Below are 71,603 nucleotides of genomic sequence, written 5' to 3'. Positions count from 1 at the left end.
TTACAAGAACTACCACCCTGGTTGGGCTTTTTGGATTCTCTCAACAACAGAAAAGCCAGGAATTAAAAGAACAAGAAATATGCCTGTACCATTTTTGTGAGCTGGCCCACAGCCACACTTAACCAAGAGCCAAAGTCCTTGTAGGCAGAAGCTGAAGGACACCCCGGTGAGGAGGGCAGACCCACCTGGGGATAGCTCAGCACCACATCTCTGCCACGCAGAGGAGCTGCGTGCCACCTGTGGGCCAGAAAGCCAAGTGGACCAAGATTTTGGGCATGCCAAGGAGTACCTCATGCTAGCAAATGCTCTCACAGCCACTCATCAGAGATTGTGTGGACCTAACTGGAGAAATTATCTCAGCATCACAGGATGGCTGAGGCTGGAAGGCATCTCCAGAGGCCATCTGGTCAAACCCCTGCTCAAGCAGAGCCACCCAGAGCAGGCTGCCCAGGGCCATCTCCAGGTGGCTTTTGAAGATCTCCAAGACCCCACAGCCTCTCTGGGAAACCTGTGCCAGTGCTCCAACACCCACACAGCACAGAAGTGCTGCCTGAAAAATTAAATTGCCCCTTCTTCCCTTCTACATAGCTTTTAAAATCCAAAGGCAAGAGAAAGTGGTAGGGTACTGGGAGAAATGTTGCACTGTCCATTCCAACTGTGCCCGCTGTGTGGGGACTCAGAAACCCGAAAGAGTGGGTTCACTTGAGCTTGCTGCATCAGTTCCTTTTGCAGTCAAGCAAAAGAAACAGACACCTCTAGAACATGGTTCCCCTTGTCAATAGGAGGACATTTATCACAGGACGGGTAAAACACATTTCCAAGCACCTATTTTAAGGAGCTCAGGAAGTCTGCTAGATAGCAGACAATGTAGAAAATGATAAGATAAGTTTTAAACCTAGCAAGATAAATCCCAGTCCAGGTTCCACAGATAGTGACCTAACCCTTTCCTGCACACACCATGCAAGTGTTTTGGGAAAAATACGTTCATCAGAGCACTCCATAGTGGCAGACATAAAATGTAAGGGAAAGATAATCTACCCTTGCTCTTGTTTTAAAATTTTAATGGTTTTAAACCCCTTTCTTGTGAGGTTTAAAGCTTTGTTTTTTTCATGAAGAAGATGAATTCCTCAATCATAAAACCAGTGTTATTCTTTAACTGTAATTAACATGGGAATTTTGTATGTCTTTTAATACCTAAACCTGAGCATCTAAATGCTTCTTAATATCTAAATGATATTGCATACTATAAAAAATATATGTTGCTATATTAAGATAATTAAGGTAAAGTTTAATTAAGATAATGTCAAATAATAACAATTCACTTAGTAATACGTACATTTATGATTCCATGGTCAGAGAACAAATCCTTAAACTTAAATTTAAAAGTTGCACCTCAGTTGCTTGAACAGTTCCAGCATGCATAATTTGAAGATTTCAGCAGGGCTAAATCAAGCCCTCAGAACCTTGAGACTTGTCTAAAAAGTAAAAGAGTGGCTCTTCTCGTTTCCTGCATTTGAGCATATTGACTTGAACTTGTGCTGTTTCAAGATGCACTGCACAAGACTAATCCTAATGTCCTTGCAGTAACCTATCTCCTGGTGTAACAACATCATCCAAATGTTATGCCCATTTCTGCAAGGTGAAGAGCAGTGCTGAATAAATCCTACAGGAAAATCTAATCACTAACTTGTGTGATGTTTAAGCAGTTGCAGTGTGACAACAATACCTCCCCAAGCCACAGCTATTATTCCCTGCTCTGAACATGAACCGGGTAATGATTTTTCTCTTTACCTATTTCTTCATACATCTGCGGCTTGCCAGTGAATGCCATAACGTTTCTAATATTACAACCTTCTTGCTCTCAGTCTCCTGCCGAACAACATGTCAGTAGGTGGCAGGCCATGGCTCATTAAGGCACTTCTGTGGTGCTAAATTCATAGCAGAGTCTGGATTTACAGCTTTTTCTGTGGACAATTCATTATTTTAATGCCTTTTTCCTCTGTCTGTTATACTGGGAATGATGGAGACTAGCAGCAATGTGTCTAAATCCAAATTTTACTGCAAATTGCCCAACTTTGTTCTCTAAACTGTGGCCCACAGTCAGACAGTGTTATTTACTGTGTACAATGTGCAGTAAAAGATAGGCTGTAGCATCTGCCATGGAGAGGTGAGAGCAGCAGTCCAGAATATAGCCCTCAGCAATTTTTTAACAAAACAAGCTGGAATATTTCTTCCGTTTGTGTGTTTCTGAGAAAATAAAGCAAAAGATGAAATTCCCTTGTGACCTTTTAATTCCACAAGAGGAGCTTTTGGAAGCACGTCCAAAATTGTGTGTATTGCAACCAAATTTCCAACAGCTAGAAGCAAGCCCTGATAATTGCCCACCCCCTGTGACTTAAACAGACACAACACCATAAGCAACCAGAGAAAATGTCTCCATTGCCCACACAAGATGTGTAAACCCAGGAAGAGAGCTTATACCAGAGCAATGAGCTAAACACAACATAAGGGCATGAATGATTGCAAGTTATGTGTCTGTCTGCACCCTCTTTCTGGGTCTTTGTACACTCACTGCCACATGGCTGAACCTTGTCAAGCTGACGGGGTGGGAATGAAGTGTCCTAAGTGGTGGTTAGCTCAGGTGTAACAGCTGTTCATTTGGGGGGTGGTTTTGTTTTGATTTAAAAGCAAATAAAAATGGTACTGTTAAAGGTAAGAATGGGCAAATTGCAGCAGAGTATTGCCACATTTCTGACCTCATGGCAGAAGCAAGTTCCAGCAGAGCAAGATCCAAATGCAAAAGAACATTTGGCAGCTGAGAAAAGACCCAGAGCCTCAGACAGTCCCAGAAGGAAGGGGAAAAGGGGAGAAAATGGAGTCTGCCCATGTGTCCTGGCATGTCTGTCCTGCAGAAAGGGAGCCAGCCTTGGAGGGCAGAAGCACTTTTCCTTCTCTGGGCTTGTACAGAGCTGCTCTGACAGAAAGTTAGACAGTCTTTCCACCTCTGCACAAAGCACAGGAACAAGGCCACTGTTACCACAGAAGCACCCTGGCAAAGACCATTGCACTGCTCCTGCATTTTCTGGCAGTCTGGCTTCAAGCATCTGCAGCAGCCATTGGATCAGGATCAGCTGTTCTGATAAGAAGAGGACTTCACACAGCCTTGTATCACTGACATGCCTGTCACCTGGAGCTGAGCTGAGCTCTGACCACAACCTCTTCTAGAGAACAGTGAGACTCCCCACAACCTGCCTGTGTTTCAAGGTCATGCTGGTGGAAACAATGTACTCCCAGAAAGTTAGAAAGGAATAAAAAGATACAACGAATCTAGTTCCACAGGACTGATCCTACTAAAGGGGAAGAGAAAGCCAGAGACTGAATTGTTCCTTTGGAAGGAATCTGACGTGAAGGAGCTAAGAAAGGACTTAGTGACACTGTAGGCATGGATTGAAACATCCAGTTTGCACTCTTTTATGTCTTATGACCCATAATAGCTCAAGCTTTTTGCTGAACTGGACTCATGGGAGTGTGCAAAGATGACTTACTCTAATCTACTTGTCCTTATCAGCTAAAGATTGGGTAGAAGTTGCAGCTACCATGTCATTAAGAGCTGTACTGACAGAAAATGCAGGGAGAACATGAGCAGATTGAAGCTACATATGAACAGGTCTTGGTTATTGCTTTCAGATGTGTTACCATGGTGTACATGGGTCCATGTGAAACCGTGTGAAACTCACGGTTGCAGAGAGTGAGACATATTATAGACTCCTCAGGACAATCTATGAGGGAAGGAAGTTTATGCCACAGCTGTGTCAGATAACCCACTCAAACATATGGCAACAGGTAAAGACGTGGTTCTGCAAAAACAGAGGGAGGGTGTACATCATAGAGCTCAACAGGAAAACAACATTTGACTTATTGGAAAACAGAGACAGGAGTGCAGATGCTTGTTCAAAATCACTGTCAGTTACAAATAATTAGCAAAGCTGAGCTCCAGGTATGTTGGTCTGCATTCAGTCCTGCTTCTCTTAGAGAAGATGATGTAGTGTTAAATGCAGACTGATCGATAATGTCTTTAAGGTGCCAGGTGTCCTGTCTGAAGCATGGCTGCTTTTTATAAAGGTGTCAGCCACATTTTATAATCAGCAGCTAGAGAGGTGATTTTCCAAATTATGCTGGAGGTCAGAATGAAATGCTAACTGTTCTAAAAAATTTCCCTTTAAGAAGTTTTTCTACAGTGATTTCCTTGCAGTTAATCCCCTGGAAACTACATTCTCTTCCTCCAAAATCCTGTTCTTTTTCTGATATTCAAATTGATTGGTAGAAAAAGGATGCAAAACACTCTGAAAAAAAAACAAGTTGCCTGATGAGTTATTAAGTGCATTACATTTGTGTTCTCTCTGGAGAGGAGCAAAGGAGGCTCCTAAATACTGAGCAGGGGCACCAGCACCCACCTCTTCTCAGGACTCTCTCAAGTGCATGGTTCTGCCTTTCTTCTGGACTGGGTGGCTTTTTTGTCCCTTTTTCTCCAGGTCTGTCCTGGAAACCCAAGTACAGCATGCAGGCTTAGCCCTCCAACCTCATCCAGCCCAGCCTCTTTTTCCTGATAGCTCTCCAAGCAAACCTGATGTCACTGCCCTCTGCTTGTCTCCAATGGGCCTCAAACATAGGTTTGCACAGTGGAAGGAAAATTGCAACCACCAAATAGGTTCTCACACTTGACTTTCAAAGGAACAAACTCAGAAGACTAGTAAATCAGATCAAACTTCAAAGTCAGCATTTAAACCTCTCCAGTTCCTGCCAGCTGGAAGCAGCAGAGCACATACCTTGACCCTCACGTAGTGTCCTTTGTACCGGCCTCTCCCTTCTGTCTATAATCCTGTCGGGACAAGCATTGTGGAAGGCAGGAATTTAGTAACTCCTTTGTGCCAAAGGATCTCTATGGGTTATGTTGCCATTGCCCAGCAATGACACCAACCAGGAGCTCATTCTCCTATTTTCCCATTTTGCCCTGATGCCCCTAAAATGTGCCCTCCTAAGGCATTTTTATCTTTTGTATGTGATGGAACACATGCAATGAACTGTCCTGGAATAAGATATCTCTATCCTCCTTCAAACTCTAGCTCAGTATTCAATTCTAAAGATGTATTGATCTCATTTACATGCATAGGAAAATGAAATGTGTCAATATACATGTACTAACAGCTCCTTAGTTGAGGAAGGCATATTGTGGGAGTCCATGAAGACACCAAACAACCCTAGCAGATAACTTCAGCCTTAAAAATATGTGGCCTACATGGCATTACTCCTAAGGGAGTGGTCAACAGGACACTCATGAAACCTCCATTCACAATCAATCTGAGCATATCTAACTGGAAACAAAAAGGCTTAGCCACCTTTTGGACATTCTCTCAACAGGCAATGCACCACCTGAAATGGAAATATTGAAATCATAAACTCTTTCCAAATTCATGGCTTCTTTATGGAGATATGCTCTGATGCAGACATAAAACCAGCAGCTGCAGAACAGTCACAGGCAGATCAGCTGCCTACCCCAGATACCTCATAGGGCTGTTCACTGCGTGATTCACACTGGCTGTATGCAAGCTAAGTATCTGTGCAGGCAGATGAGTCAACAGGTTTCCACTGTAGGATTTAGTTGTCTTCTACCTTAACCCACAATATGCTCATCTTCCAAGCATATTTGCCACACTTGTATTATTGTTATTTCTCTTTATTAAGCTGGATTGCTATGATCTCCCTCAGGAAAAGATGAGGGACTGTGGCTTCTCTCTGAAATGCACCATTTTATGACCTTTCCTTCCATTGGTTTGCCCACACACCTAATTTACAAGCCAGTTCCCAGTGGATGAGGCAGATTGCTGCAAGCCACCTCCCTCATACTGCTGATTGCACAGCTCATGGTGCTCATCACTGGGGACAACTGTCTCCTAAAGGTGAGTACTTCTGTACCAGCAAGGTGTCAGCCATCACTCACTCCTGCCTTCTTATGCACAGTTCAAAGGAGACAGAAGAAGAGAATCCCCTTGGAGCTAAACTACAAAAGGATGCTGAGGCGACCAGGCTTGTAGCTTAGGTAGGCAGATGTTTTAGCAAATGTAGATCAGTAGATGTACATGTAGGCAGGTCCCTCTACATTTTCCTCACTTGTACTCTTCATATGCTATATGTCTTTAGTTGAAGGCTTTTTTTGAGGCAAATCTGTGCCTTCCTGTGAAAGAGCTCCAAGGAACATCTATTAGAGTACAAGAAACAGGATGTTTCATAAGCACTCTGGTACAAGAACTTAACAGATTCTGCGTCTTATAAAAAGTTTTTACATTCTCCACTTCTTATGCACCATTTGAAGTCAGGGACACAGCTATGCCTGAGCACGAGCATATGCTAAAGTGCTTTGCTGCAGGAAAGCGCTTTGTGTATCACCGCCAAAATTTCAGCATTCCTGAGCTGGCTCTAAGCTGGCTGGCTCAACTGCTGATGGCAGGACTGCTGCTGCAGCAGGGTGCTCAGGGCAGGATGAAGGCCAGAAAGTCTAACCACCTTTTCAGATAGGTTTTGCAGCCTTCCCAGGTGCCCCTGTTATACTTGCAGCAGGTAATAAGGTTAAGTTAAGGCAGCTCAGTGACAGCATAGCTATAGCCAGTTACTGTGTTCCTTATGCATCGGTGATCAAGAGTAACAAAAGCTGCTATTGTGTCTTGCCCCAGGAGCCTGGGTGCAGCAGGGCTTGTTGTGAGCTGAGCATGTCAGATGCCTGCTGAAGGGTACATACTGCACTTTACTGTCTGCAGAGGACAGAGAAGGACAAATGTGAAATTTCAGGGAATTCCCTCCAAAAAACTGTAATCTACATTTCCTACATCTTAAAACATAGGTCTTCCAAAGAGAAAGGTGGCCAGCTAATAGAAGTAGAGGCTTCAGACAGCAGTTGCAATGAGGTGGAAATATTTATTAATATGAAATTTCCTTCTCTATGCAAAGGAGCGGGAATAGACACTAGCACAGACCCTCCTCTTGCACACTGAGCACTTGAAATCGCTACAGCACAAAGGGAAGTGGACTCCTACACTGTTTGCTCAAAATAAACTCTAAAATATGCACAGTATATTTTTAAGTGCCAAAATGTGTCACGTTTTGCAGTAGGATTTTATTGTTTTTATCCCACTGATTTCACACCGTAAACATACAAAATCCCAGAACACTCGATCTCCAAACCCTTTCGTTGTCGGTCGGTAATAGCTCTCTCCTTTTTGTAGAGCTACAGTGACCTCCTGTGGCCACTGTGAGCTTTTCACGTTTCTAAACTGGGAAAGGGAAAAACTGCCCCGTATTATTATCTACGTGTGACAGATGGGTCTGGAAATGAAGACAGAAATTGAATCCATCTACTCTTGGGTCAAAGCTGAAGACTGAATATGTTGTCCCGAATTAAGTAGCAAGAAATAAGTAAAAAGAAAAAATATCTAGCCATTTCTTTAGCAGGTATGCCTTTAATTAAACAAGGTATATTTATCTATCCATAAATTCTTCCAGCAGCATATCTTCCCTTAGAGTTTAGTGACAGATTTCATGTCCCTTATCAAAGACGAAAAGCATCAAAAATTGTCAAAAATCATTAAACTGTAAAATATTGAAAAGCAAAATTCAAGTTGAAGAATGTGCAGCTAATACATGGCAGAAGAATAAAGCAGAAATGTCTACACTAAGCATCTTCAGATGCTTTATGATACTACAATTTAAAAATTGTTTTGTGTTTCAGATTCTGATGAGTGCAACAGCTTTGCTCAGGTGGTGAATCTTTTCCATGATGTATTGAAGAGTTTTTTGTGGGAGAAGGAATATAACTGTGTAGTCCGTTATATAGACTGCTGTATGAAAAACCCTATTCTGTTAACAGCCCCTGCCATTTAGAGTCACATAGGTGCACACACACCACAAAGCCTGTAGGTTCAACTACGCACACACCTGAGACATGAGGGAGTTCCTGGCTGAATTAAGCACTGAAGGACAAATGTAACAGAGGCAGCATCAAACTGGGAAGTTTCAGCAATATCACAAAGTTCCAGGTAGCAGCCTGCAAATTCCCAAAAGGCGGGTACTAAAGTTGCCCAAACCCTGACAGAGCCCACTACGTGCATTGGTTCCCTGCATGGCCAGAGAAGCCTGCCTTCTGAGAGGGAAGGACTACACACACCGCGGTGTTGCTGTGGATCTCTGTTGACACAAGGTGGCCCTGAACATGCAAAAGATGGCCCGATTCCCATTTCTTACTTCCCCACGCTTCAGCACATTCACATGAGGATTGTATTTCACAGGAGAGCAGAGGCCATTAGTGGGTTGGAAGTAAATTTCTGGCTGAAGAGAGAGGCACCTGCCACTGTCAACCTGGATGGCAAGGAGCAGCAGAAGAGAGAGACATGAAGTCCAAACAGACAAGATCAAGTGAGACTTCTTGCACACCAAGGCAGGCATTGCCCTCCTGTTGTATAGAGTTCTCAGAAGAATCCCTAGGGTAAAATGAGAATGTGGAATAGAGTTTTGGATTCAGCAGAGACACAAATGGCACTGTGTAACCCTGAGATACTACACCAAGTGTAGCTTTTGTCTGTGATAATTCGTTCTTAGGCATTGCACTCTGAAAAGTGTATCACATAGGATTCTGTTGTCAGAAAGAAAAGACAGTGTTAACAGCTCTTGATATGCTAAAGTGCTTACTTGGATTGAGATTACTTGTTGCTCAGGCAACACACCAGTTTGAGTGCCTGTGGGAACTTCATCATTTCAGGAAGACAAAGATAAGGAAACCTGAAAACAATAAAAACTGGGAAAAAAAAATAATTAAAAAAAAAAAAAAGATGGTCAAAGGATCAGGACGTCTGAAGTGAAATAAGGATGTCTGGAGATATAAACAGTGAAAGTTTTCTGGGTAGTACACACCTCTGTCATGTGAAAATTAAATGCGTCACTTGAAAAAAAAGAAGTGGTTAGCTTCACACTTCCCTTTGAAGATCTGAAGTATCCAGATAACAAAATTTCTTAGGAATCACAGTAGGAGAAAATATGCAGACTGAAGTTACTGTCTGCATCTAATGGAGCTTGCAGCCCTGCATGTGATACTAAGTTAATCAGCAATTGCCATATAACCAAAGCCTATATGTTGTGCAGTGAAAGTCTCACAAACATTGCTTAGTAGTCAAAACACTTGTCTGTATGCTAGGAAAAAAAACAGAGCTGTGTTGATATCAGGAGCATCAGCTGCCAAATGTACGTCAGGTTTCAAGGATGCTTTAACAACAGAGTTGTTGGTATTTGCATCTTTCTAGAACAGCCACAGCTTCAAGGGATGATCCTCATAAGCATAAGGAATTTGCACCTCCCGTGGTGATCTGGTACTTGGCCAGCCGACCCCAGCAGACTGAACTCTCTCTGATACCAGAGGCTTGTCTGAGAAGTGCTACACTGCCTGGAGATAAATCCTCTGGAAATAAATGCTAATTATCAAAATTGACCTATGCAGTAAATTCTTCTAAGGACTAAGAGAGATCTAACAGAAACACTTAGGTATATAAGAAGTTCAGTTCTCCTATTTTAAATGCTTGACTTAAACATTACCTCCCTGAAATATTAGGTGCTTGCCTGAAGGAGCAAGCATAAATCCAGCCCCTTCAGTATTATTACTGAGACACCCCAGAAAATTAACAGAAAGGCAATGCCTCCAGCGATCTGCTGAATCTTCAGAAGCACTTAACATCTATGCCTCCATCTCTTCATTTATATTACACAAAACTTCCACACCTCAGCAATGATCTAGTCTGCTTAAATTAGGTATTTCCTTCTCCCACTGAAAGTAATGGAAAATGTCTCTTGATTCAGACTGGAAGTGGTGGTGCACAATTTTAAGTGCCTAGCAGCCGCAGCACTTATTTGAGAAGATGGAGACTCAAGTTCAAGTTCTCTTCTCAACCTGGAGCTAGGAGGGAATGATTTCCATTTTGTTTTTGAGGCTGAACTTCTCCATATCCAGAAACAAAAGAGTCATAGGGCAGACCCCAAAGACCCAGGAGTCCCCAACCACTACAGCCTGTGAGGAAAAACATGTATATATTAAAAAATAAAAAAAAATAATAAAAATTAAAAAAAAAATGAGGACCAAGTTCATTTGAGGGGAAAGGGTAGAAACAGAATTTCTGTGTTTGGTGTTGATGTGAGACCAACAATTACAGATGTACCAGATTGTTGTTCTTCCTGACAAAATTGCAGATAATTCAAAGATAACCTATACCTTTTCCGTATAGGTAGTGTTGAGATTAAAAATGGGGATCCTTAAAAGGATCATTAAAACTCATTAAAAGGCAGATTTCTCTTCACAGATTGTGTCAGACACTTTTTCTTATATGATTTTTTTCCTACTTGTATTATTCAACTGCTATGGCTACTAAAAGGACTACCTATTAAGAGTTCACTGAAAAATGGACACTAGGCTGAAAACAAGTAGTGAATACTGCTGAGCTATTTTACATCATTCGGCCATAATTTCTATATAATTACTTATTTCTGCATCCTTTTGAACAGCTTGTCCAACACATTTCTTCACACTGCATTTTCCTAATTAGAATTAGCTGGGAATCTTCTGACAAAGCTGGCTTGCCATAAAGAACACCACTTTTGCAGAATGTCTCAGTTTCAGTGAATGCACTTTGAATTAAACTACTCATTTACCTATTGCGCTGCTAGGAGAAAAATATTTCAAAAGTTAAAGAGTACACCATGTCCAAAGTTTTTCAGCCACCTGTGCTACAGTACTGGGTACCAGCCATCATGGAAGACAGGATAGGGCTCCTCAGACATTCACTGTTGTCACACAAATCCCAAATGACTAAGTGAACCTGTGAGGCTTTTCATCTTAATTCAGACTAAAACACTTCCCAGAAGCTTACTTCCTTTGATGAAGGACCCCAGTCTGGAAGGGAGCAGGCTGTCCTTGTGGCATGTACTTTAGAATATTTTAAAGGCATCTATATCAGGCAGAAATGGACAAGAAATTGTTCCTTAAGATTACAGTCACTGTGGTCCTCTAAATCAGATTTGCCATCTACCTCCTTCTGTGTCCTCAAGTTGTAAATCAAAGCAGCACTGTCCAAGATTCAATAAACTGGCATGGAACCATGCAATTTTCTCACTTTTTACAGCAGCAGGATTTCACTCTCAGGGCATCAGGAGCATTTTCTGTGACTGCTCACTATTGTTCCCCACTTGGGGAACATTGCTAATATTTTTCTTTTGAGAGATCAGTAAAAGAAATCATGAGAAATCATGTGTTCCTAATAAAGATGGTCTAATCCAGTGTCCAGAAATCCATTCAGTAACCCAGATGTTGTCCATATACTTCTTCCAATTAATACAAGAGTGCTAACGCTACTATAAGCTGATGGGCTGCTGGCAGGAAAACAGCCAATATCTAAAGATCATTTTATTCCACTGCAAAGGCTGAACGTATCAGGAAGAAACAGTCACTGCTGCACACATGGGTGTAATAATCACAGGCATAAAGAGAGCAACAGCCTTGTATGTTTTCATGAACTGTCTTCCAAACTGAAAGAAATGTGAGCAGAGTCAGTTGCACAAAGGACAGATGACCAATAGCTGAATAATAATAATAATAATAATAATAATAATAATAATAATAATAATAATAATAATAATAATAATAATAATAATAATAATAAATTGATATATATAATTTGGGTAATCCAATAATGCAATAATCTAACACTAGAGATTAATCACCTTTAACAATCAGAGAGTAATGATCTGTAGAAGAGCCCTGTAGTTACGGACCTCTCAGACCATGAGAGCACAGAATTTCAGTGTGCTCAGACCTTATGTCTGGGTAGCTCCAAACAGTATGCAGGATCCCTTGTCTTGATTCACTTGTCTCTTAATTTCCAATTACTATTCTTCCCCAGAGACAGTCATGAGTCATGCTGGCATATTTTAGAGCCTTTTCTCCCAGATAAACAGCACAAATGTAGTGTGGTGGTCAAATGGTGAGGAAGGGCATGAAGAGAGGACAAGGGGATAGTCTCAGTGTACGCAAGGAAGAGACACAACACCCTGCTAGGCTGAGAGACCTGGGTTTGTTCAGCCTGAAGGGAAAATTAGGGGTGGGTCTAATGGCTATCCTGTACTACCTAAAAAGAATGTTATAGAGAAGAAGCCAGAGGTACACTGCAAAAATGATCGGAGACAACTACCAGCTTCAGTAGGAGTAATTCCAGTTACATATATGAAAAAAAAAAAAAAAAAAAAAAAAAAAAAAAAGAGGTAAGGAGGTAAGGAGGAAAGTATGGAAGGAAGGAAGGAAGGAAGGAAGGAAGGAAGGAAGGAAGGAAGGAAGGAAGGAAGGAAGGAAGGAAGGAAGGAAGGAAGGAAGGAAGGAAGGAAGGAAGGAAGGAAGGAAGGAAGGAAGGAAGGAAGGAATAATCCAACCCAAATAATTCTGGAATTCCACTGTAACCACTGCAGTCTGTGTTTGGTATTGTTGGGTGGCATAAGTACATGAAAGGGGAATCTGAAATTTTATATTAGCCTTTTGCTGAGTGTTTATACTCACAGGGTTTTTTATTATTTATTTACAGAGTGGCATGGATATAATTTGTTAAGAAATAATAAAATGAATTTAAATTCACTTTCATGTGAGTAAATTCTAACAAGAAAAAAAAGCAAAAGAAATATTTTCACTGTGAAAAAAAAAAAAAACTTTTGTACTCTGCTCTTCACTGTGACAGTGGTTAAATCACTTGACATTTAGCTCACTCCTCTCTTTGCTCTACACCTGTGTAGCAGTATTTCCCTTACGTCACAGAGCTATTATAAGAATGAACGTATCAGTTTCTGAAGTACATCTATGGAGCAATGACATCTTGACAGCCTCTATCTTTCTTTCTCACTGAACTTATTTCAGATCACCTAATAGTTACCAGGGTAATATCAGTGGCTATGAGTGGAAAAAAATCCCATGACTTTCAAGCCTCCAAAGTTTGAAGGGTGTCAGCTGAATCTGGGTCTTCTAAACCCATCCAGTTTTCAGGATCCTGCATTGTTTGGTTACCCAATGCAGTATTTCAGATGATTATGTCACATCTGCTGACATACCCGATTGATCTTTAATGCTGACCACCATTAAGGAGGACACCCATGGAAGCCACAGGCTTCTCTGCTCACCTAACACTGACCAGTGATTGTACAACAGTTATTGTACAACTGTACAACTGATGAACTGCAAACAGTTCATCAGTCAATTGCCAGTTAACCCATGGGTAATTGTTTGAATATTACTTGGTAGTTGTATTTCTTAGGCTGGGCCTCTCACTGCTTCAAAATGAAAAGGGTTTGCCCTGCCTATCTACACTGTCACTGGAGTGCTTTTTCTAATGTTTTTTGTTGTTGTGTTGTTGTTGTGTTTTTTTCAGTGTCTATAGCTTTTTCTTACAGCTATCATAAAAGGCGGAAGCCCAGATTAGTGGGTTTAATAATAAAAATGCAACTCAGAGTCGAAACATCACAATTCAACAAGACAGACAGAAAAACTCATGGGGAAAAAAAAAAAAAAAAAAAAAAAGTATGGAAAAAATACAATGTTGAAGATGTTTGCTACTTTAATGTTGAGAAGCAAAAGGCAGTAATCTGTAAAAGACCTTGATGGAGTTGTTATATAACAAGAGCAGAAAAATAAATCCCTTTAATGTCTGTTTGTCGGTGTGTAAATAAAAACACCGGTATGTGAAATTTGTAGAGTTAGCATATAACTTATGGAAAACTTAACAAATGCTATCAAGTGGATGAAAAGTAGTTTAAATGCATTATTGGTATTGTTGCTCCATAAGATACTGCTAGGTTGGAGTATGGAAAATCTGAGGAATTGATTGAACCCATCCAGTGAATCCCAATTTATATCTTCAATTTACATAATTAAAACAACATTCTGTAATATACTGCAAAAGTGTAAGTTTATGCAGCCTCTCTAGCATTCCTCATAGGTGGAGCTTTGACTCACAAATTTAAACAACTTGTTTTTTCATCAGTCTTTCAGAAATTACGGATGCAAATACCATGTGCATTAGCAACATAATGAACTGAATAACAACTTGATTCATTTGAAATATTAGAACAAAGAGAAAATGATTATTAAAATTGTGACTGACTTTAGGAATCTGTAATACTTGACATTCAACTGAGAGCCCTGTTCTCAAAAAGCAGAAAATATCTCCCCAGGCAAATGCCACGTATAACCTCTACCACCCATTGGTCATGGCTAATAACCTGCCCATCATAACGGAGGACAAAAGGCTTCCACACAATAGAGCAGCCAGGCTCTAAAGCTTTCCCAGGAAGCCTCATGCAGCGTTGCTAGACAGACTTGTGAGAAAGAGAAGTAGCGTTAGGTTACACTAAATATCACCACGCTGTTGGGCCTAAAGAGCCCAGTTCTGAATCTGCTTTTCAAACACAGCTCCTGTTGGCTTCAGCAGGAGCTCAGCAGGGAACAACCTGCAGACCAAAGAGAAGGGCTCATTGGCAGAACAGCTCTTTAAAAAGTGATCTCTTTACTACTTTGCTGGAATCTCTCTTTTCCTCTTGGTCTGCATTGCTTTGTAGTTCACAAGCTATTTTCACTGGTGGATTTTGGTGCATGCAGAGCCTTCTTACTCTATCCATTCAATCCTAGTGCCAAACCATTTATCTATGAAATATTTGTAAACAGAGATGCCTTTTGGGATGCAAGGATTATAGTTTCAATTGCAGTGGATTTGATGGTTGCAAATGAATTGGGAGGGAAGGGGGTGGAGAAGAAATCATGAAAAGGCAGATCCATGTTTGCTCACTATTCATGTAAACTCTGAACTATTGGTGTTAACCAAAGTATGAAAAATATTATTTATCTACTGTAATTGTGTTTTTCTACAGCTGAAATGTACTAAGGACATAAGCAGAATAACATTTGTAAGTAGAGGCAATACCTTATACCAGCATATGTCATCTAATTTTCTAGCTATACTGGTTAATCTAACAAAAATTCTGCATCTACCTACAAACCTTGTCATATGAAATTAACAGAAAGGGACTGCAAAATTTCCATTAACAATTTCCAAGCCAAATTCTCAAACATGGTCTCCAAGAAGAAGAGCCAGAAAGTCAATGTTCTCTGCTTCCTTTCTTCTCGGTCTGCTGTCCTGTGCTCAGACACACTGATTGCTCCAGCACTATCACAGAGTCATCCTCTGCTGGCTCACAGAGGATGCCCCCTTAGAGTCAGTGGGCCCAAACTTTTTGAAGTCAGTCTCACTGTTGCAACCTCTTCTCTTTCTCTTTGTGCATCTCACCTTCTTCCTACAGCTACCTTTTCTTTTCAGTCCTCCACCTCCAGATCCCTCCCACCACTTTCTCTTCACCTCCTTTCAGATATAGGATCCTCAGCTCCCACTGGACCTATCTTGGAAGCTCAGAGTCTCCTTTTTGTGCCACCTTATGTTCAACAGTGGGAACCTTTGTCCCCGAAATCCAAATATTAGGCTGGGAGTAAGAGCACATTCCAGTTGTCACTCATCTATCACAGTTCTGCTCAGTACTTTTCTCCAGGCTTCAAAGTAAATAAATGACAAGTATCAGTCATGGGAAGAGTTACAAACACTAGTATGTTCTGGAAGCCACCATTAAAAAATGCTCACATTTAATATCAAAACACCTCAGGAGGAAGTACAAGGGGAGTTAAAAAAGTAGGCTGACTGCACACAGAGCCCTCATACTGCTGAAAGAATTGCTTGTTGCAGCAGAGGTGGTAAAGCTCTGCATGGACATCACCACACAAGCTGGGCTTGCCTCTCTAGACAACAGGGGACTTGAAGTTTTTTCACAGACAATTACAAACTGAATCTGAAATTTTATGATGTCCAAAGAATCATTTTATTAATCTTCCCAAAAGAAAACTATCTGACTGCCTTCAAGTATGTTAATCTGACCTCTAAAATCAGGAACACACTGTACTGAGTGGTGAGGAGAAAATATTTTGTTTGACCTGACAGAAACCCTGAGTCTGCCTATGTCTCAGCCACACCATGTCAGGCTGGTTTGGTTTTCTACCTCTACTCACCACCAGCCGGCACTGCAAAACACTTCTCTTGATGGCCACTGTCGTTTTTCCATTGTTCCCTGAGCTCCAGATAATGGTCTATTTTCGGAGGGGCAGACCTCCAAGAATTTCAGGTGTTTGCAAAGGGGAGCTGTGGATACGACATACTATTCTTATTCGATACCTTTTTGCAAGCAACAAAACATTTAACTCTCTATTGCCTCATGTGTGCAGCTGTCTGTTGAATAATCCCTGAATCTAAATATAAAGTGGAAGGGGAGGAAAGCATAATCATTAAATCAGAGTAACCAATATATTCTCTCATTTTATTATGACAGTATTTCTCCCATTTTTCCTTTCAGTTAACTTAATCTCCTGTAAAGGCTCTTTAAAGGAAGGATTTACACACTGTAGTGGGCATGAGGAAAGATGAGATTTAACACCACAACTTTTAAATACAAAACTTGAGACTGTGGTAAATCTTCAAATGATTGGTTGATCTTGTAAGACACCGTTCAAAGCTGCAATTGAAAGACATTGGAAATATTCATTACACGTCCCACAGATATAATACTGAGACTTGTGGCAGTTATTACTGCTGACAATTTAGCACATAAAAGTCAAGAAAGCATCAGAAATACATTTCTTCTGTGTATAAAACTAACAACAAGATGAATTTAGCAATTCTTTAGGGATGAAATCTGATATTTTAACTTTCTCTAAAAATATAATTCATGCAGGTACTGGCAGCTGCTAACATGGAAATTATTGAAAAGAGAACAAGCTACAGAAGAGCTGATACTGTTGCCCCCATGCAACTCTTTTTCAGACAGACAGTTTGGAAGGTCTGACTTTCATCCTGCCTTTCCTCATTGCCTTATACAACGTGATGTTCAAACTAGGGAAATTAGAAAGCACCTCTAAGTCAAATAGTGTCTGAAATCTGCCCACAAATTGGTTCTCCTTGTCCAACCTAAATTTCATAGCCCACAGAATAACAGTGTCATTCTTGCACAAGTGATCAAAAGTTAGCAGGAGCTCATCCAGGAAGGGATGATGGTAAACTACATCAGCAGCCATAATGTAGTCAAAGTGACACGAAGCTCTGGGAAAGTTCTTTTCCAGATCAATGCCCCAAGACAACTCCTTCACACAAGGCCGGTGCTTGCTTTTCAGTTTTGTATTTTGGAGAACGTTGTGCTGAAGGTTTCCCAGCAGTTCTGGCAAATCAGTGGCAGTCACAAGTGCACCTGTGAAACGGAGAAAACAAATGTAATCTTTGAATATACTCCAATATTGAGTAAAAGCCCATTCTCAAAACACACAGCACGAGGAACTGATTTTAGTTGGTAGCTCTCACTGGGGGAAACAGAACACTGTAACAGCTCCCAGTAGCTCTTAGACATCATGCTTAAAATAAATATTTGGTTTACAGTAGTTATACTCTACAGTTTGCCATCTAAATGCAGCTGGGCATGGTTGTGGAGAAATCAAATACTATCTGTGTCTTGATATCATTTTGGTTAGAAGTACGTTGAGAGATTAGGGATTGAAGATTGCCAGTTACTAACTCCAGAATGAACATGAGATCTAGGTATTGCCTTAGGTTCTTTCCCTTCAACAAAAAAAGAAGCTTTCTCAGACTATTGAAAGCTAAAATTCAGTTAAAATGCAGGACTTGCTGATTTGGATTACTCTACACAAAGATCAGGCTGCTATGAGAGAAAATGCAACAGTGTCTGTAGCAGAAAACTCAAGGATCAGTTGCTCAAAGGCAATGCTGAACACAAATGCAAAGGAAGTGAGCTGGCATCAAAGAGATGTTCGATCAATGGAAGGTGATGCATTGGTCATGCCTGCATCTGGCTTCATCCTGTTGCTTCTGACATCTTGTCAGGTCACTAATTTCTTATTTTGGTCCCCTGCTTGACATTGCTAATGGCAACATCATCTACAGGGACCTGCCTTTACTGCACCCATGAATTTACAGTTTTACAGCTGAAAATAACAGAACAGGTTTCCAAGCAACCCTGCTGGAATTCACTTTTTCTTTCTCTTAGATTTCAAACAGTTGTGTTTTAGAGGAACTGAGCCCTCCAGTATTCATATTAGAGGTGTTTCCAAGAGCACAGGAGCAATGGTATATACTCACCCAATAAACTGGCTACTATGGAGACCAACCCAGTTCCAGCTCCAATTTCAATCACATTTTTGTCAACCAAATTGTATTGTTTAGAATTGGTTTCCAAAAAATAACACAGAACAAGAGCCTGCAGGGGAGGGAATCCATGAATATACTGAACAAATAAATGAAATAAAAACCTTCACTAAATATGCACAGTAATTTATAAGCATGCAAAAAATGTTTTGTAATTTCATGCCTTCTCAAATGAGCAATATTCATTCAAACCTTGTCCTGAAAGGATCACGACTCACTATGATCTTTGAGCTCTATAGGCTGACAAAATAAATGCTGCTACATGCTTCAATATAGGCTTGCAAAGCATTACAGCCAGAAGGAATGACTGCAATTATCTAATCTGTCACGCTGCATAACATGAGCTGTAAAATTCCAGTCAGCAATTCCTGCTTATAACTGCACTTACTTCTGGTTGAGTTAAAACGTGTCCTTCACAAAGACTTCTTGATATAAGTACTGCTTGTGAGAGAAAATCCACAAGTCTTGATAGACTTTTCCAATAGGTAATTATTACTAACAATAATTAATTACCATAATGATTCAAAAGGGGCCAATAGATTTACCCCTATGCTTTCAGTTCAGTTTTAATGTGTGCTTTGTTAAGCATAACAAATCTTTCTAGCAAACAAAACCACTTAGCACTCTACAACTGATTCCTTACATATGCATTCATAAACTGTGATTAAGAATCTTCTCCAGCTTTTCTGTCCTGTCTCACACTGACCAGTGTAGAAATACCAATCACTACTTTCATTCCTCTCACAAAGATAGTTTCCAGCTTCTCCCACTTATTGTTTCCCACACTTGGAAAATTTCATAGTCTCCATTGACAAATATGTGTTTTGGTTGCCACATCATCTGGCAGTACAGATGACCACTTGGGAAGACAACTATAAGTGGTTCAGTTTGGCACTCCAAAATTAAGCTCTTAAACAGAATATTTCTTATTCTTTAACAGAATAAGAAATAGAAGGAAAGCAGCAGAAGGAATATTGATTCAGTAAGTGTTAGAAATTCAAACTTTTTGCTTTCCACCTCAACTCAGACCAAAAATCAATGTCTTTTATATGAACTTGCAGATATCTCGTAATCAGCAAAGCTGTGAAATAGAAATAAGCTTGTGAGCACAAGGTTCCTACAAATTGTATCTGACGATTGCCTGACTTTCTAAAACACATCCTATTAAGATTTCTTGTTAGTTCCATATATTAGGAATACCATTTTTTCTCTCAGTGTCTTGCCATATTCTGCTGTTACAGAACCTATGTAACCCAACTTCCTTTCCATGAATCATGCAGAAGCTTTATTTTCTTTAAAGTTTCTGCCTTCTTGACACATCTGGTTGACATTTTTCAGATTTCAAATAGTTCAGGGTGGAAGAGGAAGGGAGAATTTGAAGAGACAGAGAGGAATTGCCTTCCTTCCACAGCAAAACTAACTAAACTTTCACAGAAAAAAAAAATAAAATAAAATAAAAATAAACATAAAACATGCTTTTCATGCTTTTCAGTACAGCCCTTGAGATGCTGTACTGAATGAGAATGTTTGACAGTCAGCCAACCTTGCCTTGAAGACATGCACTGAGGCTGCTAAGAGATACTGTGTAAATGACTTGTCCAGTTCTGCTAAGAGAAGGAAAAGTGTTTGGAATTCAAAGCAGCAGGTTATGCTAACTCTTTGGCAGAATTATGGCCATACTTCTCAAAAATAGTACAGTGTCACAGGCTGATACTGTAGGGACAACAATGAAGCCTCTTGGGTTTTAGTCCCCTCCATCTTACAGGAGCTCCCAGAGATCCTTCCCATTTCAGAGTTCTCTGACTACTACAAGTGTCAATAGTGTATCATGGCACCTCCCTGGCTGCAGCAGTTTTTTTTCACTCTTAATTCTTTTAAATTAGCTATTCAAAGACTATTAGCTGTATTGCACCTGTTCAAAACCTTAGAGAATGTTCTTTCTGTGGTAGATATGTTGATAGTTCTTATATCTTTAAGGTCCCCTCCAAACTAAATCATTCTACGATTCTATGATATCAAGAGCCATGAGTGATATTTCCTGAAGACAAGGGTTCACTCCCACACAGATGTCTTGCTGTTTATGAAAATGGAAGCTCTGAGTGAATCTCTTCCCATGGCCGCCTATTCACAGGGTAAATTTGTTTTTCATGTGAGTAGGTCGAATAGCTTGTGTGAGTGTTAATACCTTGTGAGCTCACATCACAACTGTTTCTGCAACCTAGATCTGCTTGCTATATAGCCAAATATTTAAGAAATGTTCAGAAATGTAATTATCTCAGGACCACCATATTTCCTTCAAAGTTTGCTTCTAATTGGCCAGAGGGATCAAAAGTTTTTGGCAGAAGAGGGAAGGGACATCAGAGCACACATCTAATGTGACAGGGGCACAACCAAGAAATAATCATTTAAGCTTTGAGAACCAAGAATACACAGAAAACCAAGAATACATGGGAAACAAGGCTAAATTCGGGTTTGGGGGCTGCAGAATGGAGACAGAGAAAGCCTAGAAACTTTTCCTTGGTTTCACGACATGCAACAAAACATTTATCATGAAAAATAAATAAATAAATAAATAAAAAGTACTAGAATACTCCAAAACTGAAAAATAACAATACAATGTAAATTTTGTACCGATGGCCAGACAACTGCCCCGTAACAGTCAGTGGCTTCTGTAATCCTTATCTCATGGCCAGCAAAGTGAAAGCCTTCCCAGGCCTTATGAGTTATAACAGTAGGAAAAAAACGTCTTCTCATGATTTCTGCAACTATCTGTTCATCTTCTTTTTCCCCTGAAAGCACAAATACAAAAGGTCAAATGGACTGAGAGGGCTGATAATGAAACTACCAATTTATATTTAAAAGCTGATCTGGAAGCAGGAATTTGAATTATGTTCGTGAATAAAAATGCATTGTACCATTAATGTTTAACATGATACATGGGAAGTCTCCTGAATTCCAATTGAAGTTTACAGTTTATGACTACATAAAGCAATCTTTTCCTGTTTTGCTGAAGAAGCCAAGTTCAGAAAAAGTGAAGAAAAGAAGTGGAATGTTACCATATATTGCTTTCCAATTCAGCAATCCAACAGAAATTCTTTTAACTTTTTTCCATTTTAAGAACAGCCAGCCACCTGAATATTTATTCTCATGGTCTCATGCGCCTGCACTTTATTATTATTATTATTATTATTATTATTATTATTATTATTATTATTATTATTATTATTATTATTATTATTATTATTATCCATATCCATTTATTGTTCATTTTCCCCACATTATGGTTCTTTTTAACAGTAAACAAAAGGAACCACAATATCATTTAAAAGTCTGTCACAAGATCCTAGCAACACAAATTATGACAGACAGGAGAAAAAGCACTACTGTTGTCAGGAAAGCTTATCCACCCACCCAAAACGGAGCCTTGTAAAAGGGATTCTTTCCAGTTGGCTTGATATCCTGAATGCCATCCTTGTTGCTATGTGAAGGATATTTATGATAGCTAACATAATCCAGGACAAATCTTTTACAGGAGAGGATTCATTCGTTTTTAGCTAAATACCAAGCCAGCTTCAGTTTTGCCATCATCCCACAAAGCCACACCACCACAATGTTGTAAATAACATGTAAATGAAGCTCTCCAAAGCATTTTCTTAACAAACTATAGAATCATTCCAAGTTTTCATAGTAAATTTGCTTTCACAGCCAAATACGATCTCTTGGCAAATTAGCTAAAGCAAAACATGTTTACAAGCTGCACCTCCTAGAAAGCATGCTAGAGATTTGACAACTGGGTTACCATCTTTTCCAAACCAGAGTTCCTTTATCAAGCCCCCAGTTACCATTCAAATCACAGATATCAACATCTGGATAACGTAGCACAGAAACAGCAGACCCACTGGCTATTAAAATTAAAACATTTGATTTATCATCAGCATAAAAAACCTTGGTCTACCATCCATCAGTAAATTTATAGAAACCACTCAGTATGGCATGGATGGCAGCTGTTGGCACTACAGATGATTCCACTCATTTTCTTCCCCCTCAAATCACTGTAGTCATGAGACATAATCCAGTGCTGTCATTTGCTCTGCCATATGTTTTGGTATTTTTATTGCCATAACCATTGAAGAGAGACAACTCTCTCTCTCACCCTCTTTCCTGGAAGTTTTGGGTTTTCTTGTGTGTCTTTGTTTGTTTGTTTTTGTTTTTTAATAAATAAATAAAGCAATGGTATTCCGATAAATGACTGGGAAAAAATACTAGTCATGGGATACAGCAAAATTAAAAATAAGATTATATATATACTACTAGAAAGAATGTTATACAATATAATTTTATAAAGGTAACATAAATAGCCTTAACATTGAAACTATGATATTTTAAGATGTCAGGAACTAAGTAGTATGTGGCCAGCACATTACATCTTCTGCAAGCCTTTAATGTTGAGAGAAAGTGCATATGTCATTGTGCCTGCCAGCAGGAAACTATACAAACATGAGTGAAGTGCCAGAGAAATGCTGCTCTGGGGCCAAATTCATCTTTTCTTATGAAAAAATAATATGAGGTTTTCTTATTACAAATATCATAAGTGTATTTAATTTACCATCCTGTGTCCAGGCATACTAGATCTAGACTGCTTTTAATCTTCTCTGACTGCTTAGAGCAGTCTGATCTTGTTCTGTGATCAGCACTAGCTATGAAAGTAAAAAGCTATTTCTTCTCTTACCTCTCAATTTTTTATTTATTTATTTTTTTTATTCTTCTTCCATTTACATCTGTTTTGGATTCAGTTTTATTGAGAAACCCTAACTTATTAAGCCTCAACTTACAAAGCTCCTGCCAAAAGATCTATAAAACTTTAGAATTATTACAGCTACCCCTCCAGTGTTCAATAAATATTTCCCGTTTATTTTTTTTTTATACTGTCAGTAATCTTTCTACTTAAGGTTTCCACAGCACTTACACTATTAAGAGTTTGTAAGCCACTGCTCCCTACCCAGGATAAGCTGTCCACACTCCCAAAAGAAGACTCCCAAATCCACAAATTAATAGCATCACTTAAATCTTTGGTCATCTTATTCCTTTGGTATTTCCACAGGTGAGATATCTGGAGAAGTTTATGTAACAGTTACAATTCCTCCTCCTGTATTCCCCCTCCCTTTTTTTTTTTTTCCTTCCCTTCAGGAAGATATTACAAGAAGGGCTGGAAAATGAGGACCCAGGAAACTACAGGCCTTGTTTGTCTGACCTCAGTGTCAGGGAAGCTCATGGAGCAGATGATCCTGAGTGCCATTACGCAGCACTTCCAGGGCAAGCAGGCGATCAGGCTCAGTCAGCATGGGTTTATCAAAAGCAGGTCCTGCTTGTTGAACCTAATCTCCTTCTGTGACAAGATGACATCTCAGTGGATGAGGGAAAGGCTGTGGATGTGGTCTACCTAGACTTCAATATGGCTTTTGACACCGTTTCACACAGCATTCTCCTTGAGAAACTGGCTGCTCATGGCTTGGACTGGTGTATGCTTCATTGGGTTAAAAACTGGCTGGATAGCCAGGCCCAAGGAGTCGTGGTGAATGGAGTTAAATGCAGTTGGAAGCCGGTCACCAGTGGTGTCCCCCGGGCTCATATTTGAACCAGTTCTCTGCAGTATCTTTATCAATGATCTGGACAAGGGGATTGAGTGCACCCTCAGTAAGCTTGCACACGACACCAAGTTAGGCACAAGGGTTGATATGCTTGAGGGTAAGAAGGCTCTGAAGAGGAATGTGGATGGGCTGGACTGATTGGCTGAGGTCAACTTCATGAGGTTCAACAAGGCCTAGTACAAGGTCCTGCACTTGGGGCACAACAACCCCAGGCAATGATGCAGGCTGTAAAGCTGCCCAGCAGAAAGGAACCTGGGTATATTGGTCAATAGTCAGATGAGTATGAGCCAGCAGTGTGCTCAGGTAGCCAAGAAGGCCAACAGCATCCTGGCTTGTATCAGAAATAACATGGCCAGTAGGACTATCGACCAACCGATGTCATCTACCCGGATTTCTCTAAGGCCTTTGACATGGTTTCACATGACATCCTGGTCTCCAGATTGGAGAGATATGGATTTCATGGGTGGACCATTCAGTGGGTAAGGAATTGGCTTGAAAATCACACACAGAGAGTGGTGATCAATGACTCTATGTCCAAGTGGAGGCTGGTGATGAGCGGTGTCCCTCAGGTGTCTGTCCTGGGACCAGTACTGTTTAATATTTTTATCAATGATGTAGACAGTGGCATTGAGTGCACCCTCAGCAAGTTCGCAGATGAAACCAAGCTGAGTGGTGTGGTTGATGAAGAAGGAAGGGACGCCATCCAAAGGGACCTGGGCAAGCTTGAGAATTGGGCCCACGTGAACCTAATGAGGCTCAACAAGTCTAAATGCAGGGTGCTGCACCTGGGCAAGGGCAATCCCAGACACGAGCACAGACTGGAGAAGAACTCACTGAGAGCAGCCCTGCAGAGAAGGACTTGGGGGTTCTGGTGGATGAAAAGCTCGACTTGAGTTGAAGTGCATGCTTGCAGCCTGGAAGGCCAACTGTATTCTGGGCTGCAGCAACAGAGGAGTGGTCAGCAGGGTGAGGGAAGTGATTGTTCTCCTCTACTCTGCCCTTGTGAGGCCTCATTTGGGAATAATGTGTCCAGGTCTGGAGGCCCCAGCACAAGAAGGATGTGGAGCTGTTAGAATGGGCCCAGAGGAGGGCCACAAAGATGATCAAGAGCCTGGAGCACCTCTCCTATGAAGAAAGGCTGAGAGAGCTAGTGACATGCAACCTACAGAAGAAAAGGCTCCGGGGTGACCTCTTTGCAGCTTTTCAGTACTTAAAGGGGACTTAAAATAAAAAAAATGGAGAGCAACTCTTTGCTCAATCATATAGTGACAGGAAAAAGGGGAACGTTTTTAAACTAAAAGTAGGGAGATTTAGATTAAAGGTTAGGAGGAAATTCTTCACTGTGAGAGTGGTGAGGCGCTGGAACAGGTTCCCCAGAGAAGTTGTGGATGCCACACCCCTAGAGATGTTCAAAGCCAGGTTAAAAGAGGCTCTGAGCAACCCGATCTAGTGGATGGCATCCCTGCTTATGGCAGGGGGTATGGAACTAGATGATCTTTAAGGTCCCTTCCAACCTGAGCCATTCTATGATTCGATGACAAGGGAAATGTTTGTCCCCTTGTAGTCAGCTCTGGTAGGGCCTTACCTCAAATACTGTGCTTAGTTTTGGGCCCCTCACTATGAGAAGCACATCGAGGTGCTGGAGTGTGTCTAAAGAAGGGCAATGAAGCTGGTGAAGTGCCTACAGAACAAGTCTTATGAGGAGTGGCTGGGAGCTGGGGTTGTATAGCTTGGATAAGAGAAGTCTCAGGGGAAACATTATTGTACTCTACAGCTACCTTAAATGAAGTTGTAGAGAGGTGGGAACTGGGATCTTCTCTCAAGCACCATGTGATAAAATGAGAGGCAATGTTTTCAAGTGGCACCAGGGGAGGTTAGGGTTGGATATTAGGAGAAATTTCTCCACGGAAAGGGCTGTTAGGCATTGGAATAGGCTGCCCGGGGAAGTGGTTGAGTCACCACCGCTGGAGGTTTTCAAGAAACTTAGATTTAGAAACTTAGATTTAGAACTTAGTGGCATCGTTTAATGGTAGACTTTAGTACTACGTTAAAGGTTGGACTAGATGATCTTAGAGGCCTTTTCCAACCTGAATAATTCCACAATACTATTCTGGAAAATCAAGAAGAGTATTTGTTTCATCAGAGACATACGGAAGACAGGCCCTCATGAGAAATTTAATCAGGACCAGGAGACTAATTACAAAATCTTTAGTTGGATTTGGTTACTTTCACATAAGTCTCCCTTCACACTCCAAAAAGCATTCTTCTATTTTCTGCATTTTTTGTATAACTGCTTGCAGAGCAGTCATAACAGAAAAATAACAAACTAGCAGAACATGTTTTGTGAAAGAAGAAAATTGTTATCAGTGTAGGCAGAATCCAAGTACAATGAAGTCTTTTAATACCTGTAAACATTGAGAACGTTCTGCTGGTTCTACTTTGACCAAACTTGGTACTAGATGTAAATAGCAGATAGGAAGTTACTCTCCTGGAATTGTTCATCTGTGTTAGTCCTTATTCACTTGTTCAGGAAGGTAACTGGAGTAATGACTCAATGATTTTAATGATATTTAAAGATTGCAAGAGCTGAGTCATCAGTGGAAAAGGTCAGATGAGAAAAGGAGCCTTTTCTGACCCAACTCCCAATTTCCAGCAATATTACTCGAGCACCCATAACAAAATATTGGAATATAAAAGTCAGCTAGGACTGGTTCCTTCCTTCTTCATTTACCTGGATTTGAGTGGGTTGCCCTCACTCTTCCATTGTGATTTGGAGAGGCACGGTGTTTATAGAGGCACTGTATAAACATAGAATGATTTTCTTCAGTCTATTCATCTCTTTGCTTATGAATATAAGCACAGAAACCACTGGAATTCCACCTATTTACATTTAGAAGAGACAGTTTGACCCTATTCATTTAACACAGGGAGACTCAGATAATTTTTGTTAATGAAACAAATAGCACACCTCTGGCCTTGAATTGTTCAATTGTTCTTGTTCACAAAGAAATTCCTGTCTATAGATGCCCCAAATCCTTCTTGAAACAGGATCTGAACTTCATAGTTTCATAAGACTTTCTGCCTAATAGGTTAATGACTTAGAGAGTCCTTGAAAATATTTCAGGTATGTTTATCATAGAAGTCTAATGTCTTTGGAGCATGTTCTTTGAACACCCTTGATTTTCAGTTGATATGAGGGCAGAAGGAGAATCTCACACTGTTGACATACAATCTTGCGCTACATCAAAGACACCATTAAGAAAACAGTGTAAACATCATTCTCAAAGGCAAAGCAATCATCATTATTATAACCGAAATGCGAACACAGTTTTCCAAAGAGACATAATAAATCATGTGGAAGACGGGAGTTCTGAAGTTAGTGGCAGGTTGGTTACAGAAATGCGTGACAAGCCTCAGAATCTCATGCAGGGAACCAGAGAATTTTGCTGACACATTCAAATGTCAGACAAAATGTTTCATACTTGCAGAAAAACTAAAGAAAGAAAAGGACATGATTTTTGCTGAAACTGAGATGGAGAAGCGGGGAAGGGAATGCAGAGAGAGACAACAAAAATGTAGTCTAGGTCAGAATGAAACAAGCTGCAAATTACAGTATCTTTTTCTTTATCAATGAAGGAAATTACAAGAATGGGCCTTAGGCTAACTTTATCTGAACACTGTTTACTTGGAATGAGTAGAAATAGTACTTGTTTAGAAATATGGTACGTAATCATCTATTCTGTTTACACCACTTTTACATAAAAATTGTACTTGGGTAGTACACGGCTCCATTAGGAAACAGTAATCTTAAAATTCAGTTTACAAATGGTACCCTCCATCAATTATTAGCATACGTTAAATCTCCGCATAAAGAATGATACTTAATTTAATGCATTCTGCACTGAATAAAAAGGAAGCAAAGGCAACACCATTAAATGGTACTTAAAATGCAGGAAAAGCAGCAAAGACAAAGGGGCCGAATTAGAATTAAATATATATTGATACCATTTGTCTAGATATCTGAATTACAATGTGGCTTTAAAACAAATGGAAGTAAAATGACATTTCCATATGGAAGCTGTGAAGACTATACTAGCAGTCAATATCTCAATTCTCCAACTCACTCACAAATAGCGCACAGAGCATCAAAACATCCTCTGAGTACTTTGTTAATGGATTAGGACAGCATTAATCTGTAAACGAATAGTTTCTTCCAGTGAGTTACCAAAAACAATTTACAGAGGGGAAAAATCATAGATTAGTTTATTTTAAGTGCTGGCCTGACCCTATATACTTTCTTAAGGTTAAATGGTGTCACAGCCCAAGGTGGTAAGTGTGTATGCAAAGGAAATAAGACCCAACCATCTTCTGCTTCTCTCCTGCTTTGATGGATCCTCTCCAACTGGCAAAAGGGATGAAATCCAAGCCTTCAGCATGAACTTGACCTGACAAAGTTCAGCCCTACAGCAACACATTCTCCCCCTCTTCAGAAGCAATATGCTCTCACCTGTAGAGATCAGATTTAAGATTTAGCATTTTGAACTGTATTTAACAAGTATCTTGACAACCTTGTATCAACAGCTGTGATTAACCACATACATGGTTACTCTAAGACTTCTCAGCAATTGTCTCTGAGTTTGATGAACACAGGAGGATACCTGCACTGACATACCTGGTACAAAGTACCAGGAATTCATGGTAGCCAGGCTTCCTCAGAACTCTCCAGCATGGACACACACAGCTGGAGACATCCAAAGTAAAAATTCCAGATGTATTTCATATATATAGCATATACATTACATGTGTGTGTGCACATATATGTTACATGAATATATAAAAATATAAAATAGCTATCTATATATCCCAGTGCCAAGAAGACACCCACAGAAAGATCAGTAAGAGCAGAACTGCAACTAGTTCCACAACTGTAAGAGATGACTGGAGAAGAGTAACCTCATTATAATGATGGGAAACCTCAAAATGTAGCCCTGTGAATTCATCTTGGTATTTCCAATGGCTCAGAAGAACTTTACCCCAAATGTACACTAGCTCCCACATCTAAGGGGCTCTGAAGCCTCCTATTTTTTACTGAGCTACTGATATCTCAGGATCAAAGCCCTGGTCTCATAAACATTACAGATAGCTCCATGGAAACATACACAGTCCTGAATCACAGAACAGTCCCCAAATTCCAGGTGACAGCACTTAAGTATCTTCATTTCCTTCCATCTATTTCACTCCATTCCATTTAAGCCTAAGGACCCTTAAAGGAAAGAGACAGGAGGGAAATTTAACCATGCCCTTCTTAAGTCAGATGTAACCTTGACCTTTCTAAGAACATAAAGCAAAGTACTGTTCCAGAAGATTCACTTATCTAAACTACATTATTATTTTTTTCCTGTTTTCATCCCTACTTACAAAGACAGCAATGATCGGGTAACTGAGTATAGGTATTCCAGTACGTTCATTCCATGCTCAACCTGCTGAAGTGATGGCAATGACAAGGTATATTATATCGATTAATCTGAGATATTACGTCAGTGTAATATAATGCTTGAAACTTCATACTTTGAAATGCAGAAATACAAAACTGCCACCCACGGGCAGCCTCATCTCAGCCAAGAGAGAAAATGCACTTTGTACATGGAGACAAGAACAGGAGAGGGGTATACTCTCTAGGAGCTAGTCTATGTATTTATCCAGGTTTGAGAGGTGCCTTTTCAACATGAAATTTACACCACTGATATCCCAGCCTCATGTAAGTCACAGGACATCTAAAGCCATTAGAAGGCTGCAAATAGAAGTACTGTAGGCAGACTCATGAACACATAATGAATTCAAATGTGCTAAGTACTTCCCTTATTACTTAACCGTGTTTGTCCATCATCAAAAACATCTTCAGGTCTATGGTCAGCAGCTATTTACTTGATAAAGATAAGTAAATGATTTCCCTTTGACTACAGAAGCAGGCTGTTTTCTTAAGTTGCATGGTTTAACATATATTATAAAAGGCTGACAATTTCCTAATAGGTAGGAAGGATCTGGATGAGTAATTTAGATACCATAAACTGTTGTCTAACCTAACCTTCCACATCTCTTACCTTGCCTTTTCAAAATGGCTTTGTGCAGTTGGAGTTCCTATTTTCTTCCAAAAACATGCCAGAAGACTCCATATACCATGGACAGTGGAAGAGAAAGGACTCCAGCAAAATACCTGCCAATTTTCCCCAGCAATAACTCTGGGTTTCTAAAAAATTTCTTTGAAGAAAGAGCTGAAAGTAACCTAAAAATATCAATGCATGAAAACATATGACATTTTTGTGAGGTAGTTGAGAAATATTTTATTTATTGTTGAAACACAACTACTATTAAGGGGAAAGATGTGAAAACCAAAGATGGGCATATGGCTGAGAGGGAAGAATATATTACAGATTTTTCTAAACAGTTGATTCATGCTTTGATTACTTGAGCGTTGCCACCAACTTCTGTTCTACCCACAGACATGAAAGTTTCTGTTAAAGTTTACTAATGCCTTCATTATAAGCGGGTTTACTTGCTGGGGGAAAAGAAAAGGAACAGAGAAGTTTTAAATCGAATTACTATAGCTTGTGTTTACTGTACTATGTGAATGCTGTTACTTTCAGACAAAAGAGCTTATAGACAAGTTTCTGGAAGACAGCAAAAGTGTGAATTCATTGAAAAGGTATTTTTAACATCATAGAATCATTGAATATCCCAAGTTGGAAGGGACCCACAAGAATCATTGAGTCCAACTCATGAGTCCCCAAAGGACCACCCAAAAAAATCAGACCATGTGTCTGAAAGCATTGTCCAAACTGAACTCCACCAGGCTTGGTGCTGTGACCACTGTCCTGGGAAGCCTGTTTCAGTGCCCAACCACCCTCTTGGTGAAGAACCTTTTCTGATATACATCCCAACCCTCCCCTGCCCCAGCTCCATGCCGTTCCCTCGGGTCCTGTCGCTGTCCCCAGAGAGCAGAGCTCAGCGCCTGTCCCTCTGCTCCCCTCGTGAGGGAGCTGCAGGCCGCCATGAGGCCTCCCCTCAGCCTGCTCTGCTCTGGGCTGAACAAACCAAGGGATTTCAGCTGCTCTTCATATACCTTGCCCTCTAGACCCTTCACCATCTTTGTAGACCTCCTTTGGGCACTCTCTAACAATTTTATGTCTTTCTTATACTGGAGCACACAAAACTGCACACTGAACTTGAGGTGAGACCACACCAGCACAGAGCAGAGAGGGACAATCCCTTCCCTTGACAGGCTAGCAATGCCGTGTTTGATGCACCCCAGGATGTGGCTGGCCCTCATGGCTGCCAGGGCACTCTGCTGGCTCATAAAAAAAAAGTTAACTAATGGTGTTACTTCCAAACATACTACACATATATATATACATATATATATACACACATACACACACGTGTGTGTATATATATAAATGTTTTTTGATATTAGAATTAGAGATTTTGTTTGTTTGTTCAATACAGATATATAGTTTAAAGCTAAAAAAGAGGGGGATGAAAGAAGGGAAGGTAGGTAGTAGTAAGAAAGTCCTTAAACATAATATAAATAGGCTGACTTTTTAACCAGCACTGTTAATTGCAAAGTCCTCTATATAAAGAATGGTTTAGCATTTGAAGCACTCAAAAAAAAAAAAAAAAAAAAAAAAAGAGAGAAATTGAGTTTTGGGCCTTCTTCAGAAGGATTCAAATTCACACCTGGCTACCCTGCAGAATCAGATGGATCCCCTTCCTTCCACCACCATTAAAGGTGGGCCATAATGAAAAGAAGACTGCAAGATTCATGGACAGAAGGACCACAAACAAGAAAAAGCCCAGCTACAAACTGGACACTCAGCTGTGAAAAAGCAGGCTTGGGCTCTATGCTCTGCTCTCAGGATGTTTTTCCTATTTCATAGCAAAGTCTTTGAAGTCAGTGGAAAATGGTCAGCAAAAGTGGAAGAGAAAGTGTCCTTAGAAGTAACCCAGGAAGTGGGAACAAGACACTAAGTCACTCCCTCTTCCCAGCTGAATATCTTAACTTCTAAGTTACAGGGTTAAGCTGCTTCTCACTTGCCTCAATTCCAACCATGTCCCATTTAAGGCATCTTTCTGGACTTTACCCAGAGACTTGAACTGATGGCAGGAATTGCCATCAATGAGGACATCTGTCAAGCAGGGGGAGGAGACGGAGCATGTCTTTTATAAAACGCTGGAAGATATGTGAAGGTTACCAGGTCAGCATTTTCTCAGATATTTATGGATTAAAAACTGGGCCCCAGCCAAGTGAAGTGAGACGAAGTATCAAGGACAAGTACGCCTTGCAAACTCTCTCTCCTCCTTTTGTCTCAGATATAAAATTATTCTGGGGTGAATGCGAATAATACAACTGTTGCAAAGTAATTCAGGTTCCCAAGAAATGAAGGAGGCAATGGTAGAATCTGATCTCAGAAAAGTTTAGCCAAGGAGAGTAAAAGCTAGTGATCTCAAGAGAAATTGTGAGAGGAATGAAGAGAAAAGAGGCATCTAATGATGTAGGTGTGATGGAGAACAGACTGGATAAAGGCACCAGGAAAGATCAGACTGGGTGAGGACCTATCTGTAAATTGGGAACTGGTAGTAATAGGAACCATGTGCAGGAATAAGGAATTGTAACCTAAAGAACTTGTGACAAGCCAATTGAGATAACAGAAGATGGCTGGGAAGGGCAGTGAATAAAAAGGGGGTAGGGATATAGCAAATACAAAGAGCTCAGACTCTGAACATGCAGAGAAAGTGAACAAGAATCACAAAAAAAAAAAAAAAAAAAAAAAACAGATTAAGACTGGATAGGTTAAGTTAATAAAATGGAAATGGAGAATGTGGAAGAAGAAAAGAAGGAAAACAAGGAAGGCACAGGCTGAATGACTGAACAGGTAAGTGTCCATGCAGCAGGTTCAACACATTTCCCTCCAACACCTGGAATGGAATATGCCAAAGCCTGGTGTCAGATTAAACTGTGAAACTGAAAAAATGTCCCATTTTCCACTGATGTCTCCTCATTTTCTTCAACTTTTGAACTTTTGTTAAACAAAGAAGAGAACAACCCACTATTGCTATCAACACTGATAGCAATACTGATGTTACTGATGGCTGAACAGAATACATTTCTGCGTTTGATCTAAAGATTCTGCACTACCAACTGATTTTGCATTCATTGATCTGATATCCCCTAAGTCAAGTTATTTTAATAGTTCAACAGCTTAAGAAATGACATGCAGACTCACTTCTCACTGTCCTAAATCCTGCATGAAGGAAGTATCAATACTACAATTCTGAAAGCCGAGCATGCAGAAGCATAGCAATACCTGTGCAACTTTAACTCGGCCTCTTGTGTACTATAGAATACGTAATGGCAGTCATCAATATTTCAGTCTTTAATAGTTTGGCCTTAAATATTTATACCTTTAGATATTTATTCCCCCAGCAATCATGCATCATTGCATAGAATCAGCTTGAGCATTTCGTTCAAGTCAGGATAACATAATAGCAAGGGGAATTGCATTAAAAAATTATCCAGAGTAAGGCACTTGAACAAGGCTTTGTGTAACTGCAATCCATACCAAACCCTATCAGCCACCTTCTTGTGTGATGTCAGCTTTCCAGAGAATGTCACAATCAGGGGGACTTATTTTTCTTAGCACTTCAGTCATAAGATGTGTAAAGACTCAGGAAAAAGTAAACAGAAAGCCCTGCAGACAACAATAGAAACTTTCTGGAAGAAAGGACTTCCCTTGCCAGTGTACGTGAAAGAGTTGTTCTGGAAAAAGTAACATTTTTAGAGCATTTTTTTTTTTTAATTGCAAATCAATTCAATCAGCTCTCTTCTACTATTTTTTTAAATCATTTCAAGACTTACAGCACATGACAGTTACACTTTCTAAATACAGTGGGCTTATTCAGAGTATACGTATTAAATTCAAATTTGCCTCTTAACATTATAAGAATTTCAAATTAGGATGATGTTCCTTCCCTACATTTTTTCTTTAGAAGCATGAGTTTCACCTTTATTTGCATTATCTTCTCAGGTCTCCAATGACATACTGCTCTGATAAAAAATTGATTTAATTTTGTTTACAAGTCAACAGGATCAATGTTTTCATTTTTCAAAGCTTAGTTTTCCCTATTTTACAGGCACATTAACCATTATGAAATACAGAAATATCTTAACATGTATTTTTGTGTTTAATTCTATTCAATTCAGAATATATTCATTTTTTAGTACTTTTATTATTCAAAAGTAAATACGTCTAGGTAAACTAGAATTCATGTGTTGCTCTTCAAAAAACAAACCAACTTTAATTTCAGTAAGCAAATAACTAGTTCTAAGCATCGCAGTTATGCCCAAAATTTCTTTTTTCTCTGCCTGAAGGAAATTAAATATATACTAATAGAAGTCCTCTTTCAAGGAATCAACGCTTTTCAAAAAATTTACTACTCGTTCTTAATATTTGAAGACCAAAGAGCAAAAGCCAGATCACTCAGATTTAAAAAGAACAACTTTTTTGTTGGCAGGGGAGATGAGGGGGGTCACAGACGAAATAGTGAGAGTCATCACTACAGCACTGTCTCTTAAGGCCCCCAGGACCACCTTGCTTCGCTGAATAGCTGAGCCCCAAAAGCTTAGCTCTACTTGACCAGGAAACAGCTGAGATCTTAATAATAATTACAAAAAAAAAAAAAAAAAAAAAAAAAAAAAAAAAAGAACAAATAAACCCTTCTTTGGCATTCAGCTGTAGCATAACTAGATCCCATCCCAAAACAATACACTCTTGTCCTAAATGTTTTCTAATCCTGGTCACCCCTAAGGATGCGATTACTCGTGGTGCTTCAGCATCTTCAAAATATGCAGCCATGAACTCACTTCAGAAAAAAGCTGCTAACTGTCCCTGAAGTTATTTGAAGATTAGCCTTGGGGCTGTCAAGATGGAAACTGAACATGTAATAACTGATTCCACCTAACTGCCACTCCACAAACAAACCTCTTCTGAATAGCCTGATCATAGCCACAGCTTCATTCCCTGGAACTTGTCATGGGCAAATAGTTGGGGCAAGTTGCCAGTCACTGATAGAAACTGCCAGGACCAAAGTATGCTGGCACAGCAGATATTTACTACATAGCTAGAATACTACAACAGCGCTATCTATTGCATTTTCTGTACAAGTGCCATAAACACAATTCTTCAGGAAAAATGAATGAGAAGATAGCTTGTCAGCAAGATGCCTTGTTCCTTCTACTTAGCTAAGTATACCAAGAAAATATAGTGAAGTAATAATGACTTTACCTGCTTGTCCTTCTGTTTTTCTTATTAGTTCATTATGTAGATTATGTTGTGATGATGTCAAATCCATAATATGCCACAAGACATGGGACAGAAAAACAGAAGCCTGCGTACCTGGTAAAAATGAATTAAAATATTTTATTTTAATTTTTTTTCCCACATACCACTTCACACACACAGTTTATATTTGTTATGCTATAATTTGCTTATATTAACGTATAGAAACATAAATATCTGTATTCAAAGCATAAAAGAGCCAGAAGTTACAAACAAGTTTAACTGCTCTCCCCTTAGAGACGGGGAAAAAGTGAGTAAATTCAGAGGGGGATTGCATGCTTTGATAAAACTGTTTTTATGAGATTTTAACATTAGAACTAAATTAAGTCAAGTTAGTAAGCTTATAATTGTTTGAATGGGAAGGTAGCAACAAATACCTGAAGAAGAAAAATTACACTGATCTTGAATTAACTAGCCTGGAAGGGAAGGAAACAACCAGTTAATAAAAGTGGCACATGAAAATAAGTAGGAAGCAGGAGCTGTTAGCAACATGCAAAACAGAATGCATATGTGCCTGTGTATAAATAGACACAAGACTTACATACTCAGTAGAAAAAAAAATAATAGGGAAAGAATGTCACAAGGCAAAACTTAAGAAGTTGTAATACATTATGATAGCAAAAAAGAACAACATAATTTTCAGCATCTGCAGAACAGCAAAAAAAAAAAAAAGCCTCAAATTCTTGACATTTTACTACCACAAAAACACAGTTTACAGAAAAAAAAAAAAAAAAAAAAAAAAAAAACACAAGATCAAAAAAAAGGTGCTCTGAAAAATTTTAAGTCCTACACTGTAATATGGAAATTTGACTGATTTTTGCAGGACTGATTACAGGGAGAATACAGTTAATAGTGCAAAGATACAAGTAAATAAGGCAAACGGTCAATGATTATATACAGAATAAATAAAAAATAAATAAAAATTTATATATATATATATATATAAAAATAAAATAGTAAAAACATAGGCTGAATATCAAGGACACTTCCTCACAGTGCAAAGCCTTAGATAGACCTACCTCTCAAATCACGGGATGAAAGTGAACAGTAGAGAACAACCCTGTCTTATTAGGGAGGACACACGATACTCTGTTGACTTTACCCTACAAAAGGCATCCAGGTTTCACCTTATCACTGTAGTGCCAGCAGCCATTAACCTATCTGAAGGTGAAAAAATAACTTACCTGGTTTCTACACGTTACTATGGCATGTAAATACAATAGAGTATGCTTGTTTTAAGTCCATCTATGAACTTAACAATAGCAACAATATCATGTGGGAAAAAGACAAATTCGGTAGAATTCAAAATCCTTGTATCCATATTAAGAATAGCAAATAGCATTAGAAACCAGTGGGACATAAAGCAGTAAATGTTACAGACATTCATCAGCTTATCATCTACCTTGGAACTATATAAAATCAAATTTTCTTCCCATTATAAGATAAAAATAATGGGTTAATAATCAGTCCCTTTGTATTCTGAAGTACAAGCAATGTAACAGTATAAAATCACCTTTAAAGGAACACCTTTGTTTTTGATGGGTTCTATAGGAGGTTTTTTTTTTTCCTTTCTAAAATTACCCTTTAAGGTACACTCAAGTACACAACCTGTCTGCCTTAGCATATTAATTCAGGAGTACTGCCAGCAACTAAAAGCCCACAGGTACAGAAGAGCTCAGTTACTGACTTATACAAAGGTAAAATGTTACAAAGTAATTTAGAGCCAAAAGAACAAGGCAAGTCACATCTACTGTATTTCAGTCAACATTACCTGAATCTCTCCCACTAGCTTTCCAATGATGGCACTCAAAACAAACCAAAAACCAAAAATCCTTACTTGCCAGGTAGTTTCCTTCCCAGTTAGCTGCCAGGCAGTCCCTGATAGAAAAGCTCTAAAGCGTGTGGTACATATTGCCAACATCCCCACACCAGCAGCAGTAATAAATCCTGACAGCTGCAGCAGGAACACAAAGTGGGCACAGGGCACCATGGCTCTCTGACGTAAGGGGACAGAAGATTTCATAACAGCAACAGGTATCTAGTCAAGGGAGCTCCAACCAATAAAGTAACCAACTTCCACTTGATTTTTTTTTTTTTTTTTTTTTTTTTTTTGTGAAAACAAGACAGTTGCACAGTGTTGGTAACCTCTCATTGCCACTAAAAAGTAACTGAAGAGCAAAAAGTAATTCTTCAGAGACAAAGGCTTCTTCAAAGCACAAAAGGGCAACTTACCAACCAGCCGGGTGGGAATCTGTGGATACATAATCAAGCACTCTCAAAAGAATCTGAAACTGCAACAAGGTACAAAACCTGAAAAGTTGTAGTCCATTTTAAAGCCAAATATTTGATGTATAGACAGCTGTAAATGTACATAAATACACATGCATCACTCCTCTCTTGTATATACAAGATGTAGATTTGCTCAACAGATTGCAGCCAGTTACTGCCACTAGAACAGAGGTGTCCTTAAGACCTCTCTTATTTTAGATTGTCTTATCAATACAGGACAGGAGCTCTCTTACTTTACCCATTTTTTTTAGTAAAATTGGACTCCAACATCAACTGGGGTTTCTAGGTGCCATTGAAAAATAATTATTGTACAAGAATACTGAACAAGACTTAGAGAACTGAAGGTCTCTGTATTTTATCACACTCACCAAAAGAAAATAATGGGAGCTCTTCCACATTTAGAAGCTATCAAACAAACCAAGGCCTGCTCTACCTTTTAAAGTAACATTCAGCAACGCCTGAGTGATCTGCGAAATAATGCTGTAAATCAGTTGTCCAGACAAAGAAATCACTTCAAATGAGGATATCACTTCAAAAGGGATATTTTGGATAAAAGGGATATTCTGGGCCTAACAAATTGTTTCTCTCACAAATGAATCCGACATGAGTGCTGCAGCCAGTGGATCTGTATGCCGGGTTCTTGAAGCACAAGCAAGATGAATGTTTCCCAGGAAGCAGCCCCCGCACTGTTATTACAAACCTCCTCACTGATGAAACTGAAGCGAGGGTGGGAAAGGAAGGAAAGTTGGCAGTGTTGGGGCAGACTGGCAGAATCCAGGTGCATGGAGACGCAAAGTGAACAAAGAAAAAAATCTGGCTTTCATTCAGACAGTGACACAGCAGACCAACAGAAAGAGCAACTGATAAGACAAAGGGGTTAAGCAGGAAAGCAAAATGGAAGAGAGATCATTTCACAGATTATGCCCAGTGATGAATGCTCTAAGGTGAAATCTAAAGGACTTAAAAACCTCCATGCTACCTCTGAGCATCACTTTTGGAAACAAATTCTGTCTTTGGACATCCCCACGTAAGTCCAAGTTTCAAAGCATGTCATTTACATTCAGAATATAAGCAATTATTGTTATAATTATGGATCATAAGAATTTACTGTACTATTTTCCATGACATATTATGAGGGCTTAGATATAGGAATATATATTATTTTTTAGCTTAATTTTATAACCTCAGAACAGAAAAAACATATCAGGTCCAGCTTGAGTGATTGTGCTGAAAGAATTCTTTTTCCCATTGTTTAAAATCCCTCCTATTTGAATTCCAGACACAAAACAATGCATGACAATTGCAGATGAATAATTTATTTTTTTACATACAAATTCATTAGAATACTTACAGAGTTTAAGTCATAAAAAACACATACACAGTCTATCTTTAAGACTTTTTTTCTTTAAGGCTTTTTCTTTGTTTTTCCTCTCTTATTCCGTGGTTTCTGTTTTCTGCCCTCAAACACAGATTTGGCAGTCACCATGATCGGGTTTCCCAGTTCTTCATCCTCACCACTTGAGCTACTGTACCCCTTTTTCTCTTTATGGTCTGTTGTCTCTACTTCAGAGGTAATTTTCCTCCTTTTGCTCTCATCTAAATCTCTGCTTTCCAATTCCTCTGCTGAGGAGTCACTAGAAGTTTCTGAGAGATGCAAATTCCCAACAAAACCGCCTCCATATAAAGGTTCCTTTCTAAAATCTGAACGCTTCCTTCTCTTTCCACTTTGGATTTCTGTTGCCATGGCTTGATGATTTGAGCAGCCTGAAGTACTTCCCCCTTTCCTTTTCTCATGCTGTTTAAGTTCTTTCTCCATAACAGCAGTAGCTTCCCGAATTTCATCAGCTTCTTCTTCTTTTTCCTTTCTCTTCAGACAAGTCACAGCTCTGCGTAGTCTCTGACTTTTAATAGCTTGTTTTTCACGCTGTGCTTGTCTGAAGAACGAATCAATCCGAAGCTGAGTCTAACAAAAATAAAGCAGTGAAGCAGCTTTGGATGTTTTGTGACAGGAATTCAGTTGTTATCTAAGATATACTATAAAGCATCATAAATTAAAGCAGGACAAATGACTAATGAAATCAGTAATGCATGTGGGTAAGATGTATTATTATAGTAATACTTGTACTTTTATAATAAATTATGCAATAAGAACCTTCATAGGAACTATGGGCAAACTCCAGTGAAATTTTTATTAACATTGTGTATGTGATTATGGTTAGATACACATTGCTATTTTCAACCCTAATGCAGAGAATCTTTGCAGTGTTAAGTACATCCTTGCAAACACATCCTTAAATGCAAGCTGTTAAAACAACACAACATTTACTAACAAATACTGCTAACACTTCACATCTGCGTATGTCAGTACAACAAAATGCTGCCATTGGACTTGAACTCATTCTGACACATGCTGCTACAGTAGAGAGATTGAGAGTAGAACTAGAAGCAGTTGCACACAATGGATCTGGTTTCTCAGCTACAGCCAGGCTTGCTGTATAGACTATACCAGTCCTCTACCAGTCCCTAAAGTCAGCTAAGGAGACAGACACTTCCAAAGGTTGTTCCAGTCAACCTAGAAGTGTATGGATCTAATGACAGTGTTGTGGTACCTTTCAAGCCTCTGACTAGAGACAGCCTAGGGGACTTGTGTAGGCTACATCTTGTTGGTAGCAAAAGGAGGAAAGAATCCTAGCTTAGTTAATCGGTTCTGCAAATAACTTTTAGAGTTGCACAGTACGCACCACTTTTAAGTTGTATGAAAACTGACAGTACATTTATTTGTAAAGTTGAGTAATATTATAACTGGGCTCTTAGTCAATGGTTTAGTCTGTATTTCTCCTTAAAGGATTGGTATGGTACCCAATGGTCCATTTCACTTTACCAAAGTCTTAGGGGCATTTTTATAAATCATTTTAAGAGACAACACACAGTCTTTTAAAAGCACAAAAGGTACTTGAGGTACTTGTAGTTCCAGCTATATCTGGAGCAAACAGCAAACAGCAACTTGGACTTGAAGAAGCTGCTTGATAGATTACCGATTTGTAAACCAACTACTACAATTACAACCTCTGAAATTACATAGAGTGCCTCACAGTACACCCAAATCATAAAGAAACAAAGTCTAGAGACCTGTTTACTGGTTTATATATATATAATCTATATTTATATATATTAAAAATATGGTCAAATTCCAGCTTCCAAGAAATGTATTTTATAGATTAAAGCCTCGCTGTTCATTTTAAAATGCATCTCTTACAATTTTCCAACTAGGCTTAAGCTATACAGAGTTCTATACTTTACCTGCTGCAAGTTCAGCTGTTTCATCACAGGCAAAAGGACTTCATCTATCTTTGTCCTAGTCCAGCCAAAGTGATCTTTGCAGAATGTGCAGAAAGTTAAGGAACATTAAAAATGGTTATTGCTGCTATTTTGTAAACACAAAATAAAAATTCCTCGATTAACCCATGTCTGGAGGAAGGCTACTCTATGTCAACATTTTTACTACTACAAAAGCAAAGAAAATGCCTCAAGTTATTAAGCCCAACTTATGTGGATGATTCTAATATTATGCGATGTGTGTTCATCATGCCATTACAACTCTGTTTGTTACAGTGTTTATTAGCACTACCAAAAGTGTGCCTCCAGGAAGAAAAAGCTCATTTTGACTATGCAGTACTGCCATAAAATACAATACCTGTAAATAAACTACTTGTACATTTGCACACCCTGAAATTTTCATTTACTGTTTAAAACATTATTAGTTCTGCACACACTGCCATCTACTTTTCAACAATTCACTGCAGCTCAAGCCGCGACCAGTGCAAGAAATAGACATTACTGCAAGGAATGCAATAAATAACTAGGTTTTGAAACTCACGTGTGAAAGACGGAACAGTTACAGAAGTGTAATGTCACAACAAGCTGCTCAGCCCAGCTATGAGACCGGATTCAAAGTGAAGCAGGAGGGCAGTGAAGCCTCAAATGCCATACATGAATAGCTACATTCTTTTCAATTCCAAAGCTGGTATCAGTGTAGGAGAGCACACTCAGCTGGGGCAAGGAGGCCCATCACACCAATGAGATGTTAAGAATTTGGCACACTGCTAACGAGTCACTACCTATCCCTATGAACTTTAACCTGGATACTTTTAGCTAACAATTCTTGTCTTATAGTAAAAGGATATTCTCTGATCTGCTCTACATCAGGTTTCCCCCAGGTGAATGAACCCCTTCTTTCATCCACCACAGGCTTCAGGTATGCTTCTGCCACTGCTGGATTCGGGAAACCTGAAGAAAGCTGCAGATCCCGCAACTTCTTCTTGACTTTGGTATCATGTGGATTAGATCTCATTTTTTTATTTTTCTGAGCCTCCTGCCACCATTCACTGAAAAACAGAGGAAAACATTCATTTGTCCCCATAAAATGTAACTTGGAATGTCAAGAGCATCCACGCTAACTTAAATGGCTTTAACCAGACTCCCTACTTCAGTTACTACGTGACATGAGGTAGGTAATTTTCAAATAAAAACGGCCAAAGGGATATATATCTGAAAGCAGAAAGGACAAAACATATACAGCCAATAGAGCCGCTGCCAGCCAACGTAGCAAACATCACCTGGATTCCCCCTAAGCAGCTAAACAGAAGGGCTTAAATTCAGCCTTATTTGGGAAGGACATACCACATGTTACAATCATTTTTGGATTTTTTTGGAAAAAATAAAAATAAAAAGGACTTCTAATCATCTTCATGATTGCCAATACAGTTGGCTTGTCAGTCTTCAAACCTTGTTCTTCCCCACAGCCTACCTGTCTGTCTCTTTCCAGGTCATCCATTCCTCACTCATCAAGTCTCTTTTCTCTATGAGCAAGCTACAGCACCTTCTCACATACTCAGGGAGAAACAACCTCCACTCCACTAGGGATCCAGCTCTGCAATGAACTCAGAGGCAGTTGCGCAGTACTAAAGCTGTTCTATTATCTTCATTAGTCTCGTGGTAACTGCTGTATCAATATATTTTATTTACCTGCCATTTCAAATACCGATACAAGGAGTCACATATTTTATAGTTAACTTAGCATCCTTAATGATGCTGAATGCTTAATGCTTAAATTTAAATTTGCTGAATGCTTAAGCAGCAGAAAAGTGTATTTACTAACATTAATTTTCTAGAAAGACATGAAAAAAATAAAACAAAGCATACGCGAATTTTAGGAGAGGTTCCAATCCACGCCCAGGAAATTCATTTAAGATCTCCATCGCTGTTACAAAGCCAACATTCGGGATGCCCTCAGTGTAGTCACTTCCAAGCAAGTACGCCAAATTAATTAACTTGTTTCGATCCAACCCTGTGAAAGACAGTAAACCAAATATAATTAGTGCATGCTGCATCCATTCTCTTCCAGATTTTTTTTTTTTAATTTGTAAGACGAACAACAAAAGAAATACAGATGCATTAACATCAGGATTTGCTAAATTATATTCTGGAGCAGTGTCAATATGCTACTGCGAGCTCAGGCACCATAGTTGTATTTGCATAGTTTAGCACATCTTGCCAAAATCAATGCATTACAGTGCAGAAATCCAGATTTCCCCTATGGTATTCAAGAGCTAAGGGGTAATATTTTACATATATTTCTCCAGTTACTGTCCTGTTCTCATCTAGTGCTGACCTGAATTTAGCAACTCCTGAATCAGCAATAAAAACATTTAAATCCTCAGTTTTGAATTCTAGTCTACAATATTAACACCTCTGCTTCTTGAAAGTGCTCCTAAACTGGAAGTCATTTGCTCTGTGCTACTGCAGTTACTCCAATAGACCAAAAGAGCCTCAGAAACACCTAGAAAGAAGGAAGAACTCAGTTGACCTCTTCTTCTTGGTACATTATAAGATCTGAGGCAACCAGACTGGTTCTCAGTGACTAGCTTCAGGAGTTTACATCAAAAATAAATATTGCTGTGGAGAAAAGAAGGAACGTGTGTCTAAGCCCCCATCAGAATGCCAGTCAGGATACTCACTAAGTGTCAGGCAAGAACTCTTTAATGCATAGAAAAGGAATAATAGCAAAAGACTGCAGAGGAATGTGACATGAAGACAGATGATGACTATTTTTCAATAAATAACATCTCTGGTTTATTACATTAGTAGCAGCTAAATATCATGTGTGCTTCTGCAGAACTTCTTTCCAAGTAAACTACAGTGCCATTCCTAAAATAAGTAGGGAAAGTTTCATTCAGTTTGCTGGGAAAATAAATCAAAAACATTTTTCACCACATAAAAAATGAGGAATTTTACATGCTGAAGGCATTAAAATATTATTTCAAAGACCATATCCCAAAAATGTCAAAGCTGAATTTAACTGAGTTCTGCTTAAACAAGACATAAAAAAAAATGCAAAAGTTGGCTCATATTTTCCTCAATATACTTTGTGCAACACCGAAGCTTAACAGTTCAATATAATTAGCAGCAATTTGATCAGATAGGTACAAGTACAATCAGAAGAAAAAACTGTCGATACTAACTAAAAAAAAAAAAAAAAAAACTTTTTACAGAGCATATAATTACACTGGAGCCTTTTTTAATCGTTACATGTCAGTATGCCCAAAATAAACTTCCCTTTGCAGAATATTACAAATCCAATGACATCAGAATACAATTTTCCCACATGAGAAAAGTCATACTGACATTTACTCAGAACCTGGCACTGTAGTTCACGCCTCCAGCCTTGACTGATCATCACACTAACTCACTGTATTGAATGCAGGTGTACCAGGCAGCTGCAAATTCAGAGGGGTCAACTGAATTTGCATCATGAATTAAAAACAGCAACCCAATTGAATTTCTTTAGAGCCTTTCCAAAGAACAGGCATTTTATACATCTGTTATGTAGGAATTTCAACATTGGGAATTCAACTTCAAAAAGATACGTGGCAAAGCTGTCCTATCAAAGACTGTATCTAACAAATGAATTGCTGAGCCTTACCTAGCTGGTTCTGAAAATCAATGTACTGATAATATTCCACATATTTGTTTTGACTGAAGAAATTTTTATAAACATGCCGTGCACCAAATAACCAAACATCACTATCATCAGTGATTGTCCCAGAGGTCTGGTCAGTGAGGTCCAGTATTGCACACTGTGCCTCCGCTTCCATTGGAGCTTCAATGTATGGAATGCCAAACAGACGGAGGAGCTCCTGTAAGGAGGCAAAGCAGTTAATATTTCATCTGAAAAATGAAATTTTAATGTTTTTCTACATGACTCAAAACTGCTAGATTCACACTTGGGAGGTATTTAATATTTCGCAGCAAATCTTAATTTCAACAAAAGAGCACTATGTACGGCTAAGTCGAAGCAGAAATCCCACTTACTCATCTGAGGAAGATAGTGCACCACTTGATCACACTATTGCTGCAGAGTTTGAGAATCTCCTGTATTAATTACACAAACAAGCTCAAGTGTTGTACTTTCCACAACCACTACTTTGCCATGGAGAAAAGTCCACGCATTAGCAGTTACGTGGACTCCAAGAAGAAAGATGGAGGTAAAAATAAAATAAAATAAAATTAGTCATCACCTTAGCTCAGAAAATAGCTGGAAGGCCTATGAGAAATATGTCTATCTGCTAACTAACAGCAGGCAGACTAGTCATCCTCTGGAGGGTGGTTTGATACACATGTATTTTGATACATTTTACACAATCTGCTTTTACGGAATACATTGTTTAACCTCAGTTAAATATCTCATACAAAGGATGTAGTAGACCAGTAGACTAATACTAGTCAACTGAATTGCAGCTGCATTAACTTACACTGTATTTCAAGTAGTTCTTCCAGTAGACTGGATTGTCTTTTCTATGTTAATATTCTAACAGAGGTTACAAGTTTACACAGGTATTACTGGTGAGATTCCTTAAAAAGATCAATCTGGCACAACCTTAAAAAGCTGATATTTAAAAATATATTGATTTACTCATAACTTTAATATTATTTTATGGTGTTATAGTATTTATTTAAAATTGTTGGAATTGAAGTTTAACCTCCGCATTTTCAATATTTAAAATCAAGCAGACAGAAGAAAACAAGCTTCTAAGAGGAAGAAAAGGTGACCCATAACTAAAGAAACAACACACAGCTTTTAAGAAAATATTCAACTGCGAATCTTTTTGATGCATCATATCAAAATGATTCAACAAATACTACCTGGCTTTCCAAGAACATCTGTCCTGTTACAGAAGAAGCAACACGCTCCTGCTGCTGTTTTTGAGCCTGAAGCACATCCTGCTCAACAGAAAGGTCATCTTCTAATTCTTCTAGTTCTTCCTGAAAAACAAAACAAGATTTTGGTCATTTCAACAATTTAGTACTTTACTACGTACTTTGCCTAAGGACACCTAAGCCCACAGTTATCATTATTTTAATAACATATGCTCCATTAATTCACACTAGGAAGTTGTCAGTTTCTCTAATGCAGTAAGTTACAAGACCATAGATAAGGCTTCTTATCAGAGTGCCTGAAACCTTAGAGTTTCCCTCCGATTTCAGAGAGATTATGGTTAACTGTAATCTTTAAGGAAAAATCAGCCCCCATAAAATTAAAATGAATATATGAAAGCAATGAAACAGTGAAGAGTTGCCCAATGGTTTTCCTTAAAAAGTATTTGGGTACAGAGCAATTCATTGCCAGCTCGAAACAAATAACAAGGAGTTACCAAACTGATGTCTTGCCACTCATCTGCTGCATCTTTACCATCATTTTCTTGTTCAGCATTCTGACTGTTTGTCAGCTGCACTCCATCAGACTCCTTCTGCAAGTCCTGTGTGACAACATCTTGTCTGTCCTCCATTTCTGAAAGTGCTGGTTTTTCACCCAGTCTCTCATCATATTTAGTAGGTGAATCACCCTCATTACTGATTTCAGCATCCACTTCAATAAAGCTTCCTATAAAAGGAAAATAAACTCCTTGGTTTTGTTTTGCTAAATGCAATAAACAGAAATAAGGATTGCAAAACTATGGAAACCAAATAGTTGACCATTCCGTATACCAGTTCATTACGTTCAAGGTACAGAACAGCATGCTGTCCTCCTTCTCCATATTATATACTCACGTTTCAACAAAACAGCATAAGACCAAGGGAAAAATATAGCTCAGATTTTTTTTCTCCAATCCATATGTATGCAGGAATGGATGTGTTTTAAACCATTTGTTAAAAGAGAAGGTTAAATTGACTTCAAATAAAACAAGGTCATATTTTCTTATCTTTGTATATGATTAAAAAACACATACCATCAGAATCGCTGTCTTCAGACTGTGATATCCCTTCTCTTTCCTCCTTAGGACCTTCTGCTGCTGGAAAAAAATGAATTTCCTTTTGTACCTCAGATACATTCTCTCCTGTTTGTAAAATTACTTCCTCTATATTTTTAGAAGTTTTCAAGTTTTCCTCAGTTTCAGAAAGGTCTGCTGTTTCATTGTGAATCAAAGACCCTATACTATTTTCTGCAGGGGAATAGCTTGGCTTCTGAATGCACAAGTTTGTATCCTTGTTTTCCAAAGAATTTAAGTCCATTTTTGAATCATTTTCTTCTTTGTCTTCTTTTTCTTTTCTAGCATCATCAACACAAGAATAATTTTCAGCTGTGGATATACTGGTGCCCTTGTGTGTAATTTGATTTTTTTCCAACTCCTGACTCTTTTGTCCAAATTCAGCATCTTGCATAATCACTTGGGTTGATGAATGAATTGCAGACGTAGGTGTTTCTTTATCCTCCCGTACTTCAGGGACCTGATCTTCCTCATCGGAGCTACTAAGCAGAAAATCCTTCACTTCTGACCTTTCTGTCAGCGCTCTATCAGTTCTAACAGTAACAACTTCCTCCTCTTCATCATCATCATCATTCAAAGCTCGCTGAATTGCCCGTAATGTTCTTGGAGACACACTGCCTTCCTCTGTTATAGACGGGACAACATTCAAGCGTCCTTCATCTTTGTACCCCAGTTCTTCTTCTGAGCTGCTTTCTGCCATAGCTGCCTGGATAGCAAGCAAAGTCCGGGGAGAGGGTGGTGCTGTTACTACATTTTTATCTTTCTCTGTCTGCAACTTGTCAGATGCAACTACTTCTGCATTTGCAGGAGATTCATTAATTTTATTCAACTTTGTAAATTCAGGCTTTTTTGATGAGGGTCCTGCAGTAGTTTCCAAGTCTCTACTAGTAGCTTCTTTTGCTTGTATACCTGAAAAGAAACATTTTCATAAAAGACTACATTCCATCTTACATAAGGAAAAAGTTCATTTGAAAGTTAATAAACCATAAGGAAAAAGTTAATTTGAAAGTTAATAAACTAATTTTCTACATTTGCTGATCACAATTATCACAATTCAAATCACAGTTATAGCTAACAGTACTGCAAGTTTCATACATACACATGTAAACAATATTCAGCGTTTTTCTTAAAATTAACGGCTGCAGACTGCACACAGGAAATAAGAGATTTTATAAAATGAAGACCTGACATACCTTTTATTAAGATATAGTGAGAAGTGTCTTCAGAAATTACCCTTCTAGATTCCACTTCTTTCACAAAACCACCTTCATTTTCATACTGTTCTTGGATTTGACCAGAGTGCTGTTGATTCAATTCTTTTTCTACAATTTCTATGCACCGATTGAGGTTGCTTTTCTTAAGCAAACCCCTAAGCTGGTACTGGGAAAAGTCACTGGACTCCTTAAAAATAATAATAATAATCCAAGTAAATTTAAATATAATGCCACCAGCTGTATCTTTATGCAAGCGCACTTACCATGCTCAGGAGAGTCTTTTAATAGAAATATTTTCCTATTTGCTTTATGCAGATAACATTTGTCTTGTCGACTGCTGCACTCTCAAGCAACAGTGCTATTAGCATCATAACACACATTAGAAGTCTAAAAGGTAAATAGTTTTGAATACTGGCTAAACAAAATAAGACCTAAGTGGTGTGACCAACAAATGTTAGCTGGCTAATGGGCCTGGTCCCCATCTTAAAAGCAACACAATTTTCACAGAATCCATACGTGGTTGGTTTTAAGATGTTGCCCACCACTAGATGCTCCTTAGCGTACACTTAGGCACAAGCTATCATTTCATCTGACAGATACTGGACTTTAAAAACATTTAACTGTGCTCTGAATAGCTGATCTAGAAGTAAGCACTGTAGGGTTCTCTGTTTCTGAACGGCTTTAGTATCACATCTGTCTGAGTTACAGCTATGAAGGTCTTTTCCCAGCTGCCAGCTTCCCTAACAACCTGAGGGTTTGGAATTCAAACTGTGTTCATTCTGCTTGATTTATCCACATTAGTAATTTGTTCTTGCACTTGGAACGTTGGGAGTAATGCTGCTGAGGCATGAGGCACAGCATGATTTATTCATTCTTGCCAAACTGAATTAGCTCTGCCAATTTTAGTAGAAATCAAGAGATAGGACACTGAATGCACACATGGGAAGGATGTGTTAGGAGTTATTACCTCGTTGTTTTTCTTTCCCCCTCAACATAACATCTCTCATTAAATAGGCTTGGGAATAAAGCTCTGCAGTTGTGATACCCTTATGCAGTCTTCATCTGCATTAATGGCAATAGCTCCATTCTAATGACTTAAAACTATTCTAAAAATACTCTAAAAAGTATTACCTCCGGCATTGCTTCAAACAATGTTCTTTTTCGTTTTGTAAATTCTTTCATATCAGTCAAGATCTCATGTTTTATTTCTGGAGGCAGCTTGTTAAAATCTTCTGATTCAATATCTACAGAATGAGGGTTTTCAAATAATTCTTCCTATAAAAATGGAAAAAGAAACACATTTATTTTGAATTAACACCCATAAATAACAATGAAATATTTCCATTATTATTTCAAAATGAAAAAAAAAAAAACACTATAAGACCTTTGCTGCTATTTCCTATACCGTGGGGAAAAAAAAAAAAAAGTAAAGAAAAAACTAGAACACCAAATACTTACCTAATTATTGACATACACTCCATAGGTTACAACTTAAAAGCTTGGCTTTGTTCTTTTTATAAGAAGATATTTAGTATGAATCACATAAACAAGTATTACAGCCTCAGCAAGTCTGATTTTATCATTCCAAAGAGGTTTTCTTTTTTGCAAACTACTTCAAACATTAAGCGTGTTCACAAAAGAATTTTTTATTTTTGTTTTCTATTTGGATGAAAGAAAAAATAATGTCACTGATGATTATGCATTCTGCTTAAATGATATATTTCTTTTCACCTCTTCCCCTGAGATCAATGCATCAGAAATGAATACAGAATTTATCTGTGAAAACTCAAAGACCAGTGTTTCAACATCAATTCATACCAGGAGAAGTATGCAAATTCTGCTAAGTATTCCGTCTTATTTCATTTGCACACATTTCATGAAATGTACACATTCCATTTTTGTCATTACAAAAAAAAATTCTTCTTCACATACCCAGAAAACACATTAAAAATCCTATTCTGCTGTATTCTAGAGAAGCAAATTTCATTTGCATTTTCTGATTAGCAGGAAAACAAGGCATCCTTAGAATTAACTCGTGTGCTTTATCAGTAATGCTTTAATAAGGCCTCCAAACCCAAACACTTTTTTTTTTTTTTTTTTTTTTTTTTTTTTAAACAGAGCATGTAAATACAGGATAGCTGTCAATAACAAAGGAATTAGAATGCATTTACCTGCAATATCTTTTTTTGGCTCATTCTCACTTCCCATTCTTTTTCGTCTTCCTCCTCTGAGCTAAAAATCACAAAAGAAATGTAGATATTTCCCTAGGTAAATGAAATACCTATAAGAGGCCATTAGTCTTCCCTTTACTGATACATAGAAAAATTCACACACAACAGCAAACTATACACATGCAAACAAATATAAATATAAATAAAATGCAAAAAGATACAAACAGAAGGCAAGAAGGCAGACTTCTCTCAGTTAAAAAGCAAAAATTATGTTAGTCTGGATTTAAATAATTAACTGATTCTTATTTGGTCAGCATTTAAATTATATGAAAGTATATAAGGAATACACAAACTGTGCAAAGAGTAATCTAATGGATAAGTTTCCACTTAGACTTATTTAAGATGTCACAAATTTGACAAGTACATACAAAGTCTAATTTTGCTCAACACATCTACACTACTAAATGAGGGGACACAGACCAGAACGTGGCTGCCACACACGAGCTACCCCAACTTGAATAGTTGGGTTCATTTAGTCACATAGAAGTAGTCACTGAAAGTGAGATAGCACTTTCAGCCCTAAACATGAATTCCGAGAAGAAAACTAATCTGCGGGCTGAAAGCTTGTTCTGTTAGTTATTTTCTAATAAATAATTAGAAGGCTTCTGAATCCAGAGTTAAAATCCTATTTGTCCAAAAAGAAACTGAAATAAAACATAAATATTCTTTATATATTATGGAATCACATGGGTCAAAGGTCTTTCAGCAACACTTCTATACTCTTATCTCAGTTTATTTTAACCGTTTTATCTATTTTTCTTAATTCTACCTACCTGTTCTTCTCTTCATTCTCTAAAGAAGGCAATACATATATATCATCAATTTCTTCTCTCCGAACTTGTGTTATACTGGGCAAAACTTCACTGCTTAGAGGAAAAAAAAACAGAAAAAAAAACAAGCAATTAATAGATATATAAAATTTACCAGCCACTTCTAAACAAGAGGAAAAAATGACTGGCAGAGGGAAACATAACCCCATTTTTAAAAGGGAAAAAAGGAATACCCATGGAACTACAGGTCAGCTGGTCTCTCCTCTGTGCCCAGCAAGATCATGGAGCAGATTCTCCCGCAAACTAAGCTAAGGCACATGGAAAGGTATAGAAATATACCTTGGAACTTTGTACCTTGGAAATACCTTTCTATACCTTGGAAAGGTATAGAAAGGGGGCTATAAGAAAGCTGGGGAGGGACTCTTTGTGTGGGGAGTGTAGTGAAGGGACAAGGGGGAATGGCTTTAAACTAAAAGAGGGTAGATTTAGATTACATAGATGGAAGAAATTCCTTACTATGAAGGTGGCAAGGCACTGGCACAGGCTGCCCAGAGAAGCTGTGGATGCTCCATCCCTGGAGGTCAAGGCCAGGCTGGATGGGGCTTTGGGCAACCTGGTCTGGTGGGAAGTGTCCCTGCCCATGGCAAGAGGGTTGGAATTAGATGATCTTTAAGGCCCCTTCCAGCCCAAACCATTCTGGGAATTTTTATTCCTACCTTTTGCCTGTAAGAGCAGTTTTGATAGCTTGTCTCTTCAAAAACGTTTTCAAGAGTTTCTCTGTAGTTGTCCTGGAATCACGCACAGCCACATCCTTCCTGTATCTTCGCTTAGCCTGTGAACGTGAAATTAACAGAATTTTGCTCAATGCCACAGACACACATCAAGCAAATTACTCTACAAATTTTGCACGCTAAGCCTAAGAGCAACTCCTAACTCACTCTACACCAGTGGAGACACACAGCCTTCAGATCCTATAAATCCTTCTGGGTTGGTGTCCTCTGTGGGACTCAGGAGTCGTTTTCAGCTTCTGGGTGTAAATGCTTTTAAGGTCAGGTCCATTCTGAAGCAAGACGCAGGCTTTATGCCATGATCTACTTCTCTGCAATCTGGTTTCTACACAAATCAAACCTGAATAAGTATCTATCAAAAGGGAATGAGCGGCAAGCTCCAAGAGATGACCAAAACTGGGACTGCAAAGAACATCTGCACAGCAGTGTAATTCAAGCCTTTCCATCCTCATGGCTCAGAAGCATAAGCAGAACTCAAGGGATTTGAACGTTCTACTCATTAGCAACAGACACACATCCTACTTTGCATTGCAATGACCCAGCACAGGTACATACCAAGGTCTGTCTCTTCAGAAGCGGTGCTTCTCCATCAAAAACAAACACAGGCCGAATTCGGAAAAACAGTAACTTGCAGAGCCGATTAAACAAGGTGAGGAGGTGAGCATTTTGTATGGAATTACCATGACGATCTCTGGCTCCCTTTATTGCTTGGTTTAACCAAATACTAATATCTTAAAAAATGGTTAAGAAGAAATAATGTGCAATCCTACACATAAATCAGATTAACAGTTTCTGTAAAGCCCACATATTGACTGAGTGGCTTTTGCTCGCTGTTCCAGGCTTGGCCTATTGAAGCCGTGGTTATCCAAATATTCGTGAACTTTGGAAAAAAATAAATTCTTGCCTCCGCCACCTGGACAAAGAGCAAAGTTGAAACTCCTCCACAGCAAGTAGTATCTCCTCAGTTATGTTTACAAATAAATGAAAGGTTACTTCATCTGCATGTTTCTAACATTTTTTCAGCATTTAATCAAGGGAAGCTTACACAAAAGGATTTTAATTTTGTTCATCTTCTAGTCCTAACTAGTGGCACATTTATTTATTAAAAAACATCCTGCATTTGCGTAAAAGACTTGTTGAAAAGTCTTACTTTTAAAAAAAATATAAACAAGCATAAAGGTCTTAGTATCCACATATTATAAAACATAAAAACTACTCATCAAAATATTGTCACAATTTAATATGAAAATTTTAAAAAGCTAAACACAATAGACCACGTAGAAGTAAGTGCCATAGTGCTCACAAATTTGGCTCCTTAGCCTTACTTTCAAAGGATACCAACAGCAAGAATTTTTCCTTCTAGTGTTTCTGGGTTTATAGGTCTTCCAGTGCATTCAAGCAGTTTCCAAAGTCCTTGAACTCCCATTGTTCTTTCTTAGCTACTTTAAGAGAGAAGAATCTATGAGGAATAAATAAAAGTATAATCGAAAGGTTGTCTGAACCATTTACGCTTTATTAATGAAAACCCAGACCACTAATGTTGTAAATAGAAATAATAAAGAAATAAAAACAAAAATCCCACATCAAGAGCATCACGACTAAAGTGGGGCTTTATTAAAAATCATCTACTGAAGCAACCTGCCAGTCACATAATTGCAAGCTAAGGTCTCTGCTGAAATTATCTCACATTCAAATGTGAGATTTAAAATAACAGAAGTCTGATTTGTTGTGCTACAAAGTGAGAAACATGGTAAAATGTATTCCCTTCGTAACAGGTCAAATTTTGGTCACAGAATCACAGAATCATTAAGGCTGGAAAAGCCCTCCAAGATCATTTGGTTCAGCCACCCCCCTACCACCAACGTCACCCACCAAACCATGTCCCCAAGCACCACGTCCAACCCCTCCCCTTGCACACCCCCAGGGACGGTGACTCCACCACCTCCCTGGGCAACCCATCCAGGTGCCTGACTGCTCTTTCTAAGGAGAAATGCCTCAGAGTTCACGGTTGTAGAAAACCACCCGCATCTCAAAAACTGCTGAAGGCAGATGATCTTTCATATTCCTTTCAAGAGGTGTATCAGGGTTATAAAGAGAAGAAATAAATAAAGAAATAAAAATAAAACAAAGAGAAAGAAAACAAAACAACTAAGAGATGATGAGTATAAACTGAGTTATGTAAAACATCGCCCTTGCTGAACTAGGTTACGAAATCTGTTGGGCAAGGGGGGGGGTTCTTTCCTGCCTTTGCCTGCCAAATACTGGCGAATAAGCAGCATTTAATCGCTGTGGTCGAGGAGAAGCGCTACCAGCTGATGCCCCCTGTACCACGGTCTGCTACGGGGGGTACGCCGCCCCCAGCCGGCGACCCTTCCCCCGAAACCGCCCCGCCGAAGCCCGTGAGGGTCCCGAGGACCCCTCTGGGGTACTGGCGAACGCCGCCACCCCCTCAGCCGGCCGCTCCCCGGCCCCTCAGCGCCCCCTGCGAGGCGATAGACCGTTGGGGCGGGGACGACCGTTAGGGGCGCGCGCAAGGCTCACCTGAGGGGGGAGGTGGCCTCGTTATGCCGAGAACCCTCCTCGCGGCGCGAGTTGCGCATGCGCGCCCACCGCGCTGCCCGGCGGGAAGTGTGGTTCGCGGGGCGGGGCCTGGCGCCATGATGGGAGGGGCGGCGCGGGCCGGAGCACAAAATGGCGGAGGCGGCGGGGGCCCCCTGGTGGGCAAGGGGCGGGCGACAGGAGGGGGTGCTGGGCCTCCACGTTTAAAAGCAAGAGATGCAAGTCCTCAGCTTGCAGAAATAAATATTTAAAATAGCTCGTCTGAAAAGTACCATGTTCAAAACCCGCGGGTTTGCTAAGCAGGGATTGCGAATACCCCTTTTTCCCATTTTCCTGAAGAAATCTTCTAGCGACTATAGGGCCACCACTCCAGAAAGAACCAAAAGACAAAGTAGAAAACAAATTTTATTGAATGAGCAAAAGTCTGAAAGTACCCCGTTTTTGGTTTAACAAAAGCAGCGACCTACAAAAACCCTGCGTTCCATGAGAAATCAGTTTGAGTTAAAGAAACAAATCCTTGTGCAGGTACAGACAGCCACCCGCACAGAGGTACACGGGCTGAGATGGGTCTGGGCAAACACCTGAAGAAACTCCAAATCGGGGAGGGAAAAAAACAAAGGGACTGCACATAGACACCTGGAAAAACTTGAATCGTTTGCTGGCCCTCTAGAGGTATTGCAGAACATTAGGGATCGGAAGGGACCTTGAAAGATCATCCAGTCCAACCCCCCTCCTGGAGCAGGACCACCGAGATCAGGTCACACAGGAACGCGTCCAGGCAGGTTTTGAGAGTCTCCAGAGTAGGAGACCCCACAACCCCCTGGGCAACCTGTTCCAGTGCTCTGCCACCCTCACTGTGAAGTTTTGTCTCATATTTAAGCAGAATCTCCCATGTTCCAATTTGCACCCATTGCCCCTTGTGCTATCATTGGGTATCACTGAGAAGAGGCTGGCTCCATCCTCCTGACACTCGCTCTTTACATATTTATAAACATAAATAAGGTCACCCCTCAGTCTCCTCCAAGCTACAGACCCGGCTCCCTCAGCCTTTCCTCGTAAGGGCGATGCTCCACTCCCTCAATCACCCTCTTGGCTCTGCACTGGACTCTCTCAAGCAGTTCCCTGTCCTTCCTGAACTGAGGGTCCCAGAACTGGACGCAATATTCCAGATGTGGTCTCACCAGGGCAGAGTAAAGAGGGAGGAGAACCTCCCGACCTACTAACCACACCCCTTCTGATACACCCCACGGTGCCATTGGCCTTCTTGGCCACAAGGGCACAGTGCTGGCTCATTATCACCCTGCTGTCCACCAGGACCCCCAGTATATCATAAGGGCTGCTAGCAGTTTTCGGCACTTGCATTACCATCATACGAAATTAAAAGAGCAGCACAAAAACAACAGTTTTAAGATTGAACAAGGAAAAGAACTGCCAAGAGAATGCTGTGTTCAGCCAGCTCGTTGGGCTAATGGGTAAGGCAGCTTTATAAAACCGAATTTCCCAAGCTTGTGTTAAGCAAGTCAGTGCTCTCGAGCTCCCAGGATAAGAAATCAGCTACTGTACCCACAGAGCAAAAGCAGCAAAGAATGTCCCATCCCTGCCACCAGTGATTCCCCTCAGTCTAAAACAGGCATCCAGATAAGGGAAAAGGAACTGGGACCTACTTGACAGAATATGATTATCTGACAGAACTCTACTGGGAACTAGACTGAGAACATACATTCACTTTGTAAATCTGACAAGTTTTTTTTTCCAACCTGTGTGATTTTTCTTTGCACTGGATATCAGCAGCCTTAATAAAATGGACTGTTGAAAAGAAAGGCAACTATTTACTTTTATCCTTACACCATATGCAGAATAACCCTTTTTTATGAAGTCATATTACATTTTCATGCTTTTGAGTATTAAGTATTTTCAATTAAGTCTGATTATTACATTGACTAATTTCAATCTGCTCTTTTGTTTTCACAGCTCAGGATATAGTACAATTATTTCAAAAGAAGTGATTGTTTTTTCTGTCATATTTGCTTTTGATTACAAAAGTACAACAATCTGTGCTTATGTGTCAGTTTATGTATCAGATCTCATCCATTGCAACCATATAACCAGATTTATTCAATAATTATGAAGGTGTATTTTAAACAATAATTTTTATTCGTACATAACCTAGGACTAATAAATCCCTACCATGTCTTGATTAAAACTAACTTTGATATATCAACTCTACTATCTGAAGTTAATTTTAATCATTTCCATCATAATCATTATAGCTCTGATACCCACTGTTCCTTCTCTCATGAAGATTAGATTTTTTCCACGTAGATTCTTGATGGAAACCAGCACTGAAAGACCGACCCAGTCGTCCGTGCTGCTTTTTAGAGATATTGTCTTCACTCTCAGATTTGGCAATACCTTGTCCTTGTGTTTGGGATTGTTTATCCTGTCTGACATTTCCAAATGGAAAATTCCAAGGACCAAATCTTTGCCAGTTAAGTCTCTGAAAGGCAATGATGCAATGAAGATTTCCTCCAACCTAATCGAAGTAAAAAGGTTATTCATTAAATGCAGATAGACACTTCTGTAACATAAGCAGATATTTGAAATAAAGTTCCTTCAGGGTAACAGAATTCTTAAAACAGGAAAAAAAAAAAACAAAAAAACACAAAACACTACAACCACAACACCACCGTACCCACAAACAAACAAGAAACTTCTATTCAATCAATTTTGATCAATTTCTAGATTCCACTACTGTCTTTCTCATCTTTTTAAGTTATTTATTTTATCTTTCATGGGCTAGTATAACCTATCTTCTGCTAGTCTTTCATTCTCCAGCTATCATGCAAATTATTTGCTCCGGTCCCTTCTCGTGTTACTGACACGATCTTCCATAGTGTCTCCACATTTGAAATCATCTCTTCAGCCTCATAGACTGAAGATCTGGATTTCTCATAGACTTTTAATCTGGAAGTTAAATGCAACCCTTACCCACAAGATATGGCCCCAGCTATTGGAAAGACAGCTGTATGTATTACCAGTAAATAAAAAGAACAGATGCACATGCATTCTTCTAGATTTGATCCTACCCTACCGTATTTTCTTTCCAGATTACACACAGCTGGAAAGTCGTGCATCAAGAAGATGAGTCCATAATTTGTCTGTAGAATATTTCTATACTTGCTGAAGCTGTATTTTAAGCCAACAAGGTTAAATACTGTGACCAAATATATGGTATTTAAAGACATCCTGGTTTACCCTAGCATATGCCATGCTACTGCTATATCCTATCTTGTCCTGCAAGTAAATATAAATGACTGGTATTTGAGTATCCACATTTGACTTGCTTTCTGCAATAGTTAACACTTTTTTTTTTTTTTTTTTCTGTAAAGTTATCTTACACTGCTTAAGTATGAATAGGTTTCCCAAACTCTACCACAAATTTTCTTCCCACCTTGGTTAACTTTACCTTACCTTCTTTGTTTTTCGATGCTGCAATCCTCTCTCTAGGTGTCGAATATCTAGATATTCTGGATTTTGGGTATTTAGGTCAGTGACAATATCTGTCCACCTGCAGAATAAGATTATTACTACTTGGCTAACAATATGAAGCCTCACCACCACTAAGACTGCTGTACACGCATGTAAACAGAGATCTGAGTCTTTAACAGTGATTTAAAGATAAACAACTGTATAAAGATTTAAAAAATGTCTCAGTATTGGATATCAAGCTAGATATAAAAGCGCCACTTTTAATCAAAGCTTTCAGGTGATTATTGCTGCTCTTGGCAAACAGCTTCCAAAATGAGTAAGAATATCGTGAGTCATTAGTTGCATTGCTTAGCAAATCACCAGTTTGTTAAAGGGAGAAACAAAGCATTTTAGGCAAGGAGAAACGTTCCTTTTACTGTATTTAATCCTCTTGCTGTTTTGTAGTATTTCATTTGAACCCATGTTTTGCTCATCCACTGTGTTCACCACACAGCTCTCACCGTAACTCAGGTTCCATTCTATTCAAGTCTCATTTGTAATAAACTACCCCATTTACTCAGATCTTCAAGCTTTCATAGCTCCTTCTAGTCTAACTGAAACAAATATCCCCACATTCTACACATCTGTAAGCCTTCACATCGCCTTTCCAGTTCTTTCAATGTCTAAATACTTGTTTAACATAACCTTCCAAGTTCAGAAAATAGATTTTCACCCCAACCTTTTTCCCCTCCTACCTGAAACACAGAACTTTTTGCGAGCTCCTGGTGGGACTAAAGCAGGAAGACAAATGTCTCCATGATCAAAAATAATATTACAGACTTTGTATTATGTATTCAAAAAGCTTTTGCTGTGCCATCTGTAGCTCATACACCACAGGACAAATATCTGTCAGCAGGATGCATAGTATTTTGTTTTTCAACACAGCAACCAGTGCATAATATGTTTCTTATTTTGTTGCACTCAATCTCAGGAGTCCAAAATATGCAGGTATTTACAGCTGTGAATATAGTCACATCACCAAAGAAAATTAAGTTTTAGGTACTGGAATCGATCTGACTGACTATGAAACCAGATCAGATAAGCACTTTCAAAAATTTTTTGCAACACAACTGGGAAAATAAAGAGGAAACGAAGCAAGTTTTGTGTGCTTCTTCTTTCTCCAAACAGCTCTTTTCCCAATGGAGCAAAAACTACAAAAAATCACTCCAGCATTAACTTCTGTGCATAGCGAAGAATTTATTTGGTAAAACTGGAACTGGTTTCCTGAGCAACAGAATTCTTTTGTACTGGTCCCTCCTTCCAGGAATTAGTATTAAGCATTATGAACCAGCATGTCAAGTAAAGCTGAGAAAACTGTTCAATTAATTTATCATGACAAATATAATCAATGAGAATTTTATCTAGAACCCTCTAGCTATGCGTTTGTGTCTAATTTAGTCATCAACTTCTTAGGAAACAGACTTCATCATGAATATAAGGGAACAATGCAGCAGATTACAGGTTGTACCAACACCTACGCTAGGAGATGTTGAGATATCCAGTGCACCCCCAACATGTAGCCAAGTACTTCATCAGTTGCAGCATAAACTCATCCAAGGTTCACATGGCCTATAAATCACAATTGGCATGATTGCAGGCACCCTGCGTGTCTTTTCTGCCTGCCAAGCTCTGTCACACTCAAGAGAAACAGGCTTTGGCTTTCAGCAACCAACACGTGTCCTGCCACATGATCTAAAACTGCCAAGCTAGCCTTGAGGTCAAAAAGAAGTTTCTTATTAAAGCACCTGTTTCTCTTAAAACTACAGTATATTTGTTCTTTTGAACAAATAAGTCAGTCAGTAGCTCTGAACAGATACATACAAATTGTTCTTAAAGAAAGAACATTTAGAATTCCTACCAAGTAACATACCTTTTACAGTGTATCGTTGGATGTTTTCTGCTTGGCTCTCCAATTAAGATCCAATATTCTACTTCTTGCTGCAAGACACGACCTCTGTTCAATAGAGGATACAATCCCAGTAAGATTTATTGTGCATACTAAAGAAAAAAGAGATTAACATTCTATACATACATGTACTCTTTTTTTTTTTTCTTTCTTTTTTTTTTTTTTTAAGGATTATCTGTGTTTTTTTTTTCTCACCCAAACTAAAAACAGCTCCTCTAGCATTTTCAATTGCCTACAGGGAAGCTTTCTGTTTCACAAAGCTTGAAAGCAAGACAGAAGAGCTATTGCTTATTATTTGGGAGAAAGACAAATCTTCTTCAAAAACAGTGTTACTCAGTTAGCCGGTCTAATGTAATATAAAACATATGCAAAAAAAATGCAAATAAGAGTTGTGGAAAGCCACATGAGGGAGAACAAACTTCTTCTTCCCGAGTTCTGACTTCTACCAGAGCTACGGAAGAGCTCCTTCCACTCTTTGCAAACTACACCCCGCTTAATAGTTATTACTAAAAGCCACAGGGTAACCTGGATGAAAATAACTGGTAACTTCAACCGCTTCCTCCTAAGCATCCAACACAGTAAAAAACAAAACCCTCAACTGATACTGATTCAAGTTAGTTAATTTCAAGATACTTAAAGCCTGTAGTAGCTGGTTCAGGAAAAATTCGTGACAGACCTAAGGGCAGACTGATGAGATACGGAGGCTTGTTCTGCGACTTCCCGTGTGTAATTATCCTGTGAAAAACTAATTTATTTTCAACCATGACAAAACCTAAGAATTTTCTGCAGTAGTCATTAGGCAGCATACATATGGCCTTACCGCTTGCAACAATTCGTTTACTTGCTCTTAAAATTCCCTGTAAAATATCAATGTATGCCATCATTCTACAGGCAGGAAACCAAGACACAGGATAGATTAATTGACTTACCTAAAGTCACACTGGAAGTCTGTGGTTGAACTGGGAACTGAACCCAGGTCTCCCGAGTCCAAATCCAGCAACCTAAGATCATACAGGAAGTCTGTGGGTGACCTAAGAACTGTCTACTAAGCTCAGCCTAGCAGCCTATCTACCCATTTCTTTTTAACCTTAAATGTTCTTAGTTTTATTTTCAAATAAAAACTTCTTACAACTAGAATGCAAAAACAGGTAAGCAAGAACTGCTACAGAATCTATTGACCGTGCTTCTGGAGTCTAAACATAATTATTCCCAGTAAGATATCAGAAGATACAAAGAGAACAGGATGCTTCACTAGTTTGAACTCAAGCCTAAAAGAAGAATATATAAGCTCCTTGAACTCATTATTTCATGTTACGTTTTTAGGAGATAAAACCTTTTTTTAGGGGGAAAAAAAAAAATCCAATACTGACTTAAAAATAACATCACAGTACATCTCCAAATCATTTCTCTTGTTCATTTCTAACCAATATAAATTCAAACTAGATATATAAGGCATCGTAAGCTCCTACACATTGAACCACACTTCTTCTCTAACTGCACTTTCAATCTAGTACACTTTTTTTTTTTTTTTTTAAACTCCTTTTCTCTCCCAGTGAACATTCTTAGTAAGTGATGGAGTAAGCAAGTCATAAACCTTTTGGTAAACTTAAGCAGATTGATGTGTTGGACTTCTATTTGGGACACGTTTTCTTAACTCTTGTCACTCAAATGGCATGCCAATGTCAATGAATGGAATCATAATTAAAAAACCCACACCTTCTGTATTCTTTTGTTCATATACTAAAAGTTTTCATTAACCCCTTGGTCACAGCCTCATGCTGGGAACAAATGAGATTCATATGATTATGCTTTATTGCCTCCACACAAATACCACTGTGAACTTTAGAAGCCAAGCTAGCATTCTTCATTCCTTGACGTGACACTACAGCTTTCAACACAGCAAAACACAGGCTGCTTGGTAAGCAAAATGCAAGAATGAGGCTCGTCTTGCATCAGCAACTATTCTCTTCATTGCTTAGTACTCCATGCTATCAGTATCTGCTAATTTTGTCAGAGATTTTCTTATGCTTATTGATAATACTACTAAATATTGACCAACAGGTGAACCTTGAGACTGCAACACAAACCTGCAGCACATACTGTGCTTGCAAGCACTTTGAGACAGGAAAAACAATTTAATTGTATATGATTCTGTGAACGATGCAAAACTTAGTAGTAGTAGTACTATTATCATCATTGTTGTTGTTATTATTGTTATTATTATCTTCCTGTCTTAATAAACTGTCTTTATCTCAGCTCACGGGCTTTACTTTCCCGTTTCTCTTCCCCATCCCAGAGAGGGAGGGGGGGGAGGGTGAGCGAACGGCTAGGTGGTGTTTAGCTGCCAGCTGGGTTAAACCACTATAAAACTACACTCAGCGTATCATACAGCAGCAAGTAAAATGCCTTACAAAATCTCAGATAAAATTTGCTAAGGCTGAAAATGTTCAAAATCTTGAGACAATCTGTGCTTGTTTTTGTTTTTTAAATCAAGGATATCCCCTAAATTCAGTATGAATACCAACGATATTACCCTTGTTTTAAACCTGTATCAACTATCCCATTATTTTATCCTGCTTAACCCTGTCACCCTGACAAATCTGAAATTATTCAAGTTGTCATATTTTCATTCTAAAACAATTGGCAAATCAAGTTTCTCCTGGTCTTTCAAAACTACTTCCTCATTGGAAGAGTTGTTTAAAAGAGCCAAACATCCTATGACAGTCCAGAGATCCCTTCAAGCTTCTCCCTCTCCCTCTTTTCAAGATTCTTGGTAACAAATTGTTCAGTTAGCTTTATTTTCCTAAACCTTAAATTCCCGTTTTATCATCATCATCTTTCTTAGTCAACACTGAAAAAAAAAAAAAGTACATGATCACCATACTGCTGGCTGTACTACAAGATCCTGTTTTCCCCATCCACAAACATTTGTTTCTGCAGTTACAGATTTCGTATTTACTTCACAATGGATTAATATCACTGCTAGGCTTTTTGCTTCTCATTTATAGAGCAAGTCACACACAAACTCAACTGCAGTCACCTTACTTTTTTCAGTATACAAGGTTGTATTTTTCAGGCTAGCTTTCTTTATTTGCCCTTCAGGCAGATAACTACCTTACCTACACATCTTTTAGCATCTTCTTAGTACCAGTATGGTTTTCTGTTTAAATTCTCTCAATCTAGCTTGTTCAGTTGTGTTTAGTTTTGTTAAGTCAACCCTTTCAAACTACAGCAGTGTTTTGCTATTTCAAACATAAATGCTTTTACAACATACAATGAAATGTTATTTTAGGGAAAAAAAATGCTATCAACTTCACAGGAAATTCTTTTTTGTACATTTCTCCCCTAAGATAAGCATAAGCATATCATCTTACCTATACGCTTTACTAGCTTTTACTGGGGTTGCTTCAAATCCAATTGGACAAAAATAATGGTTCTGGCAATGGTAGATGTAGGCCATTGATTCCTCTTTCAGTCCACGTGTTAGCTTTGCGAGGGCTCCCAAGGCTACAAAAGAAAGTTAATGTTACAGTCCACAGTGCTTTGGATCCTCCATATCATATTTAGAAAAAGAGACTTATTTCCTAATATAAAATAGTTACATCTGCTTTTTGTTGTTATTTTTTTTTTTGTTCGCTTGTTTTCCAATTAGAGGACGTGATCTAACAGCGCACACAAAATACAGTGCTCATTTAAAACTTGTAACCTAGTTTGTGTCCTGCCTAGTAGAAAAAAAAAGTTCAGATCTGTCCCACAGTCTTTTCTAGAGAAATGGAATATACAGTATGCATTATATTTAGACCAAAAACATATTAAAAATTACTTTTTTCTCAAAAAAAAAAAAAAAAGCAAAAGTATCTCAACTTAGGAAATACACATTAAAACATAAGGCAATCCCACTGCTCTAGTCAGACGAAGTCAGATAGCAATGACACTACTGAAACACCTGAAAGCTTTCAAACACTTAGGTGTCATGAGCTTCTTAAGAGTCTCGGAATCACCTCCCATATTGAGGATACCATATTCTGTAACATAACTACAAGGCTCAGTTTCAAGGAATGTGAGAAAAAATGCTGAAACATGGTATTCCATTTAAGAATTTCAAAAAATAGCTGAACACACAACAACTGATAAGTGAAGAACAGTTTGCTGGGATTCTCATTTTAATAATCTGCCCCATAACTTTTTTCATCGTGGTTTTATCCTTTTAAACTACCCTTCCAGTTAGAAGACAAACAGCCAAACTGAGCCAAAGGCTAATAAATTGTATATAAAACCCTAACTTCTCTTTAGATAGCACACTTAAAAGCACGCATAAAAATGCAGCTTGAGCAGCAACTTAGAAGTAATTACCTAACATTTAGAGTCAAATGTTAGCTAATGGCAGGTATAACAAATGAGTGCACTAACTTAAATATGTATTTTTAGAAGTACAAAACATTTAATAAAGGTATTACAATAATACTTTGGTGCTGTATATTCTAAATTTTTATACAGAGATTTCCAAAACGTTGAAATAAAAACGTGTTGCTCCCCTGGCATTACAGCAAATACCTCTTCTAGGAAAACTGGATACCTTAAAATTCCATCTTTGTGATTGAAACCACACAGAATCAGAGAATGCATCTTATTTTTTAAAGATTACAGATGAAAGTATTAGCAAAATAAGGGAAAAAGTAAAATTAGAAAAAATCAGGCAATTTGGAGTTATTTGATACCTTATCTGAAACTGGAAACAATACTAACAATTTGTCCTGTCAAATGCTGCACATTGTGGGACTTTTCACTTTATATACTGTAAGATGAATGTTTTAAGATTAGCTGCTTACCAGTTTCTCCAGCTGTCTTGTTCTTCCCATGAGGTTTATACAGAACATATGAGCATCCCTTGATATGGAAGTGATCATTTATTTGCCTAAACCATCTGAAACAATAAGCTTAAAGATTGTAGTAACTCAGTAGTTATTAAATGCAATTTTCTTTTCTCACACTTCTCTCTGCTGGGCAGTTTAGAAAACAAGCCTCAGTGTATTACTAAGCACCTGCCACACTAGTATACAAATTGCAGATGACCAGGGTACATAATACAAACGGATCATTCTATGAACGTAAATATTCGTAACCTTTCCTTTCACTTTGCTTTTCCAGACCTGATACAGAACCATAATAAACAAAGGGCTAGATTTAGAAATGTTGGTCCTATTCTGTAGAATTCAGTCACATCTAACTTTCAATTACTCAGCCTTTAGAAAGGCTCTCAAATTATTAAGTGCTAAGCTTTAGCCATGATTTGTAAGGTGTACAACAGGAATTTTCTAAGACATTAGAAGGCAGGAGACTTCAGTGGGACATTCTGCATAGCATGTTGGGCTTCTGTCATACAAATTTTACATTCCCAAAGCATTACAGCAGTCTAGTACCAGAACTCCTCACAGCAGAAAGTGACAGTAGATCTGACAAGAGGATTTTGTCTCAGATATTTACTTCACAGCATTACAAGATTCAAATTCACCTCCCCAAAGATAGCACCTCAGTCATAAAACTATGTTATGATGGGTTTGTCTCTCAGTCCTCCTGTTTTCCAGTCTGCCAAATGCTTAAAATGATTTGACCAGCAAGAAAAACAAATAGATAAATGAGGGTAACTTTTCTGCAGCACATAGGGCACTCAGCATGGAACAGAAAGAAGGATGCCAGGTATTACTTTTTGCTATACAGACTGTTGGCATAAAGAGACAGAATATTCTGTCAACTTGTTCTATAACGGCTGACATACTCCTAGGAGATGCAAAATCTGTATCTGAGTCTTCTAAGGCACAGAAGGAAGTTTTCATGACAGTCTTCAATGATCTAGACAGTATGCTACTATTTAAGAACAGACTGCTCCCACATTTTCAATCCAGTGCCCACATTCTGTGCCAAAACATATATGTTACATTCAAAAAATACTAACTAGATGACATGTGATTCACAAGGCTAGTACAAAACTGCAAGATTTTTGAATCTCATAAATGGGTAACACACCAAAGCCTTTTTAAGATGTTCAAACCTCGAGGCTCTGTTTAATTCTAAAAGTTCTCTGAGTTTAGTAAAACATGGAATGGACAAAGATTTTAGACCTAACTCCTCAAAATCAGGAAGCAGCAGAGCAGAAAGGAAATAAATTGAAAGTTCAAGCCTTCTGTAATTCCAGGATGAGATGTCTGGGTGAATATGGGTCTAAACAGCTCCTTTGCTCAATGAACTCATTATCTCATTTATATATATATATATATATATATATATATATATATATATATATATTTATATTTTTTTTTTTTTTTTTTTTTTTTTTTTTTTTTTTTAACACAAAACTACTGATGTATGAAGAGCCATTTCAGGCTATTTTAATGACAGTAACAGGCATTTAACAAAGACAAGAAAATGAGGGTAAAGAACAAAATGAAGGTAAAGAACAAATTTCCTAACCACAAGATGGATTCATTGGAGTATTATACAACCATTAATCAAATTGAAACAAAAAAATTAATACAATTTCATGTTCTCATGATCTAACAACACCTGCACCATACATAACAGCTAGTGTAAAAACCCTTTGAAAAGTTGCATTGGATACTGTCAGAGCACCCAGATACGCTCTGCTATTTTAAAACTTAAGATGACTATTTTTTTTTTTTTTAAATAGATGAATTACTACCACGTCTTTAGAGATTGTATGATCTAGTTTTTTATCATGACAGTTTTGCATATATTAACTATTTGGCTGCATCAAAAGAATCAACCATACCTCATTAAAGTTGTATTTCCAGTAAATGGACCAAACCTAATGTCTTCAAATGGGGGTTGAAAACCCAGTATGTGTAAAGCTTCTTCTTGAGTAATAGGTGGCAAACTGGAAATAAAGATGTATAATAAAGAAATTAACACCACATTTTAGACTATTTAGAGGAAAAAAGTAAGTGTGACTTACCTGCCAGCTCCCAGCGTACTATATAAGAAATTCCAGCAAGATACTAATGAAGAAATTCCACAAGAAGTTTTATACTGAGGTCGGCTAATACAATACCTAAAACACAAGAACAACAAACACATCAGTAAGAATTCTTTACTTGGTTACTCGAGCAACCTGAACTTCTTTTCTTTGTGTCATGCCCCTGAGGTGCCAAGCTCTACTACAAGGTTTCACTCTGATTGTATAAAAGAATGCATATTTAAAACAAACAGACAAAAAGGAGCAAACATACTAATATATTTCTTTATGCTTGTCAGATATTACTACTCACTATCATACAAACAGGTCAAATTTCTAACAGCACCATAGGAGTTCTGTACAAACGATCCTGTAGGAAAAACGGTTCTATACTAATACAACATAGTTTGATCCTGTCTCTTCTAACATATGATCTTCTAGTAAACTGAGTTTGTGACAATCTAACAAAGAATGCTGTCCGGGCTTCAGATTCTCTAGTCTAACTTCCTAACGTCATAGACATACAATAAGAACCAGAGGAGTTCATTAAACTAAGTGAACTATGTTCATATGATATACATTGAGAGAACTGACAGGTTCTGATCTAGTATTTCCAACTTAAAACAAAAATCAGGAGTAATATATGTATCAGCTCGACACTTAATTTTTGCATGACTGTGCTTGTGAGCTTGCAACTTTTCTAAACACTGAACCCTCACATAATTTTTTTCCATATTGAAAGAAGTTATTTAAAAACAAAAATGTGTTTAGAATTTCACAGGATGGGAGGGAAGCTCTTCTTCTTTCTTTACTTTAGAAAGTAAGAGATTTAGTGTGCGTATGTTTAGCAAGCCCATAGAGTAGATCTATTAAAAATGATTAAGATATAACTCGGGAGTCTTAAATAAAAGAACCAGCAATGGTGTCTACCTATAAATTTTACAGGGATAACCTTAAATGCATTTCGTAAATACTACCATCTCCGGAGGTCCAACACTTTCCTCTCCTTCACATCCTCAAGAGCAGAGCGCTGAGGACACTCCCTGTATTGTTTGCTTTTTTTTTCCACAGATTTTTTCTTTGTCGCTTGTTTCTTCATGTTGCCTGCAAAGCAGATTTCAGAAATAAATAAATGAGGAATCCTGTTTACCTTTTACATCTTTCTCCATACATATTTTTAGTAATAGCATGCACCTCAAATAACAGATGATGGCTGTGTTAGTACGTGCAAACTGGGACTAAACATTAATTGATGGATAAAATAACCATTTTGGTTATTGGTTATTTGGTTATTAGGGATTTGTAAAATCCCAAAGCACCCGTTAGGTACATAAACAATGGCATGTTTCTCTGGGAAGAATTAATGATGATCTGCTCAACTGTTCAGAGAAATCAGTCAATCTGAAAACTTCCTAATGAGTTTTATCAGCTGTCCCATAAACACATTCTGTGAAGATCCTAAAAGGCTGAAAATATGTTGCCAAACTAGAGAGATCAACATGAACCTCCCATCACAGAACATTAAATGCACAGAAAAATACAATTGAACATTTGCTTTTCAAAGCCAAGCTGTGTGACCAGCTACTTTCTGATTAAAACTTATACACCCATTCAGTAAGACTAATACACCCCTAAAGCCACTGAGGCAGTGAAAAAACAAAAAGAGTTCAGTCATGTGTTAGAGCAGAAATATTTGTTCAATTATGAAGTCTTCATATCCAAATAAAATATAATACATTTTAGAGAAACTGACCATCCTGGAAGATGTTATCATTGCTTCTTATATTTAAGGACACTACCTGTACACATGAAAAAACAATGGCAATTTTCCAAATTCCTATTTAAGTTTTGCTAAACTGGTCTCACAATAAGACATATAAAACTGCAATTTGACTAGCTAGCCAACACATTAAGGGAAAAAAAAAAAAAAAAAAAAAAAAGAAGCTATAAGCAGATGTAGATAAGCAAAGAATTACAAAACGAAACCATGTGTGTATGTGAGCGTGATTCACAGCAGCAGTCTGAGAAAGCACATAGGAGGCAGCAAAGCCAACTATAACGAAATGGGCCCCCTAATAGCGTAAACATACAGCAAATGAAAATATACACAACTTCATTAGAGAAACCAACTGCTCTCCTAGATAATTAATAATTTCATTTACTTCTTGTAATGAATAAAGCATACCTTTATTTTCAAAACATATCTATGAAGCATCCTCAAACACTTCTGCAAGTGACAAAACTGTACTTAACAGGTAGAAGTAATCATTGCATAACGCACCGGGTTCTACTACAGAAGTTTTTAAAAGCCACCAAAACAAAACAAAAAAAAAAAAAAAAAAGAAAAGAAAAGAAAAAAAAAAACAACCTACACAGTAAAGTACAAGCAAGCCTTGTTTTAGAGCCACTTATCCAGGCAGCTACATTTGGCTTTCATTCCTCCTACCTCACTCTCTCCTTTGCTGATGAGCAAGTTGTTTGTTTGAAATGATGTGCAGGCTCTCCTACAGCACTCAAGTAATGTGAGTTGCTGACCTTCCCTCTCCAAAACCAAGCTCTGAAATGAATCCTTTCTCTAACACAACAATCCAACGTCCACCACCTCACCTGCTTTGTTCTTATGGTTTGTGGTCACGCTGTTGAATTCTGACTTGTCTATTTCCCATGCCAGTGGCAGCTTTCCAAGACTGCCAGACAAGTCTTCCAAGTTAGAATCTTCACCGTAGATTATGTCTGAAGCACCAGTTTGAACACCCAGCAAGCTAGGTGTGTTATTTCCAACGTTTAAGGCAGCACTGCTTGACAGGCAGGCACTAACTGAAGCACTTGGGCTTTTACAAATAGATGTTACTCTGTTTAAAAAAGCATAGTCTGAGCAAATGGTATAAAATTTCTCTCGTGTATGAGTCACAGGACATCCCCATGGGTAATGCCCATCTCCCCTAGACACCAGCGATGCAGTGGAGGTATCTGACATGCAGTATGGCTTTACAGGATCATGAAGAGAAGCTTCTGGGGATTCTTTTCCAGGTTTCTTTCCAGTGTTTCCATTGTTTCCAGAACCATTCTCCTTTTCCTCTTCCGAAATGTTAGGCATTGAATTGTATTGAAAGAGTATTGCACAGCTATGAATATTTTGGTTTATGTGGTGATTAGCACACAGTTTGCATCATTGCCTCCATTGCCACTGCAAGTTATTGATGAGGTACCTGAAAGGAAACGAGATGTTAGTACTGGTGCCTTAGTCAACCTAAAAATACACACGAAGAAATACACATTTCTGAGCCTGCATACTAATACATTGAAAGACCTTTCAAAATATATCAAAACACACATCTAAGCGTCTCTAGAATTCTATAAACAGCACTTTTTATCATTTCTGAAGTGCCAACCACCACAGCGATACTGCAATGGGAACATCATGAGTAAATACCCTCATAAACCTGCACAGGAGCTCAACACGGATTGTAACGGCTCCCTACACTTACATAATTGTGGTTGATTACTCCTGCCCCCTTAAGGTCACAATACCTTGCGCAGATAAAGCATAAAATAACTTATAGAAAATAACAGACCACTAAATCGCTTAATTTTGAAGCAGCCTGCACACTTCTGCCGCAGGCAAAGTTCAAGCGGGCAGAAAATGGCAGTAACCCTTATCCCTGCTCACAGCAAATCGGCAAAGCCACCTTCAGTCCGCTCCACCGCCTTCCTTAAGAGGCGGTCAGGGGCTCCCTCATATCTTTGCGTGCCTCTTATTCTACAAAACGGGTGGGGGGGGAAAAAAAAAAAAAAAAAAAAAGAGAGAGAGAGCAACGCCCGGCAGCAGCCCCGGGGTCCGGCCACCATCCACCAAGGCCCCTCACAGGCCGGGGAGGGGGCTCCGGAGGTAACGGCCGCGGGGGGCTGTGGGGGGGGTGTTGAGGGCTCCGCTCCGCCGCCCCCGCCCCTGCCCGTTACCTGCGCGCCTCCCCGCGGCGGCGGAGCGGGAACGAGCGCGCGCCGGAAACGGACGCGGCGCGCGATGGCGGGCGGAGGGAGGGGGGCGCCTGACGCGGTTGCTGCTCAGTGTCCCCCCCCCCGCTGCTCCCTCATGGTCTCGTCCGGCGGGCCGGGCCTTGCGGGGGGATGTGGGGGAGGCGGGCGGGAGAGGCAACGGGGAAAGAGCGCGGGGGGGGAGGGGGGTTACCTGCATGGTGGCTGCCGTGTGGAGGGGCGGGGCTGTGTGGGAGGGGAGCGCTCTCACAAGCGCTCACGGAGCTGGCGCAGGGAGCCCGGGCTCTCTCGGTGTCCGTGGGGCCGCGGCACAAGCGCAGCGACGATGCTTCAGGAAAACTGCGTGAGGAGACAAAAGGTTATTTCAGAAAACAGCGTGTAGAGGTGCAGGAAATGTTTTCTTGCCTCATCCTTGCAGTGATGTTTTCAACGTCAGCAAGTACGGTGACTGAAGACATGAGTGGGGCGCTTTGGGCACAGCCACAATTAATTAAAATTTATTTATATTAAAATAATGCGATTTATAACATTAAATAATCATTTATATGGCTCACTGTGGTTATTCCAGAATTAAAAAAAAAAAAAAAAAAAAAGTGAAAAACTTGAAGTGTGTTGCT

At 38.9% G+C, this 71,603-nt stretch overlaps 3 protein-coding genes across 9 annotated transcripts; all 3 read right to left on the bottom strand.

Annotated features, from left to right (window-relative positions):
• Positions 1-16,740: 16,740 nt before the first annotated feature.
• On the bottom strand, positions 16,741-37,301 carry LOC309875052 (protein-lysine methyltransferase METTL21E-like). Its single transcript, XM_082754033.1, has 6 exons — positions 37,247-37,301; positions 35,787-35,825; positions 35,356-35,466; positions 21,000-21,157; positions 18,303-18,420; positions 16,741-17,400 (listed from the first exon to the last, which is right to left on the bottom strand). Exons 3-6 carry the CDS (start codon positions 35,420-35,422, stop codon positions 16,976-16,978), a joined length of 768 nt encoding a protein of 255 aa, XP_082610159.1. The 5' UTR covers positions 35,423-35,466; positions 35,787-35,825; positions 37,247-37,301; the 3' UTR covers positions 16,741-16,975.
• A 1,703-nt stretch (positions 37,302-39,004) lies between these two features.
• On the bottom strand, positions 39,005-54,624 carry LOC309883882 (DNA excision repair protein ERCC-5-like). Of its 4 annotated transcripts, none has more exons than XM_082772351.1 (16): positions 54,569-54,624; positions 53,366-53,486; positions 52,583-52,758; positions 51,956-52,071; positions 51,243-51,335; positions 50,410-50,470; positions 49,370-49,513; positions 48,218-48,425; positions 46,986-47,933; positions 46,410-46,639; positions 45,901-46,020; positions 44,681-44,894; positions 42,901-43,045; positions 41,883-42,083; positions 40,999-41,083; positions 39,005-39,661 (listed from the first exon to the last, which is right to left on the bottom strand). In XM_082772351.1, exons 2-16 carry the CDS (start codon positions 53,451-53,453, stop codon positions 39,104-39,106), a joined length of 3,387 nt encoding a protein of 1,128 aa, XP_082628477.1. In that variant the 5' UTR covers positions 53,454-53,486; positions 54,569-54,624; the 3' UTR covers positions 39,005-39,103. The 4 variants fall into 4 exon arrangements, with proteins under 4 accessions (XP_082628477.1, XP_082628480.1, XP_082628478.1 ...); XM_082772354.1 differs by having other exon boundaries at positions 51,243-51,332; XM_082772352.1 differs by having other exon boundaries at positions 53,366-53,466; positions 54,569-54,596.
• A 370-nt stretch (positions 54,625-54,994) lies between these two features.
• On the bottom strand, positions 54,995-71,034 carry BIVM (basic, immunoglobulin-like variable motif containing). 4 transcript variants are annotated; one of them, XM_082772386.1, is made up of 11 exons: positions 70,951-71,034; positions 69,598-70,199; positions 67,968-68,094; positions 66,991-67,086; positions 66,808-66,912; positions 64,850-64,944; positions 63,395-63,527; positions 60,950-61,021; positions 59,985-60,068; positions 58,058-58,154; positions 54,995-57,119 (listed from the first exon to the last, which is right to left on the bottom strand). In XM_082772386.1, exons 2-11 carry the CDS (start codon positions 70,085-70,087, stop codon positions 56,829-56,831), a joined length of 1,590 nt encoding a protein of 529 aa, XP_082628512.1. In that variant the 5' UTR covers positions 70,088-70,199; positions 70,951-71,034; the 3' UTR covers positions 54,995-56,828. The 4 variants fall into 4 exon arrangements, with proteins under 4 accessions (XP_082628512.1, XP_082628513.1, XP_082628514.1 ...); XM_082772387.1 differs by lacking the exon at positions 70,951-71,034 and adding an exon at positions 70,680-70,830; XM_082772388.1 differs by lacking the exon at positions 70,951-71,034 and adding an exon at positions 70,661-70,737.
• Between the last annotated feature and the right edge of the window lie 569 nt (positions 71,035-71,603).

Source organism: Aythya marila (genome assembly GCF_965140915.1).
Source record: "Aythya marila genome assembly, chromosome: 1".
Taxonomy (NCBI): Eukaryota; Metazoa; Chordata; class Aves; order Anseriformes; family Anatidae; genus Aythya; species Aythya marila.
The sequence above is the reverse complement of the archived record's forward strand: the minus strand, read 5'-3'. Positions and strand labels throughout refer to the sequence as shown.

Excerpts from the sequence above, each read along its gene's own strand:
- LOC309875052 (XM_082754033.1), bottom strand. The coding sequence starts at position 35,422 with ATGGATTTGACATCATCACAACATAATCTACATAATGAACTAATAAGA. Across the intron at positions 18,421-20,999 it reads GGGCAGTTGTCTGGCCATCG|GCTCTTGTTCTGTGTTATTT; the intron begins GTACAAAATTTA and ends CCTCCCCTGCAG. Across the intron at positions 17,401-18,302 it reads CATAGTAGCCAGTTTATTGG|GTGCACTTGTGACTGCCACT; the intron begins GTGAGTATATAC and ends TCCGTTTCACAG.
- LOC309883882 (XM_082772351.1), bottom strand. The coding sequence starts at position 53,453 with ATGGGAGTTCAAGGACTTTGGAAACTGCTTGAATGCACTGGAAGACCT. Across the intron at positions 48,426-49,369 it reads TGTTTGAAGCAATGCCGGAG|GAGTCCAGTGACTTTTCCCA; the intron begins GTAATACTTTTT and ends ATTATTTTTAAG. Across the intron at positions 41,084-41,882 it reads GATGTAGAGCAGATCAGAGA|ATTCTGCAAAGATCACTTTG; the intron begins ATATCCTTTTAC and ends AACTTTCTGCAC.
- BIVM (XM_082772386.1), bottom strand. The coding sequence starts at position 70,087 with ATGCCTAACATTTCGGAAGAGGAAAAGGAGAATGGTTCTGGAAACAAT. Across the intron at positions 67,087-67,967 it reads GTGTTGGACCTCCGGAGATG|GTATTGTATTAGCCGACCTC; the intron begins GTAGTATTTACG and ends CTTGTGTTTTAG. Across the intron at positions 57,120-58,057 it reads AGCATCGAAAAACAAAGAAG|GTTGGAGGAAATCTTCATTG; the intron begins GTAAGGTAAAGT and ends TACTTCGATTAG.